The sequence below is a fragment of the Quercus robur genome, chromosome 3 (genome assembly GCF_932294415.1).
Source record: "Quercus robur chromosome 3, dhQueRobu3.1, whole genome shotgun sequence".
In the NCBI taxonomy this organism is placed as follows: Eukaryota; Viridiplantae; Streptophyta; class Magnoliopsida; order Fagales; family Fagaceae; genus Quercus; species Quercus robur.
This window is the reverse complement of record NC_065536.1, coordinates 15,855,008-15,922,617: the sequence shown is the minus strand read 5'-3', so window position 1 is coordinate 15,922,617 and position 67,610 is coordinate 15,855,008. Positions and strand designations below refer to the sequence as shown.

At 37.1% G+C, this 67,610-nt stretch overlaps 4 protein-coding genes and 1 pseudogene across 6 annotated transcripts; 3 read left to right on the top strand and 2 right to left on the bottom strand.

The window, feature by feature from the left end:
- Window positions 1–12,762: 12,762 nt before the first annotated feature.
- On the top strand, window positions 12,763–14,883 carry LOC126717270 (extensin-1-like). The gene is made up of 2 exons (XM_050418792.1): window positions 12,763–13,178; window positions 13,563–14,883. The coding sequence occupies exons 1-2, from the start codon at window positions 12,828–12,830 to the stop codon at window positions 14,568–14,570; spliced, it is 1,359 nt and encodes a 452-aa protein (XP_050274749.1). The 5' UTR covers window positions 12,763–12,827; the 3' UTR covers window positions 14,571–14,883.
- Window positions 14,884–17,267: 2,384 nt separating this feature from the next.
- LOC126717269 (putative laccase-19) lies at window positions 17,268–22,111 on the bottom strand. 3 transcript variants are annotated; one of them, XM_050418791.1, is made up of 6 exons: window positions 21,798–22,111; window positions 21,517–21,610; window positions 20,928–21,021; window positions 19,919–20,070; window positions 18,512–18,755; window positions 17,268–17,892 (listed from the first exon to the last, which is right to left on the bottom strand). In XM_050418791.1, exons 3-6 carry the CDS (start codon window positions 20,997–20,999, stop codon window positions 17,797–17,799), a joined length of 564 nt encoding a protein of 187 aa, XP_050274748.1. In that variant the 5' UTR covers window positions 21,000–21,021; window positions 21,517–21,610; window positions 21,798–22,111; the 3' UTR covers window positions 17,268–17,796. The 3 variants fall into 3 exon arrangements, with proteins under 3 accessions (XP_050274748.1, XP_050274746.1, XP_050274747.1); XM_050418789.1 differs by lacking the exon at window positions 20,928–21,021; XM_050418790.1 differs by lacking the exon at window positions 21,517–21,610.
- A 7,961-nt stretch (window positions 22,112–30,072) lies between these two features.
- On the top strand, window positions 30,073–32,399 carry LOC126719310 (pentatricopeptide repeat-containing protein At1g06140, mitochondrial-like; annotated as a pseudogene).
- Window positions 32,400–46,696: 14,297 nt separating this feature from the next.
- On the top strand, window positions 46,697–49,524 carry LOC126717268 (pentatricopeptide repeat-containing protein At3g12770-like). The gene has a single exon (XM_050418788.1). It carries the CDS (start codon window positions 46,933–46,935, stop codon window positions 49,390–49,392), a length of 2,460 nt encoding a protein of 819 aa, XP_050274745.1. The 5' UTR covers window positions 46,697–46,932; the 3' UTR covers window positions 49,393–49,524.
- A 2,397-nt stretch (window positions 49,525–51,921) lies between these two features.
- On the bottom strand, window positions 51,922–57,141 carry LOC126717267 (double-stranded RNA-binding protein 2-like). The gene is made up of 4 exons (XM_050418787.1): window positions 56,993–57,141; window positions 55,113–55,360; window positions 53,403–53,622; window positions 51,922–53,248 (listed from the first exon to the last, which is right to left on the bottom strand). The coding sequence occupies exons 2-4, from the start codon at window positions 55,356–55,358 to the stop codon at window positions 52,050–52,052; spliced, it is 1,665 nt and encodes a 554-aa protein (XP_050274744.1). The 5' UTR covers window positions 55,359–55,360; window positions 56,993–57,141; the 3' UTR covers window positions 51,922–52,049.
- Between the last annotated feature and the right edge of the window lie 10,469 nt (window positions 57,142–67,610).

Sequence of the window (67,610 nt, the reverse complement as noted above, 5' to 3'; positions counted from 1 at the left end):
ACATCAGAAACGGAAAATGATCCAAATTCTTCAAGTCAATCTTGAAAATCAAATGCCCAAAAAGGGGGCCAAAAAATAATCAATGCCCAGATGATAAAAACTCAAGAACAAAATAACCATGAATCAAAATTGACATTAGCTAGAGGAGTTGTGGCTAAGAAAAGAATGAGGGAGCTGCATTGAATAAGAGAGTTAAAGAAGAAGAAGGAGATGGGAGTGAGTTTGATCGTGGGTTTTGTTAGGGCTGAGTTTGCGTTTGAGAGATAGTGTTGAGAGAGTAGGAAGAAAAAATTTACTGGGTATGGGTAGGGTTTTATATATATATATATATATATATAGATAATAAAACGTTAAAAAGAATTTTTTTTTTTTTTTTAAAAAAAAAGTGACGTGAAGGCTAATGGGAGAGTTGTATTATTGTATATTGTTGGGAGAGTTAAATTGATAAATTCTAATATAACAAAACGTTAAAAAGAAAAAAAGAAAAAAAAGAAGGTGACATGGAAAATTGTGGAGCTAGCAAAGGCTTCGGTTTTATATATATATATAGATTATTAGAGAAAATGTTTCATAATTTAAAAAAAAAAATTATTTTTACACTATATTCTATTATTGGGATTTTTAAACAGTTTTTTATTTGTAAAAATGATAATCCAATGGGTCCTAATCTTCTCTCCCAACCACAACAAATATGGCCGTAATAGAATGGACAGGTTTTGGGGGAAATGGGCTTGTCTTTATTTTTTTTAAATATTTAGCAAATTATTTCTGTTTTAAAACTATTAGGCACTGTGTCCTTTTTTTTAACTTGATTTTTTAAAAATCGAGTTTCAATATAACTCGATTTTATGATTATCAATTTTTAGGTAAGTTTTTTTCCTAGAACTTGATTTCAGTAAAATCGAGTTCCACCTAGATTTTTAAAATTGGGAAGAACTACTGGTGCTCCTCCAATGTGATAAAAATCAATGTTATGAATTCCGTTTCGTTCCTGCCGAAATGGGCGGAATTTTTCGTACCGGTATGCAAACCGAAACAAGAATAACTATGTTCCACCTCGGATCAAATTTCGGCCAGTTTCGGGTATTCTGGTCAATTTCGGATAATTTCGACCGAAATGCCATTTTTGGCCAGAATGAATTTGGCTATTTTTTTTTCCTCTTCAATCTAACCATATTTTTCATCATTACATGCAATAGTGTTGAGTTTCACTGATTCTATTCTAACCCATAGCATCAAATATAACCAAAAAAATTCACAACAATGAACATATATATATATACATATAGAGAGAGAGAGAGAGAGAGAGAGAGAGAGAGAGAGAGAGAGAGAGAGAGAGGGGTAAAAAACTGAAGGTGACCTTTGATAATTCTTTGAGCTTGAGGTGGATTACTCATGAAACTTCGACTTTCACAATGTTCACATATTTGCAGCACAAAGAGAATAGGTGGTAGAGGGAGTGTGGTACCTTGTAAGATAAAAGTATAAAATACAGAGGTAGAGAATTTGAAAACTAGGGGCCTTCTTCAAGTAAAAAAGGTGGGTTTAGGTGGGGCTAAGTGAAATATTAAATGGGCACCCAAGCAAATAGTGACACGTTTTTTCTTTTCTGGCAAATAGTGTCCTTTAGGCAAAAATCTAACATGAGCTGATGGTTAAAAATAGGAGTACCACTTGTTAAAAAAAAAAACACACACACACACACACATTGTCAAAAAAAGGCACCGAATTAATAGTATATAAATAACATTTTTTTTAAAAGGAATAATCACCTTATTATTTGCTTATTTGTGGTTACTTTGGTAATTAATTACTTATTATTTTTTGGAAATTTTGTTGATATATATATATATATATATATATATTGCAACCCCGAAACAACTCAAAACGGTATGTCAAAATAGGCCGGTACTGAAATATTCCGTTCCAGTGGACAAACCGAAACAACTTCCAAAACGGTATTCATAACATTGGTAAAAACTTACCTATAACTCAATAATCATAAAATAGAATTCTACGAGAAATTCAATTTTTAGAAAATCAAGTTTTAAAACAAAGATACGATGTTTAATTGTTTCAAAATAGAGAAATTGTGCTAGATATTTTAAAAGGGTCATGTTAACGAGTGCCCTTAGGGCATTAGTTAAGAATTCATTTTAGGAAAGTTTTGACATCACTTTTATGGGAAATGAAAAAAGCTGTCAAAACATTAATTGTTTTTTTTTTCTTTTCCTATAAAAACTTTCTTTAACTAGATTCTTAACCAATGTCCTAAGGGCACTCGTTAGCATTTCCCATTTTAAAATATAAGAGCAAAAGCCATTTTCTCCCAGGTTTTGCGGCAAAAGGTTGGGCGGACCCTTAAAAATGTCCTAACATCAAGGCTCTAATTTTGACAAAATTAAACTTGAACTTGTTTATATGTTCGAAACTAAAGGAAAATGTGAGTATAGGTAGAGGAATTTCTTACCTTTGAAAAGAAGGGTTGACCCATTAGCCTGATGGGTTAAAGGAAAATTTTGCAATAAATTCACCAATAATCTCTCTCTCTCTCTCTCTCTCTCTCTCTCTCTCTCTCTCTCTCTCTCTCTTCTTGGTATGTGTGATTATTTAGGATTATCAACTCATTTCGGTTGTAATTGTTAAAGTGTTTGCTTGAATGAGAATAAGTTGGATTGATCTTGTGATAAACCACTTACTAATTGAGTTATTTATTTATTTATTTTATATATATATAATTTTTTTATGCATGATTGTCAACGTTGTACAATATATGTGATGCATACAATAACAATACAACTGAAACATAACTTTTTAGTATTGCCCATTTGATAACTAGCCACAGACCTACGCAATGTGTGGGAATATTATTAATGATCGATCATTTGTGGATAAACTTATTTGATTGTAAAAAATTTATAATGATAGTTCTTTAAGGATCATTTTGTCAATTGTCAAAAGAAAATTTTTACTGCTTAAATTAATAAATTACCGTTACTAAAAAAAAAAATCAAAGAAATATAACACAACTTATCAAATTATTCAAACAAAATTTTGTCAAGAAATCATTTGAATCAGCCATCAAAATATATAGCATATCCTAGAAAATTCATAATTAAATATAGTGTAGAGTAAACATGGATTTTACAAAAATTGAACAATGAATTCAAATTGACATAATAAAATTAATAATAATAAAAGTAGAAAAATGAAAAGAAGACAAATCATGGTGTAAATTTTTATGTTGTTGAATATTAATCTCATACTTGTGGACTATATATTTTCATATATAATAAGTGTGGGGTCCAATAAATTGACGGGCCAGGCCCACTTGCTGATGAAGGGTCCAGAGGCCTAAGCCGAAAAAGTTCATGGCCAGAGTTCAAGAATAGTATGGCCCAATTGGCCCGGAGAAGCAGCCGAGGACAGTGCAGTCCTCGGCTGACCCAAGAACAAGGGCAGAAAGGTAAAGGGACGTGCTTGAAGGGAAATCTAAAATATCTAAGAAGGGCTTCCTTTGCCATCTTCCCCATGCATATCTCTGCGCCTAACAGAGCCTTATCCATTAACTTTATCAACAACTCTCACGACTTAGGTCTGGGACTGATGGGACAAGCATCAGTCTTGAAAAGGTCGACCCTACACGTGGACAAAGGAAATTGAACGCATGCGAGTATAAAAGAAAAAATATGTAACCTAAAGGAGGGGCCTCCAGTCCCACTGAAAGAAGAAAAGGGCTTCAGAGGCGAATACACCTGAACCATGCATAAATATCTTAACAAAAACCACCGCCGGGTAAACACGACTTAGCCTTTCGATCCCACTCTCTACAAATGATATTGTATGGGCCCATTCACATCCTGACCCAACAACCGTTATGGTTCATTTTGGAACGTGTCCCTACAATTGGCGCCGTCTATGGGGAGGCTTACGCGTGAACGCGAACGGCGATGGAGTTGAGTTTATGTTGAACAGGGGTCTACGAGAACGCCTTTATGACCGGCGACACCTTGTCGTTGTTCCGACACAAGTTCCCACCAGGGGCTACGCCTCATAATGCCAGTGGCATGGCAAGTCTAGGGGCTCCAAACACCAAGATAGCTTCCTCCGCTTTATTCGAGGAGCTGACCTTTAAGAAGCGGATAAACGAAAAAGAGAACACAAGTTTTGGACAGAACCAAGGCCTTGCACGGTCCTCGGACCCAAGCCTCTGGGGAAACCAACTACTTAAAAAGAAGAATACAAGTTTTGGACAGAACCAAGGCCTTGTATGGTCCTCGGACCCAAGCCTCTGGGGAAACCAACTACTTAAGAAGAAGAATACAAGTTTTGGACAGAACCAAGGCCTTGTATGGTCCTCAGACCCAAGCCTCTGGGGAAACCAACTACTTAAAAAGATGATACAAGTTTTGGACAGAACCAAGGCCTTGTATGGTCCTCGGACCCAAGCCTCTGGGGAAACCAACTACTTAAAAAGATGATACAAGTTTTGGACAGAACCAAGGCCTTGTATGGTCCTCGGACCCAAGCCTCTGGGGAAACCAACTACTTAAGAAGAAGAATACAAGTTTTGGACAGAACCAAGGCCTTGTATGGTCCTCGGACCCAAGCCTCTGGGAACCAACTACTTAAAAAGATGATACAAGTTTTGGACAGAACCAAGGCCTTGTATGGTCCTCGGACCCAAGCCTCTGGGGAAACCAACTACTTAAAAAGATGATACAAGTTTTGGACAGAACCAAGGCCTTGTATGGTCCTCGGACCCAAGCCTCTGGGGAAACCAACTACTTAAAAAGAAGAATACAAGTTTTGGACAGAATCAAGGCCTTGTATGGTCCTCGGACCCAAGCCTCTGGGGAAACCAACTACTTAAGAAGAAGAATACAAGTTTTGGACAGAACCAAGGCCTTGTATGGTCCTCGAACCCAAGCCTCTGGGGAAACCAACTACTTAAAAAGATGATACAAGTTTTGGACAGAACCAAGGCCTTGTATGGTCCTCGGACCCAAGCCTCTGGGGAAACCAACTACTTAAAAAGAAGAATACAAGTTTTGGACAGAACCAAGGCCTTGTATGGTCCTCGGACCCAAGCCTCTGGGGAAACCAACTACTTAAGAAGAAGAATACAAGTTTTGGACAGAACCAAGGCCTTGTATGGTCCTCGGACCCAAGCCTATGGGGAAACCACCTACTTAAGAAGAAGAATACAAGTTTTGGACAGAACCAAGGCCTTGTATGGTCCTCGGACCCAAGCCTCTGGGGAAACCAACTACTTAAAAAGATGATACAAGTTTTGGACAGAACCAAGGCCTTGTATGGTCCTCGGACCCAAGCCTATGGGGAAACCAACTACTTAAAAAGATGATACAAGTTTTGGACAGAACCAAGGCCTTGTACGGTCCTCGGACCCAAGCCTCCGGGGAAACCAACTACTTAAAAGGGAAACTGTGTTACATGGATTCTTTAGTTTGCCCTCGGATCCTCAACACTAAAGAGACCAGTATGGAATGGAGTAACGTGTTTCCAAAAGCATAACCGAAGTCATGCAATGCTCAGTCACTCCCTCGGACGAATTATTTAGAATTTGTCGTCCTCATACAACATTCTCGTGCTTACTACGGAACATTCAACCGTTATCTCGGTTAGTTTCCTAAATTTAACTTACTATGAGTTATTATTATTCTGCCTGATAGTGTTGATAGATTAGAACTAGTTGGATTGTGTTTCAAGAGTTCTTGCTTTAAATACTGCCGAAGAGAAACACACACATGGAGCACCCCAACTCACCAAGTAGTTTTATCAAAAGAACAGCATTCAAAACAAGTAAAGAAATCGCCATTTTTTACTAAAGCAAAGAGATAGTACAGTGTGCAATGAAAAGCTAGAATCAGTTTGTGTCAAAGCTCACTACATAACCAAAAAGAAAGGAAGATACAAGAGAAAAAAGTAAAAGCCGAGGAAGTAGATCAGAGGAGAGGTTGGCTACAGCTCCAAGACCTTGTTCTTCCTCAATATACTTTCACTTGCCCACAACTCAAACAGCAAAAGAGACCCAACTTGAGCCTAACACCGCTGAAGGAAAGGTGCAGGGAGTTGGAAGTTGAGGGGCTTTCTCTAAATATTCGCCCGCCACAAGGCAGAGGCGCTGATGGCGGAGAATCTTTCTTCTGACACACCAAAGTTCTGGCATGAACAGAACCTGCTTCGGATTTTGACTAAAAGAGGGAGAGACGTCCTTTCCCCTCGATTGAAATGGAGCACTCTCTTGAACTTATGCTTCCTGTGCTCATACCTCACCATTTTTAGTCTCATAAGGGCACGGCGCTTCCGTGGCTGAGAAATTTCCTTCTTCCCTACCCTCGCCTCAGACATATTGTGCTAAGGGAGGACAGCACTGAGTATAGGAGCTGTGATTTGGTAGAAAACTAAAGAATAGGTGCGAAGATGAAGTAATTTACTCTCTCTCATTTATTTAAAGAGATAAAGGTGGTGGCATTTAATTCACGCAGCGTCCCAAGGGACGCTACAGACAAGATGGCTTAGGCTCAATCTCCTACGCCACCTGCAACCAGGAGATTAAAGGAGTCTCTGGAAGGTGCAACTCGAACATCGGGATGCCAAAAAGTACCACGTAACCAAAAACTACGTAAATACCCTTTAAGTTGAGGGCCAAGTAAATTCGCGGCCCAGGACTGTTCTGCATGGGGGCCCAAGGGCAATGGCCCACACCAAGGAATAACCGTTGCCGAGGACAACTTTCTGCTCGGCACCTCGTGAAATACCTGAGGAAAGGGAGAAATTGAACTCAAAAAGTCTTGGACAGAACCTAGGGCTTGCATGGTCCTCGGACTCAAGCCTATGGGGAAACCAAGTAATGAGAACAAATCTAAGTCTTAGACGGAACCCAAGCGTTACGAAGTCCTCGGACTCAAGCTTTTTGGGAAATCAACTACTCGAATGGGGAAGGTTCTCGGTCAAATACTGTAAAAGGTTAAAGCCAGTGTGTTAAAAAGGCGGCGAAACGACCCAGCTTTCACTAACCTAAGAAAATTGTTCATTTGGCGAGTGAAATGTCCTCGGATAGTTATTTCCTACAATATATCGAACACTTGGTCCTCATCCTGGCTAATTCCAAGGTGAGTTTTGTTCCTCACTGGTCGGCTTTGCTATGTTAAATAATTTTATTAAAGTTATGGTGACACCTTTTTCTATTAACAAACATTTTAGCCTTAGTGACTATTGATTCAAATGCTATATTACGATGCCGAGCAGCGTTGGTAAACTTGTAAAAGCATAAAAACATAACATACGAAATAAATGAATATCAACTTTTATTAATATGGAAAACTGTTACAACGTACAAAGAAGGGCTTGAACAAGCCTATACAAAAAATGAACTGTCAAAGTAACACTAGCATCCGCGATATAGATAAGTAAATAATCAGCTGCCTTTTTAAACTCGCCTTCAAAGCTTTTCCAATATCTGCCTCAATGCTACTCGTATCAGGAGACGAACCTTTTTAGAAAAAGATAAAGGAGAAGGAAGAAGAATTGGAACACATGGAAGCACTTCAGCAAGCTCTTGTCACCGAAGAATGCCGAGGAAGAAGAAGATGGAGGACATGAGCAGAAGATGGAGGAGATGAATGAGGAAGATGGAGGACATGAGTAAGAGAAGGAGGAGAAGAAGAGGGAAGCAATGAAAAGAAAGTAAAAGAAGCAAAAGAGGGAGAAGGAAAAGCACCAGGATGGATCTGGTGGGGGAAAGAAGAAGAAAGAAAAGTAAAAGGTGGCGCCAGTGAACGAAGAGAGGAAGAAACAGGGGCATTGAAACCCTGCCCCAGTCCTGACTCCTTGCACACCGGCACCACATTAGATATGCTCATGAGAGAGCGGGTGGTGATGATGCTGTGTGTCCTCGGCTCAGTCACGTCGAAGGTGCGACGTGACGAGTTCCTGCTTCGGATTTTGGCTAAAAGGTAGGCGGGAAAAATCTTGAGTCTCCGCCATCCTTGCCCCGACCGAGCCATCTCGAGCTTGGTCAGAACACGGTGTTTTTGGAAGGGAGAAAGTTTCTTCATTACCTATGACTGTGGCGGACGTATTACGAGTCAATGTATAAGCAGAGGGTAAATGTGAATGCTGGGAGGAATCTAAGGATTTCAGTTTTCTGGGGGATTAAATGATTCACATATGAAAGAAACAACTCATGTCCACCCTCTTTATATAAAGGACGAAGAGGATGGCATTAAACGTGTTCTGATCTTTAAGGAAATCTGCCAGCAAGAATGCGACTGTTCCGTTCCCCCACGTTATTAGTAGCCATTGAATTTGAGAGTTCTCGTGAAGGAAAAACATTAAAGACCTACTTCGGGTAGCCAAACGGACAGAACGGATAAAGGCTAAATCAAAAAGGATATCTCGTAGATAGGAGCGTTTCCTGGGCATTCGGATAACTGCCAACGCCAGGGAAGGGTCGAATTAAATGAGCCGTAATAAAGGCTCGGAATTACCAAAACCCCCCTCTCCAACCAAGAGGCCGGACAGCAGGGTTTTGAGGGGCTATTGTGGGGTCCAGTAATTGACGGGCCAGGCCCACTTGCTGATGAAGGGTCCAGAGGCCTAAGCCGAAAAAGGTCATGGCCAGAGTTCAAGAATAGTATGGCCCAATTGGCCCGGAGAAGCAGCCGAGGACAGTGCAGTCCTCGGCTGACCCAAGAACAAGGGCAGAAAGGTAAAGGGACGTGCTTGAAGGGAAATCTAAAATATCTAAGAAGGGCTTCCTTTGCCATCTTCCCCATGCATATCTCTGCGCCTAACAAAGCCTTATCCATTAACTTTATCAACAACTCTCACGACTTAGGTCTGGGACTGATGGGACAAGCATCAGTCTTGAAAAGGTCGACCCTACACGTGGACGAAGGAAATTGAACGCATGCGAGTATAAAAGAAAAAATATGTAACCTAAAGGAGGGGCCTCCAGTCCCACTGAAAGAAGAAAAGGGCTTCAGAGGCGAATACACCTGAACCATGCATAAATATCTTAACAAAAACCACCGCCGGGTAAACACGACTTAGCCTTTCAATCCCACTCTCTACAAATGATATTGTATGGGCCCATTCACATCCTGACCCAACAACCGTTATGGTTCATTTTGGAACGTGTCCCTACAATAAGAATGTAACTATTATTTGAATGATTATTGTGATTTATTGATAATAATTAATAATAAAAAATTAAAACCTTAAACGTTTGTTTTTTTTTTTTTTTCTGATATAATGGTGGAGGCAGTTGATTGTCATTTAATTTAATTAAACCAATAGATAATATTCTCATATAATCATACGTTTGAATTATTACCTATTACCTAGGCAAACAAAGAGTCATTCTTATAATATTTGATAACTTTTATATTTAATGAACCGTTTTAGAAAAGACTTTGATTATCATTATTATAATGCATTAGATTCACAAAATATTTAGATGGTTTATTCAAATATGATATGGATAATGAAAATAAAAATGCTGCTATAATTTCCCAAAAGAGTAGTAAGCCCGTGTGTTTACAAAAAGAACACACCTAAATTGTTGGAAATAATACACCAAGAATTTCTAAACCTAAGTTTCTATAACGCACTGGACATATAGATTGTTAATGTGTGAAAGCCTATAATAGTTCAGAGAGGAAGCCTATAACACATTAGGCTTAAGGCAAAACATTTCATATGCATTGGACTTTCATTCCAATCACATTACATACTCATGAATACAAAGAAACTTAGAGTGAGGAAGCAAAACATATTCTAATTTTACACACTATCTATAATGCATTGTTACTAAGTAATCTTTTTTTTTTTTTTTCTTTTTCAAAAGTAATCCAAGATTAACAACTAGCAAAAGCTGAATTTTTTTTTTTTTTTTTTTTGAATAACTAACGAAACTTGATTTGCATATAAACCTAGTTTAAGGAATTCAAAATTCAATTATTTGAACAAAATTGAGCAATATAAATCAATAACAAAGAACCCAATTGCAAGAAAGACCAAAACTTTAATGAATAATCTATGAAAATTAGAGGAAATTATGAACCTAAACCCCCAAAACCAAAGCAGTCCAACAAAACAAAATATAAAAAAAAATAGCTCTTGAAATTTTTGAAGGGCACCCATTTACAATACCTCATGTAGAGGTCAAAGTTCAAATACCCACAAAACAAAACCTTAAAATTTCAAATATTACATGGTGCAAAAAGAGAACACAACCACAAAATCACAACAAAGAGCACAACTTTGAAGGAAATGTGCATACACATACCATATAAATAAACCTAATTCAAAAAACTCATACGAAAAAACCTCACAAAACCACCAAAAAAGCACCGACTAAGAAAAAAGAGTTTACCTTTGTGGGCAAAAAACCTCAAAACCATAGATCACCATCAAATAAAAACTAAGCCTCAGCGAGAGATAGAGTGTGTCAAATTGAAATGAAAGTAGGATATTATTAGCTAGGTGGTGTAATGTGATTGGACATATAAAGTTGGGTTTTAGAGTGAGGAAGCAGAGAGCTAATAATCTTAAACATTGTTCTCGTACCACTGGTCTTGTGCTTTTTGCAAGAGTTAAATCCAAAACTATTCCTCTTCAAGTTAAGAGAGATAGAGAACATCTAACTATTTATACATGATCTCTTTGATTTTATAGGGATAGTGGCAACTTAACAGGTATGAAATGGTTGGATTCAATGAGGAGAGGAAGAGGTAAGAAATGGGGAGATGGAGAGTCTCAAACATTAAAGAAGTTATATGGGATTTTTAAAACAGTGGAGAAAGGGAGTCATGGGTGTTATGGAAGCTGAAGTAGAAATTTTTAAAACACTAATAGAAAAAGAATGAAAATAAAATAATTTTTTTATTAATAGAAATAATGGTGTGGTTACTGATGTGACTTAATAAGAGCGTAGCAACAATAAATACTAAATTTCAGCTTTCAGATTTTTTTTTTAGATATATATGGATTTTAAGTTGACATTTTAATTAGATTTGTTTTTTTTAGAGATAATTAAAGTATACGACTAATTCCGCAACTCGAATTTTTTCTCCTCTAAACCTCTAAGTACTTTGTACATGAGGAGACGCAACTGATAAAATTAATTATTAATTCAATATATCCTAAGTTTGTAACAACTTTACGCATTTATATATTTTTGCATAAAGTGTCCATTTATTATACCATACACAATATAATATATGATACACAAAAAGATAAAAATCCGTTCAGGATATGATTTGCATAAATGGTGCAAATGTAACTATCTATTTTATGTCACCCGTCCTCGTTTTAGAAGAAAACAAACAAAATGTGATACTCATTCAACAAATCTGTTTTAAAAAATTTCATCAAAAAAAAAAATCAGTTTAAAAATATATTTTTCTTATAATTATACTAATCTAGTTATGACAAAGATATAATAAACCAATATAATTTGTAAAAATCTTAACTTCATGTGAATACCATCCACTTCTAATATATATATATATATATATATATATATATAATATTATCTGGCCATGGCCAAAATAGTGAAAAATGACTCTTGAAACAATCTATATCATTCCATTTCTAAATGTGATAGTAATAGCACTCCTCATTATATAAAAATCATCTATTTCATGCTTAGATTAAATATTTCAAAATAAAAAATATAACCATTGCCTTTACATGAGGTGCACTTTGTACATTATTAGCTCTAAAACATAAAATCATAACCATAAATAGACTCTATTCATTTTAAGTAATAATGGAGCGGATTCTACCGTTCATCCATCCTAGTAGACGGTCGAATCAATGCTCTTTCCCAAAAATCTTAGCCTAGAAGAATGGCATAAAGAATTTTGGAATTTCTGAAATTTAATTATGCTGTTTAACTCTGATCCATGACTACTGGTAATAAACTTTAAAATAGAGAATAGTAAGCCAATTTCAGAATATTCTACAACCATTTGCTACATATGGTTGATATCTACATGACGAGGATGTAAACGATTTACATTGAAGGGAGGGAACTTTATAAAAATTCGATTCTTAAGAATACTTTTGTAGTGGCAGGATCCGGGTGTAGTACACAAAATGTAGAACTGATCCTTGATGTATCGCTTGGAGAAAAGAATTTGAAGCCAAGTTACTCAAAAAATGTAGTGACATGGCAGGAAAATAGGCAACACAGAGTTTCAAAACATGAGTTACATGTTCTTGGGTAATTTCGATACAAAGTACTTGTTGCAATTAAATCAGGCATTGTTGCTAAAGAGTAACATTCAGTCTAAGTAATTTAAGGTAAAACTGAATTTATATAAGTTCTCTATTATTTTTATTTTCAGGGTTATTGTATATATTAACTCCATGTCCCAACTCTTATCCTCATCTACAGTGGACTAATATGCTGGTTCCTGCCTTGTGCCCAAAACAGAAAGGAACAATCACGTCAGTTTTCATGGAGTTAAAAGTGATTCTCTGGTTGGACGCGATTTAATAATACATTCTACAGAGAGTGCAAAACTAGCAAGTGCATGTGGAAAAAAGGTTCTCATTCAAGGAGAGTTACGTAGAATATGATTCTTCATCTCATGTAAAGGGAATATGAAAGCGCATGGGAAAAAGTAATACACGCTTGCGCATGCAATATGGTTGAATATCGTACCATATCATGACAAGTGAGTGAAATGGAATATTATTTTCCTATTTTAAGGATGATTCATGACTCGTTTAGAAACTAAGAAAGAAGTCCCATTCTTTGAGTAATTGAAGTTTTCACACAAAGAAAAGTGATGGACAGGCATGGTTTTGCGTTTAATGGCTACTCCACCAACAATGGAGTTGCACCGCGTGCTGATGAATGGAGGAAACCAAGCTATGCCTCCGATGATGGTTACGGGCCTGATATCACTGATGTTATGGGAAGGAAGGCGCCAAGCATTCTGCGCACTCCCAGCCACGACGCACAGAGCTTTTACAGATACAGTTCTCCACCAAAGGCTGAGCCAGAGAAAGACTATGATTATGGGCTTAATTTCCCCCTAAAAGCCAAGCCAATGAAAGATGATAGATACAAAAATAGCTCCCCACCAAAGGTTCAGCTTGTGAAAGACTATGGATCAAGAAATAGTTCCCCACCAAAGGTTGAGCTAGGAAAAGATTATGGATCGAAATATAGCTCCCCACCTAAGGCCATGCCTGTGATAGATAGTGGATCTAGCCATAGCTTTCCTCTAAATGCCAAATTAGTGAAAGAATATGGATCTAGAAATAGCTCTCCACCAAAGTTTGGACCAGTGAATGACAACGGATCTAGACGTAGCTCCCCACCAAAGGTTGAGATTATGAAAGACAATGGATCCAGAAATAGCTTCCCACCAAAAGCCAAGCTAGGGAAAGACTATGGATCCAGAAATAGCTCCCCACCAAAGGTCGGGCTTATGAATGAGAATGGATTCAGACATAGCTCCCCAACAAGGGCTGATCCCGTGAATGACAATTGGTTCAAAAATAATTCCCCACCTAAGGCATGGCCTATTAATGGGTTCAGACATAGCTCTCCATCAACGGCATGGCCTATTAAAGACAATGGCCTAAGACGTAGCTCTCCACCAAAGCCCAAGTTAGTGAAAGACTATGGATTCAGAAATAACTCCCCACCAAAGGTCGAGCCTGTGTATCTCAATGGATCCAAACATAGCTCTCCACCAATGGGCTGGCCTATGAATGACAATCGATCCAAATTTAGTTCCCCACCAAAGGTCGGGCCTATAAATGACAACCAATCCAGATTTAGCTCCCTACCACAAGCTCCCCACTATGGATCCAGAAATAGTTTGTCCCTACCAAAGGTGGGACCTGTGCTTGACAATGGATCCAAATATTGCTCTCCACCAAAGGCCAAGTTAGGAAAAGACTATGGATCTAGAAGAAGCTCCCCACCGAAGGTTGGGCCTATGAATGACAATCGATATAGAAATAGCTCTCCACCAAAGTTCGAGCCAGTGAAAGACTATGGATTGCAAAATAGCTCCCTACCAAAGGCCAAGCTAGCGAAAGACCATGGATCCAGATATAGCTCCCCACCAATGGTTGGGCCAATGAAAAGCAATGAATCTAGATACAGCTCCCCACCAAAGGTTGTGTCTGTGAAAGATCATGGATATGAGCCAGTGAAAGAATATGCATATGCTGATGATAAATGGCAAATTCCTGGGAGTACTCCAGATCATCATCGCCCACAAAAGGCTGATGATTTCAACGACTGGGTCAAGGTGAATGGAAATATCGTTCAGAATGAGAATCATGATGACTACAGTGGCTATTATGGAGGCTGGGTTATGCCTAGTCGTTCAACATGGGTTGCACCACTAAGTAATGATGCCACTATTGCCCCTCCACTTTATTCCTCATACACAGCACCAGTCTCGAAAGGGCCAAAGAAAAGTGCCTATGCTGAAAGCATTGAGAGCATAGAAGCGGCAACGGGGTATGGATACTTGAACTCATCACCTTGGCCACTAAACAACTGGTGAGACTTACACAAGTGACAACCACGCATCAACATTAGAGAATTTGCTAGGAAGTTGGTAGTACAATGATTGCCTGAGCCTCGAAGTCAAATCTTCCTGGGATTCTTTATTAAGTCTATTTGGGATAATCTAAAGCTATTACTACTATCTATTTTTATGAACTTATAGTTTGTGTCTCAGGTCAATGGTTCCTGAGAGGTTATTTACGGGTCTGTTTTCTTTTTCTTTACTACCAAATTAGTATATACCTGTGCTTTTATGAGTAAATTGTCTTAATACCATGCCTATGATGGGTGAATCACCTAAAATTTTGGGTGTTTGTGTGTACATAGAGCTTTTAAGTTCACTATTTTCAGTTGTTAATATCTCATAGATCTTGGGTAATTAGGTTTCCAGCTGTTTCCCGTGAGTGTGCAAAGAAAGACGACTATCACAAAAATTCTGAGATGTTGAGGTTGAAACAATTTGGGTTTAATGCTCGTGAAGTATTGTCATTGACTGGTACCCTACTTGTGCTGATTAATTGCATATAGGTCTATATGAGGGATGTAATCATGTAATATTAATTCAGTATTTTAGGCAATATGACTTAAGACCTTATGGCCAGTTTGGATAGAGGGAGAGGAATAAATAAGTAGAGTTGGCTGGAAAGACCAAATGACCTTTAGTATGAAATTGCAAAGAGGTAAAGACCAAGTAACTTTTATTATGGACAAAAAGTAGAGATTACAGTTTGTGATCAATGACATTACACTTTCAAAAAAATAAGTAAATCATTGGAATGATTGTTACATTGCCTATTATAATCTACTAAACATATCCTAAGTAACAAAAAAGCTACCTTCATTACCAAGCAATGTTGAAGTAGCCGACGTATGAGGAATTTAATGTGTAGCTTAAAATTCATCAATTTAGGTATACATGAAAAATAGGTAAAAGTAGAATATATATAATACTGTCATAAATCCATTCGAAAAAATAAATACAACTAAGGAACTATTAGAAGAAGAAGAAGAAAAAAAACAACAACAAAAAAAAAAAAAAGGAAATTTACTTGATATCCTAGAAAGTTGGCTTCCATATCTCCACCATCGCCATATAATGGTCCTGTTGAGATTGGACCTGAAAAAACACTATATTTCAATTATGATCTCTAAAGCACAGATTTCAATTCCCGAAATTAATGACTCTAACGCTAGATATTGGCAAATGTTTTTGAAAAATTAACAATTTTATATCTAAAAAACCATTCCATTCAATTAAATATTAAATTAATCGGCATAGCATCCAATCCAAGAGAAAGAGAGCCTCAGAAATGTTGATCATTTGGAGAGCAGAATCTGGAAGTTCAAGCTATAAATTTAAAAGGCAAAAGTTAAGGGATGTAACTCACGAACCATATATATAATTAAGGAGATTGCTAGAATATTTGATGAGTTTTTCCTAATATGATGCCGGCCCATATTTTGTTTATGAGAAGTACTAATCTACTAGAAAAAAGTTGGTTAAATTACTAATTTCTTTTGTATTCAGCGTATTGGGTAAAGTTCAATTCGATCACTTCGTTTTCTTTCTCAAAAAAAAAAAAAAACTATTAATTGTTTAAAATATAATCCACTCCTCTTAAAATAAATCAATTTCAGCATTGAGTTCCTCTGCGTTTGAATTTTATTAAAATTGATATGATTTTGAAATTTCCACACTTCCGTAAGAAACTTTTAACTTGTGCTATATAGACCACATTTAAGTAATTTCAAAAAAAATTTAATCAAATGGAAAAGTCAAGAACGAAATTGACTTGAGTTTTAAAGTTGAGGAACTAAATTAGCGAATTGATAGTTGAATTGACATAACTAATATTTAAGGGACCATATTGAACATTATCCTTTAGTTGGAGGATAAAATTAGTAGTTTAACAAAAAAAAATTTTAGAGCCACTGAAATGACATAGGCAACTTTCTTAAAGATACAAGGAAAACTTATCCAATTGATATGACTAGCTGTTCTTAAAACAAGGGGAGTACAGAAGCACTCTTATTTAATTTATGATAGATTTGGTCTCCCCACGACAGAACCAAATAAAAATCTTCTACCCGATTTTTAATATTCTAAGTTAAATACTAGGAGATATCAACCAGTTGAGTTATAAAACTTTTAGTATGTATAATTTTTTTTCTAATAATAAAATTTTGTTATTTTATATGAAAAAAAAAAAAAAACTTTATGGTAAACCATGATTAGTGAAGAATTTTTATTCAAATATAAACATACACCCACTAACAAACCTCTAAATAAATTTCTTTATAAAGAAAACCTTATTGCAAAATTAATGCACCACCTAAATATGGTTTCAAGACTTTCACTTATATATAAGTATATAACCTATATCCTTGAAGGCTTGAACACAACCAAAGAGTGGGACAATGGTTGCTAAACCTATGTATCAATTGTACATTGGTCCTTATTGACCATGCTCATTCACATACTTGTCTTGGAGCTAATGACTTTAGCATGCTGACAATTATACTCAAAAGTCATTTATCAACATTTTAGCTTATACTTATCGTAGTAATTAAGTGATGATGGCTAAAGAATTAAAACCATCAAAGTGTAAATACTGAAAGAAATTAATAGAAAGATTATTTAGTTAAGTGATGATGACTAATGAATTAACACCACTTAAATGTAAGCACAGAAAAATTAGCAAAAAAGATTATTTAGTATTATTTAATAATAAGCAACATTTCACTGTTCAGAAGCTCAGCCCATCCCAATTACATAGAAGCTAAAACCATGTAGATCGATGCATAGGGTGATTATCTGCAACCCCAACTTTAGTTACTTGAAATACTATCTCAACTACATCGTTATAATTTACTGTCAAAGACTTCTGTAACACTGATAGTCAAGCTTCTTGAATCTTGATAACCTTTTTTGGCATATTGATACGATGTTCTTTGCTTGCTAAGCTCCTTAAACGTATTGTAAATTTGCTAGCAGCGTCTTTGTCATTGTAGCTAGGAAGTTTTAGGATGGGAATAGATGATGAGGTAGTATAATTGCCTTTATATTGGAGAATTGCTGTAGTGTTGGTGCAATGTAATATTGACTAGGAGATTGATTGGCTGTGACAAAAACCTCCATTGTTTGTCCTGGAGTTATCATGATATAATTAGTTTTTATTGGTTTGATGTATGCACCATCAATCCCAACAACTATGAAGTAGTGCTTAGCAATTCCAAAACATTGTTCTACATTCGTTATGGAATTGATTATGCGTAGAAGATAGGTCTGCCATAGTTAACTGGTAGACGATATGTAGTTCCTGCAAAATAAAGTAATGACAACCATCATTAGATAAATTGGTTTCATAAACCCGAGAAAAAAAAAAAAAAAAAAAAAAAAATTTTTAAAATATAAAAAATTATGTGTATTTTTATATTTTCAATTAAATTTAATTATGTGGTTTATTTGGCCAATGCAACAAAATTTCAAAATCTTGTGGTTTACTAGTTTATTGGCTAATGTATGGTTATATCTTCTAAAGTGTTATTATTGAATTTAGATTAAATTACTAATTTGGTCCTCCATATACCATATATTAGAACATTCATAGAGGTTTTCTGGTTGACCATTGATAGTGATAGCATCTGAGATTTTTGGATCACCACCAGTTGTGAGAGCTTCATCAATTATTGTCATCACATCTCCTTTATAACATTTTGCTGTGAGTAAATTAAACCCAAAGATGTTTAATTCATACTTTCACCAAAAATAACAGATAAATAAAGTTGTTTAATAGATAGCGTTGGTGTCAATGTGGAAGTTTCTTATTGTTACACTAAGAACCAACAGATAAATAATTAAATATGTGACAGAATATATTCGTATTTCACAAAAAAATATGACAACAAAAGGAGTATCTGAAATTTTAAATTGCATACCAGGAACAATAGCCTCTTCTGCATAAGGCTTAGGAAACAAATAGGTGGTTCCCAAAGTAGGTAAAATAATAATGGCGCCATGTTTTGTGGCACGAGACCAATCACTATGTGCATGCCACCATAGAGTTCCTTTTCTATGAAAAATATTATCTCTTGAGTGAAGCTTGTATTAAGTGGAATAGGACACTTCATAATGTTCTTTAGTCCATCTGACCATGGATTTCTTGGTTGTCGGATTCCATGCCTGTATAATTAGCAAAGTTCTCTTCACAATTAGAAGTCTATTTCATTTAATGCTCTCATCATGGTCACATAAAATGTGGTAAGACATAGTTTATAGGATCATTGTATTGTGATTTATCACTAAATTATTAAAAATGTTACACTTCATTTCATCTACTCCGGCTAACTTTTATCCCACAAATCTAACTAGGTGGCACTATTTTTAACATTAAGAATCTAATATCTTTGACATACAGCATTACATTAATAATAAAAAAAACACAAAAAACTAGACACGTATAAGGAGAACATGTATTATGAAACTATTGGTCAAAAGCATGATATAAAAGATCTAAAGTTAGGGAAAAAAAATTAATAATTTAGGGATAGGAAAAAATATCTTTTTTAAAATTTAGAGACAATAAGCGTAACATTTTTAATAATTTAAAGATAAAAACCATACTTTTGAAATTTAGGAATACTTTTTCGGATAATTTGATAGTTAAGAGAGAGAAATTGGTTCTAGAATGTCTCTGTTGAAAACATAGGTGTTAATTGGTTGAGTTTCAAGACTCTTAACAAAATTTAGTTGTTGAAAAATGTTTTTTTATGTAAATTTTAATTAAGGGCTTAACCTAAACAGAAATAATTAGTTAAAGCAACTAATGCCGTGGCCTTAACATGTGGAAAAATGATGTGCCCTTTGTCAAAGGAGACTATAATATTTAGAGAAATTGGTTGTCAATTAATAGTGTCATTTGTCGCTAACTGAGCCAAACAGGCAATTTGGTTTTATATACCAAATAGCATGTACCAAGGGGTTTTACAGGCTGTATGTTCCTCTTTTTTTTTTTCTTTTTTTTTAAGTTCTATAGTTATAAGGAGCGAGCAGTGAGATTCAAATCCTAGATGTTTTTATTGGAAACACTAGCAAATGTCCACTAGTTGATTTACAAGACTCTTGACAATATGCATTTTTTATGTTAAAGTAGAAAAATAAAAACTCTTTTAACCTGGGTCAATGGTGTTTAACCCTCCAACATATACCTTGCCTAACCATGCCTAACCTGGGTCAATGGTGTTAGGTATGGTTTTTCAATTCATTATCAGCTCTTTACTCAACACCACCTTTCTCTACCACCACAACCCTCCAACATATATGAGAGAAAGAAAGTTTGAAATTACCAATGGATTGTGATTCCATATTTTCCACGATCGTGTATATTAACAAAAACAGTATCCCATTTGTGATCTGGAATGGTTGGTCCAGGGAAATTATCATTTACAGATGACACAGTCTTTGTGCTGCAGAGTCTTCTGTAATTTGTGTCCTTCATCTGCCATCACAAATCCCAAGAAGGAAAACAAAATAGAAGTTTAGAGGAAGTGCAATTATTAGTGAATTTCAATCATAAAACTTTATTTTAAACTCCTTAATTTTCATATAGGTTTTGACTTTTGAGCATGAAAATCTCATGTGCGTTTGAAATTTAAATGAAAAGCATAAAAACATCAAACCATTTTTCAAGTTAATTGAATGAGTAGTATTACAGGTATTACAAATTTTATTATATTAAGCTTACAAACTAATGCGTTACTAATAATAAAAGGACAAATTTTGTTTAATCAATTTTTCTAACTCAACTCACTAGAGAACAATGAGAGAAATGTGCCTTTATTTTGTGATCTTCTTGAAGTGTTCATAGTGTAAGTAGCGTCCACAAGTGGATTTTTCAAGCAGCAACACCATTAACGTACAATTATATCAAAATTTCAAACACCTATGCCCCCTCTAAAAAAGTATAAATGTCAAGTCTACCTCTTTTTAAAAAAATTTAGAAAATTTCCTATTTATTAAGGAAGTGTCTAGACCTACGCATAATTGGAGTGTTCAAATATGTTATATGATTAAATTTATTATCTCCTAATCATATAAGATTTTGAGATTTCCAACTAGGACACATTTTTTAAATAAATATCTATAATTTATCAAGAAAGGAAAATGGCTTCTCTAGAAGAATGATCCCGCATTTTGGAAGAAGGATTCAAATGAATTTCAACCATGTGATGTGAACATCAAATATGTTGAGCAATAAAAACACGATAATTTAAAGAATAGGCTGAAGCAAAACTTATAGTATATTAGCATGTTTAATTTACCAATTAGATTGCAACAGTTAATAAAATTACTTACAATGAAGTTCATTAGCTCAACTGATAAAGTCTCTTGCCGAATAACTGATTTAGATTCAAATCTCACATTCATCAATATCAATTTGTATCTTGACCTGATTGAGAATATTGATTAAACTTACTATTTAAGTTTAGCTTAAGTTTGTTTCTCTAAAAAAAAAAAAAAAAAAAATTAGCAATTGAGCTAGAAATATTCTTAACTTTACAAGTCTACCTCTTTTTAAAAAAAAATTATAAAATTTCCTATTTATTAAGGGAGTGTCTAGACCTACACATAATTGGAGTGTTCAAATATGTTATATGATTAAATTTATTATTTCCTAATCATTTAAGATTTTGAGATTTCCAACTAGGACACATTTTTTAAATAAATATATGTAATTTATCAAGAAAGGAAAATGGTTTCTCTCGAAGAATGATCCTGCATTTTGAAAGAAGGATTCAAATGAATTTCAACCATGTGATGTGAACATCAAATATATTGAGCAATAAAAACACGATAATTTAAAGAATAGGCAGAAGCAAAACTTATAGTATATTAACATGTTTAATTTATTATTTAGATTGCAACAATTGATAAAATTACTTACAGTGAAGTTCATTAGCTCAACTGGTAAAGTCTCTTGTCGAATAACAGATTTAGATTCAAATCTCACATTCATCAATATCAATTTGTATCTTGACCTGATTGAAAAAAAAAAATAAAATAAAATAAAAAATAAAGGGAGGACACCTTTAACATCAAATTATGCAGGAATGGGGGAACAGAAAACAAGAAAACACCACTACTCTCCTTAGTGGAGTTGTTGCCTATAAATTTCAATTTCAAAATATAGTGTTAGAAAAGAGTAGTTGGAAGGTAAAATCTTACCAATAAAATGAACCTTGATACCATCTCAATTCAATTTCGCCTTTTGATCTATGTTGACCTAAGCTTCCCATTAGAAATATATAGTCCGTTTGGTTTGAGGGAAGGAAAGGTAGAGTAGAGTTGGCTAAAAATATACTCTTCGCTCAGGTCAATGGCTTTCTAGGAGAGTAAAATCTGTGAAAAAAAAAATAAGAAAAAGAAAAAAAGAGAAGCTTTCTGAATGATCTAGTGCAACACTATAAAGAGGATCTACAGAAACTATGGATGTATAGACAGTGGGACAACATTAAGAAAGAAGACTGATAAGTGATAACTGAAGTGAGAGCTTCAATGAGTTTCATTTATAGAGTTCCAATTTTTCTGCAGTACATAGATTGAAGTACAGACCTTGTACTACATTACTAAACCAAGTTTAAATAAATAAAAAATAAAAATGTTTTAAGGCCAATAATAGAAAAGTCTTCATCATTATCGGTACAACTCACCATATTCTCTGAAATATATAATTTTCTATTATTTTTGTCGTTAACTTCATATGGTAATTAATTCATGTTTGGTTAACTTCTTTTGGAGTAATTACACCGCTACAAATTATTTTATAATATTTTTATAAATTGTTGATATAGTCAATTAATACTAATTCTAACCACTTCATATCTTTGATGCGATGATTACTCTATAAGTATAAATACTTGTGAGGTGTGGGGGGTAAAGGCCGGAGTTTAAACCTTCAAGAAGAAACTTCACACATATATATACTTAGATTAGAATAAAGTATAATTTCTATCTTGTATAAAAATAAATAAATAAATCTCATTTAGGTCCACCACTAACATCATTTTTTCACTTACTAATAAAAACTCGTTAAATTAACATTTTGTTTATCTTATATACCGTTTTTTAAGAACATTATTTTTCTTAGATATAATCTTAATTTTATCCACTTTCAATAAATAGCGAATCTACAATTATGCCAACCCAAATGCACATTAATCTTCATCATGTGCAATTTGCAGGTCGGTTTTTTTTGTTTTTTTCCTCACTTCATAATATATCCACTCTTAACCTGTACATTATAAAGGAAAACGTGATTCAGTTATAAAAGGAATTTTCTTTGAGTGTAAGAGCACTAGCCTAATATGAAAAATGCCATTGACACAATAAAACATACAATTTTTACAACAATTTATTTATGTGGCGAGCGATAAGTAATGGAATTATGAACTGCTAATTTTTTTTTTTTAAGTACTCGCAACTCACGTGAAAAAAATTTTGCAAAATTTGGATATTTTGTGGTTATCTTGGCATTTTTCTCTAAACTAGCGGAGCTAATTGGCCAATACTAAACTAGCGGAGCTAATTGGCCAATACTTGATCGTAGTTGTACTACCACTACTATTACTTGAATAGTACATAGGTGAAAGGGATCCAAAGAATAGGTCCCACAATTATAAATTATTAACCACTTGGCCAATCCTTCGTCGAAAGATCCTTATTATTTTGCTCAAAAAAAAAAAGATCCTTATTATTATTTTTTTTTTTCTTTGAATATAATATCCTTAGTGTTATTGCAGATGTTTTGAAAAATTATTAAGTATTCTCATATTACAACAATATGGTATTTTTTTTAATCTTATATAACAATGAAATACTACTAATTATACAACAATGTAGTATTTTTAAAGTTCAACAATGATATCCACTAGGACCACTACTATATATATAAGAAGAAATCCTCTTGAAATACTAAATAATTATACAACAATGTGGTATTTTTAAAGTACAACAATAAGAACCACTCCCATATAAGAGGAAGTCCTCTTGAATCCGATGTGGGGCGTGTTAAAATTAAAGAAGAAGAACAGTGTTACAAAACAAAATTGTTTAGTAAGGCTGATGTTACATTTAGGGTCTATTTGGATTAAGGAGATAGGGAGAGAGAGTAAAGTAGAGTTGACTAAAAATAGGTTAATTTTACGGTCATTTCTATTCTACTATACTTTACTCATCCTTATTCCCCCTTATTCCAAATAGACCACTAAACAAGGACAAAGTTGCTCCTCAAAAAAAAAAAAAAAAAAAAAAAAAAAAAAAAAAAAAAAAAAAAAAAAAAAAAAAGACAAAGTTTAGCTACAAAATTAGTTATAACTTAAGGCTACAAGCTCACTTAATAAAATAAATATTACAACATATTTTAAAATTTTAACCGTTGAATTACATGTTCTTTACGCCCTTAATACACGTGTTAAATTTTGTGTCAATCGAATATCATTTACTATATGATTTATAAGTTTATATTTTGTGCATAATTTTAAATTACAAAAACTTGCAATTTAAAAATTTTATTAATGACATAGCTATTGATTTTTAATTTTCTTGAAATTTTGCAAATATTGAAGATATAAGAAGAAGATGTAATCCAATGGTGGATTTGTCAAAATTCATCTCTAATAAAAAAATATTAAGTAAGTTTGTAATCTAAGGCTACAACTAATTTTATAGCTAAACTCTGTCCACTAAACAAAATGTCTATGTTTTAGTTGGTTATTGTTTTTTTTTCTATTTCTTCCGCAGATTTCTTGTATATAAGAAATAGGGCCTTATGTCTTTGATTCATTTTGTACGTTTTTATGAAGCAATTAATTTTAGGGATTTATTTAGAGAGTGTGAAATTTAACAAGGGGAAAAATTTATGCCAAGGTATTACAGGTAATCGGTTCACCCTTATTCAAGAATGATGATAAAGTTACAGATAAATATGAGTATTTAATTCCATTTTTGTTTTCTTTTCCAGTGTGCATCCATAATAATGCATATAAATGTGGGGACCATACAAAAAAATAAAAAATTGTGGGAACCTTTAATTAGGTGACATCCAATATATAATATTCTGAAAAACATTGTGTTAGGTTCTTAGTTGTTGGCTAATTTCGTGTTAAATTTTCTTATAATTAATTCTACAATTTCATTGTAACTTGTATTTTGTGGGTGTTTAAGTTGTATTAAGTTACTGAGGTGGAGTGTGCAAGTGCTGAAATTGAAGTTGCTGACTGAAGAATTTCGCTCCTTTGAAATTGGGTCTATGAGGTAATTTGCGGTACGAAATCAAGAATTGAAAAATGGTTGGACAATTACTTCGCCCCGCTCTAGTTTTAAGAAACTGTTCTCATCTAACACAATTCAATTATTTTTCTCCCTGTTGTTTTGAAAGCTCAATTAGTGTGAAATTACTAATATTTGTTTAGAATCCCAATTTTAAATTACGGTTTAATTGCTTTTACTCTAACTTATCTAAATGCAGAACAAGAGTAAATCAAGGGTAATAAACCTGAACACTACTCTAAGCCAAGCAAGTACAATAAGCAATAAATGTAAAACTTAAAAAGTAGAGAAGAGAGATGCAAACACAAAGATAATACCGAAATGTATTATCGAAAAGGAAACAGAAGTACTCGGCAAAAAACCTCTCTGCGGCCCTCCACACCGAAATCGATCCACTAGTAAATAAGTTGAAGTACACGAATATCAAAAAGACCCTCCACACCTAATCTACCCAATGTACTTGAGCCCTCCAAGCTCCAGCTACTAACAGACTTTTCGAAATCTTGTCTTCACTAGTTATTCAGATACCACAATACCATTCGATTGCATCCGCCAAGCCTCATCGGCTTCTCTTGGCAAATCCCCAATACTTCCCAAGCTCCAAATCACTCTCTACCCTCTGAATAGATGTGGGTTGTGATTGGGTACAAATCTCTTCTCAAGATATAACAATGGGAGAGGGAGAGATAAGAGACTACAAGGTTTTCTCACTAAAGGATGAGTAACTCTCTCTATAAAAAGTGAGTGTGTTGTAGAAACCTCTCTAGGGTTTTCTTCTGAATAGCCTCCTTTTACTTTTGTGGACAATGAGAGTATACATAGTATGAATGAAGGGTATAAAAGTCACACATAAAATCCTCCATGCAGAGAGTTTCGTAAATCACTCGTGACTTAGCCTGAGTCATGAAATGACTCACAAAATATAGTTTGCCACTTGACTCTTTAACTTCCAATATGTGCTTCTCATGTGACTTTTGCAAGTTGCACCACTCGCAAGACAAGTCGCAAGATCAACTTCTTGATCAATCTTCACCAACTTAAAATTAAACCCAATACAATAAAATCTCACAAAGTACAAGGAAATAAATTAATGCAATTACAACACTTTTTGTCATGGAATAAGCCAACATAAATGTAATGTGAAAAACCATAACTTAACATGTTCTAACTTCTAACCCGTGCCTTCACTCTATATATATATATATATATATATATATTATATATATACTCTCATTTCCCATGAATTTGAGATACCCAATTTTCATATGAAGATTCGGAGAGAAAAGAACCCATAACCCTAGAGAAATGCCCAAACTTATCTCTCTATCCCTTTCACCATTGCCAAACTTATCTCTTGGGAAGTATTGACCACCACGGTACAATCAAGGAGACTTGGAGATTGCAATGGGAGCTCAATTGTGAATCTAAAGCTAGAAAGGAATCATAGAGTTAGTAACTAATAGAAGTTTAGAGGGTTCGAGTGCATTGTTTGCATCTTGGCTTGGAGGGCTATGTATGTAAAATGTATTGCAACTATCTATTCTTAATCTATTTGAAGTTTCCTCTCAATTTGAATTCACATTGTACTTATATAAGTGTTTTGCAATTGTCGATGGTTGGGGACAGCCAACATAACACTTGTGGGTGTTCTAACGATGACATTTTGGAGGGGGGCACTAAATTGGCGTTGAGTAGGGAATGTGTAAAGTGTGTGGAGTAAAGAATGGGCCTTTTGGGGGTGATTTGTTGAGCTTTAACACACGGGGTTGATATTTTTAGTAAAGAATGTGTCTTTCTTTGTCATTGGGACCTTAGACTCCGAGAATAGACTGAAACAAAATGGGATATCTAGAATTATATAATATATTACCCTTTCAATATTAAGGGTATATATTATACATGTGAAATTACCAATATATGCTAAGAGCTATATAACTCAATTAGTTGGCACCTCTTAGTATTTTCAATAAGATATCCAGGATTCAAATTTTCTTCTCCCAACAATTGAAATATAAATAAATACCAAATATTCCTTACCTCAACAAAAATTGCCCATACAATATGTTCAGCCTTTAAAACCTAATATATATATATATATATATATATAACTGTATTCAATATTAAGATATATATTCGCACCATTGATAGTGGAATGACCAAATTGACACAATAAATAGTTGAGTGACTACATTGAACACTACCCTTTAGTTGAAGGGCCAAGTTATTACTTTAACCAAAAATAGTTTTGAATCTACACAGTTAACATAGGTAACCTTCTTAAAAATAAAATACAAAATAGTTTGACTGATAAGCCTTGTGGTTCTTAACACAATTAGTAATTGAGGGACTAAATTTAACATTACCCTTTGAGATTGTGGACAAGGTGTTTTGAAGGGGAATGTTAGGAACCCCAATAGGTATATAGATAATAATTGTTGTAATGTTGCATTTAGTTAGTTAGGCATTTAGTTAATTAGTTACAATTAATTCCAAGTATGTAAATCACATTTACACATGTTGGAATTATTAATGCTCATGGGGGATAATAGATCCATTAATATAAGGTCATATGGGTCAATAAAATAGTTTTATGATTCTATAAATATCTACTTGTAATTACATTTCCATTCAATAAAGAATAAGTCAATTGATTGCTTAGTGCATTTTTTTACTTCCTTAATATTTCTCTATGAATAGTGACTACCTTGAATTAAATCAATTTTCCTTCAATTCCCATCCATCCCATAAGTTCCTAACAAAAAAATAATAAATAAAGGAATTAATGTGTAATGAAAAAAGTGGGGAAAGAGTCTTACTTATGGGGTTTTTTTTTTTTTTTTTTAGGTAATTATGAGGCCAAAATAAGAAGCTTGAAAATTTTTGTACATCGTTTTACTATATTTGCATTATTTTAAAGTAATGGAACCAAAAAAAAAAAAAAAGATTTTTGGGTTTCTTTACGTTAAATTAAATTATTAAAAAAATTGATTTAAATTTAAATATTAGTAGAAATTAATTGTGATACATTAATAATTGAATAATAGCTAGAATGAGAATGATTGGGGAAATTAATTAGCAAATAACAAAGTAAGAACTAATGGTCATAAATAAAAATTAAAACATGGACAGAAATACCATTGTAAAGAAATGCACTTAATTCAAAATTTTAAATTATATGCCACGTGTGGAAATAGATGTAGGAAGTTGTCACATGTCATCGTAGTATGTTTTAAGAAGGGAAAATGTATCACCTTACCTAAACCAAGTGACAATTGACTATGGATTTCAGTTAGCTCAACTGGTAAAATTTTTTATGGTTGAATAAGAGAAATATTTGGACATTATCAAATAGTCATTGAGATGCATAGTATGTGATTTATATGATTTAGTTACAAAAGATGTAAATCACAAGTTCTTTGTAAACTTAAAATCTTAGTTCGTAGTCAATAATGAAATTAGGCATTTCATCTGTGAAGACTATAACATGTCAACTAAAATGATTTGTCTTGATCATGGAAGTGGAAACTTCTAGTTGATATATTAATATGTTTTAAGTGTATAAAACATATTGAACTGGACTACTATAAGATTTATTATTCTATTAACGACTGTCAAATGAACAATAAATCTCACGACTTTTATTTACATAAATTCTGAATTCTAAGAAAATAGTAAACCCGATCATGAAAGGTATATTACTTTAATATATCAGGAATGAGATCTAATTTAACGGTCAAAATCTCAGTATGTTAGACAACCACACATAATGTTGAAGGAACACATATTCTCAAGATGGAATATAATCTCTTTATATAGATATAAAATATTCCCTTGAAATAAGTTTAATCGGTTTAATTATCCAGAATGTTAGGCCTAACCACTATAATAAACAGTTACTAAAGTTTATATTTTATGAAATTGAATTTCTTAAATATATATGAATAACTTAATAGATTTAAACTAGGTACTCAAGGATCAAGATATAATAATATTCAAAATGATAATTATATATTATGACTATGTATTACTACGAATATTTTTATAAAGGGGTTAAATGTTTAATAAAATCTTAGGATATAATTTATTAATAATGCCTAGAAGGCAATCATATTTATATAGTGATATTAAATATAATTAATGGTAACTTTGGGCTTGTTAAAAGTTGACAGATAAGCCTGAAGTCCATTGGAGTTAGAGTTTTATTTGTCTCTTTTGGTCCCACTCCAAGCCACACACTGAAGCCCAACTAGGCTAGCCCAAAAGGCTAACCCAATTAGATAATCAGTTATTTATTTATTAGGAGTTATTAAATAAAGTAACTGTTAAGGTAATTAAAGAAATATACATATGATTAAAAGAGAAACATATAGATTTCCTAAGTATCTCAATTATTCTCTTGAACAAATACGTATAGAACTGATTGAGAGACCACACATCTTGGGTATATGTGGAATTAGAGTGAAGATTGAAAGTCCATCCAAGTTCAATCTTCATTTGTTTTTTAATTTTACTGCATCAAGTTACGCCTTCCTATTCTTTGTTTCTAAAATATGTACGTTCCATGTTATCTCACATGAATGAAGTAGATCCGCTTATTTCGGCTATGTGTTTTTATATGAGATGCAAAACTGTGTTTTCCTACGATTATGAGTTATGACCAAGAATAGCAGGGCATGAACGTGGGGCAAAGGGTGTAGATTTCTTGCACTTTCTCGTGTAGTCAGCCATGTATACAAACAAAGGCTATTGCGGTGAGAACAGAAACTGGTCAGTTTAGTGTTTCATGTAGTTTTGTTTAGGAGCCGTTAGAGATTTTCCAAAGTCGGTTTTACTTACATTCTCCACCACCCCCACCCCCCACCCCCAACAACTCTTTCTTTGGATAATACTAATAGACACGTGCTTTTTTTTGTTGGTTATGCTGGTCTTTAGAGCTTTTTTTTAGTAATAATGTCCTTACTTTTTAAAACAAATCATATTATATTATCCATATTTACTGTATTTTACTAAAAAAAATTCTTTTAATTTTTTTTTCACAACAAGAACCACAATTCACCTTTTTTTTTTTTGAAAATTTTATAAAATAAAAATGAATAAAAAATTAAATTCAAAATGATAAATACTAGCTTAAAAGTTAAAGCTGTTATAGTATTTTATACACAATTTTAAATAACCTGTCATTGGGTTTGTTTCTCTTCATTTTCACACCAGAAATTTCAGCCCCAAAACACTCTTCAGACTCATTCACTCCTACACCTTACGTACTTTTACTACTTCCTTCATTGATGCCCAATCCTATCAATCATCTTCCGTTGTTTCCAGATTCTTGTGGCTTTTGCAGGAATATACCCAGATGGCCTATTCCACGTCAAATCCATCCATGCTCAGATTATCACCAATTCTGTATCCAAAAACCAATTTTTGGCTACAAAACTTGTTAAGGCGTATTGAGATTTAGGTCGTGTGGGCAATGCCCGTCACGTGTTTGATCAATTTTCCCAGCCAAAAACCATTCTATGTAATGCCATGGTTGGTGGGTATTTGAGAAATGAGTGGTACAGTGAGACCCATGAGTTGTTTAAAATAATGGGGTCATGCAATTTGGCAATTGATAGTTATACATGTAATTATGCGCTAAGGCATCCATGGGATTGTTAGATTATGAAATGGGTAGGGAAGTAATAAGGAACGCAGTTGACAAAGGGGTTGAAAGCGATCAGTACTTTTTGGGGAGTTCAATGAATAATTTCTTGGTGAAATTTAATAGTATTGATGAAGCGCGAAGAGTCTTTGATGCAATGGCTGAAAGGGAATTAATTTGTTGGAATTTGATGATAGGTGGATACGTGTAGGCACACCATTTTAATGAGGCTTTTGGTTTGGTTTTTTGATATGCATCGTTTGGGAATTAGACCAAGTCAGGTAACTATGGCAAGTATAATTCAAGCTTATATGGAAACAAGAAATTTGAAACTTGGAAAATTTGTTCACGGGTGTGCATTTGGATTAGGAATGGGTTATTATGTTTTGGTGCTTACCTCATTGGTTGATATGAATGGTAAGATGGGTGATGTTGAAAGTGCTCAATCAGTTTTTGTTAGCATGCCCATAAGAAATTTGATTTCATGGAAAGTGATGATCTCAGGATTTGTTCAAAATGGGTTGGTGTGAGAAGCTGTTGACCTCTTTCAAAGGTTGGTATTAAGTGGTGGTGGGTTTGATTCCGGAACTGGAGTTAGCCTTCTTCAAAGTTGTGCTCAAACAGCTGATTTGGGTAGTGGAAAAATCATTTATGGTTGTATATATAGAAAAGGTCTAAATCCAATTTGTCTACTGCAATTTTCAATTTGTATTCTAAATGTGGTGCCTCGAAGCAGGCATCAATTGTTTTTGACAAAATGAAAAATAGGAATGTGATTACTTGGACTGCCATGGTGGTAGGATTAGCACAAAATGAACATGCCGAAGATGCCCTGAAGTTATTTACTCAATGCAAGAAGAGGGAGTTTCAGCCAATTCTGTTACTCTTTATGTTTAATCCATTCTTATGCCCACATTTAATTCGCCATGGCTATGCATTTGATGCGGTTAACATGACAGCCCTAATTAATATGTATGCCAAGTGTAAAACGACAAATTCTGCAGAAATGGTCTTTGGCACTGGATCCACTCTAGTGATGTTATTTTGTGGAACTCAATGATAACAGGCTGTGGGATAATGCATGGTCATGGGCATCAAGCTGATGGTGTCTATAGAAAAATGATAAAGGAGGGACTCATCAAGCCAAATCAAACCACATTTGTTGCCGTTCTAACTGCTTGTAATCACTCAGGGCTTGTGGAAGAGGGCTTTACCTTGTTTCACAGAATGTAAAGAGACCATAACATTAGGCCTAGCAAGAAACACTATGCTTGTATTATGGATCTTCTTGGCTGGGCAGGCTGTCTAAAGGAAGCTGAGGCAATGGTCAAATAAATACCTTTTGAACCAGGCACTGTTGTGCTTGAAGCTTTTCTGAGTGGACGTCAAACTCATAAAAACATTGCTATGGGTATACAAACTGCAAATAAATTACTTCATCTAGATTCTGTAAATCCTGGAATTTTTATTTTGTATTATCAAATATTTATGCTGAAGCAAGGAGATGGGATTCTGTAAATTAATTAAATTCTGATGAGGACACGGGACCTAAGAAAACACCTGAATATAGTTTAATTGAATTCAGAAACCAGGTCTACACATTTTTTGCTGGAGATGATTCTTGTACAAATTAGGTTCATATTCATCGATTTTTGGAACTCTTAAGGCTGGAGGCTAAGGCTTCTGGTTATGTACCAAATACCAGTAGTGTTCTCCATGATGTAGTTGAGCCAATGAAGGTTAAGTTGCTTTTAAAAGGGGCTATCGGTGCTGATGTTAATGAGGCTTTTCGTCTGTTTTTTGAAATGTATCGTTTGGGTAGTAGGTTTGTCAATGCTGATGCTGATGTTGATGTTTAAGTATAATTCAAGCTTGCATAGAAACAAGAAATTTGAAATTTGGAAAATGTGTTCAAGGGGGTGTATTTGGATTAGGAATGGGTTATGATGTTTTGGTTCTTACCTCATTGATTGATATGTGTAGAAAAATGGTGATGTTGAAATTGCTCAATTGGTTTTTAATATGATTCAAGAACCATGGTTAGGCTCCTTCAGGTTTTTTGCTCAAACAACTTATTTGGATGGTGAGAAAATCATCCATGGTTGTATATATAGAAAAGCTCTAAACTCAAATCTCAATTTGTACATTGCAACTATTGATTTTTTTATGGGATGCAATTATTGATTTGAATACTAAATGTGGTGCCATGAACAAGGCATCCTTTATTTTTTACCAAATGAGTGTCTGTTTGGCTCCAGTTTAAAAAGTTAGTCTATTGTACTATTTAGCTTATTTTTGCTATTATTCATGGGTCTCACTGCACTTTTTGGTACTATTCATAGGTGCTATGTCATTCTAGTAGGGTTAGCACGAAACAGCGTAATGGACATTTCAAAAAAATAGTAAAATATTATTTTGGTTCCTAAATTTTACAAAATATTTATTTTTATTCCTTAAACTTTAAAAAATTCATTTTTCGACCCTACACTATTGAAAATGTTTTATTTCTATCCATAGATTTTACCAAAAATTTATTTTTGTTCCAAAACTATTATTAAAAAAATTCATTCCTATTTTTGTCTCTAATCTATTAAAAAAACAATTACAAAGTTTAAGGATTAAAAAAATTATTTAGAGTTTATATATCAAAATAGTATTTTATCCAAAAAAATATCGCCTAAATTTGCATAATAAAAAAAAATCTACCAAATTCACTAATATTAAAAATAGACTGAATTATTTAATTTCACAAATTTTTATTCTTATCTGTCCATACCACATTAAACAGCGCATGAATATCTATGCAATCAAGGGTTTCATTCAAAAACCTTTTTTTTTTCTTTTCTTTTGAGAATGAAACCTGGGAACTTTTATTCGAAAATTCATAAACGTGTAATCATGGTACATAAAGCTTTCTATATGATATATCCTAACCAAAAATTGATGTACAAATTAGTAGAAAAAAAAAAATTATAGCAACATGGACAAAAAAAAATCAAAAATCAAAAATTAAAATCACTCGAAAAACCAAGTCTTCTTCTGAACAATATGTTGGTATTTTGCCAAGAAAACCAAGAATGCAATGAACCCGGCAAGAGCCCAAGTCTTTAACCCTTTCTGGAACCAGCAGCAATGGTTTCTTGAATTGTTGTTGTCGACTTCCATTCCCATCATCTGAGTCTTGAGTTTGGAAATCTCCGAGGAGGCCGAAAAATGCAAGACGATCACCAACACGAGCGGGGTTGCTCGGACTACCCAACCAATCTGTGATCCTAAAGTAGATTTCTTGACGCAGTACATGCGGTTGAAACGCCAATTAGAAATACCAAGAAACATGGAGATTATGACCAAGAATAGCAGGGCATGAGCGTATGGCAAAGGGCGCAGAGTAAGCAACTCTGACATTGAAGGGGGTTTCTTGCACTTTCTCGTGTAGTCAGCCATGGACACAAACATAGGCTATTGTTGTGAGAACAGAAACTGGGGTCAGTTTGGTGTTTCATGCAGTTTTTTTAGGAGCCGTTAGAGCCTATATATAGAGAGATTTTCCCAAAGTCGGTTTAGAAGCAAAATTTCAAACTCCCATGGGTGGTTTATTTACTATTGTATCCCCAATCCACTCTTTCTTTGGAAAATACTTATAGACAACGTGCTTTCTTTCGTTGGTTTTGCTTGCTTTCCGAGCATAGTTGGGAATACCCTGCTTTTTCTATTTATATATTTACTTTTCAAAAACAAATAATAATTAGATTATATATTTTACACCATAATTTATTAAAATATTAATTTTTTTATACACAACAACCAGCATCAACTTTAAAAAAATTAAAAATAATATCTTTATAAATCTACACAATTATAATAACAATCATTTATTTTTACACAATTTTACATAACATGACTTAAGTGAATTTTAAGTTTGGTTGCAGTGATACTTCTTCTATTATATAAGCAACTGAAGCATTCATATTAATCTTTGTAAAATAGAAAAAGCTTCACATTTTGCCCAACTAACTTACCTCTTTTATACTTCTTAAAAAAAAAAAAACTTACCTTTCATATTAATTTATGTGTAATTGTATAAAATTCATCTATATTTACAGTTGTGGTTGCACGATTTTCCTGGCCCAACTAGTGTTGATTAGGCCCTGGCCCAAAGCGCAACCCACAATAATTATTTGTAGAGGATGGGTCAAAGAACTTGGCCTCAGTGAACTTGTTCGGTCTTATGCATGGGCAGTATGGTTTACAAAGGAAAATAGAAAAAAACCGGAATGGATCTTTCTCAAGTCTGATTTTATTTCTTTTTTTGTTCCAGATACAGATCTCCCATCCCCCTCTTTGAGGGACTCCACTACATTATATATTTTTCTTCTTTTCATCCCAGCCTTACACCTGTTAATCATCCAAGCATCCACTCGAGCACCTGTCCCATCAGACGCCCTCATCAGACCCTTTGTGAGTTGCAAAGGCCAAGGCGGTACTGTTCAGGAGTCTTTTCCTCATTAATGCGGCCAAGAGGGTGGTTGGGGCGCAATTAATGTGGTGGTAGCCTTCCGTGAGATATTTTGAATTTAATTCGTTTTATATGTTGGGAAGACGAGCTGAAATGGCTGGGGCAAGTTTCTCGTCTGGGCTTCGCAATGTCCGAGGAGGAGTTACTCCTCGGACAGGTTTCCTTGATGCTATTGGGGTTGAATAGCGCTTCACATGAGGCTTTTCGTTGGACAGGACGCTCCTCGGACGGGCCTGAGCTTGGAATAGCCCATCATTTTTGGGTCGGGCCCCACAATAGCCCCTCAAAACTCCGGTTTTTACCTCCCTCCGAGGGGAAAGGCGGGGTTTTGATGTTTGTGAGTGGAGGGAAATAAGGAGATCGTGGGGCGCGCGTGCGGACCGTTACTTTTGACGCGCTACAATTTACGAGACGTGGCCATTAACTTCTGGAGGCGTTATGTTCCCTTCATCCAACGGCTTGGCGTGGATCGAACGGCCATCGTTTCTTCCCGTATTTCTAGGCAGGGATGATCTTTTCTCTCTCTCCTCCCGGCTATATAAGACGTCAGAGGGGTTCGGTTCCTTCTTTCATCTGCATTTCACAAACCTCAAAAGACTCCAGAGAACTCCATCGAATCCCAGAGATACACGAACACTCGCGTCCGTTACGCCGCCGTAGCCGTTTTTGTGAAGCGTTTCGTCCAAGAGAGATTTCCAGGCGTCCCCTTGAGCGTTTTGTGAAAGTACCAGTACATTTCGCTTTTCTCTCCGTTTCAATTCCCTCCTCGGACTCTACTTTTCTTTTCAGTCTTTACTTTCATTTCCCCAGTTCAGTTCAGATGGGTAGATTCGAAAAATTAGTAAAAATTTCTGCCGCTATGGAAGCCTTTAGGGCGAAATACCACATTCCCCCGAGGGTTGGGCTGCGGCACTGTCCTCTTGAAGGAATATTGACAGATAGAGTTGAGGGAGAAGTCGTTATCCCCATGATTGCTTTCATAGAGGGAGGGATGACACTTCCCATGCGTAGGATCACAAGGGAATACCTGTTCAACCATAGGTTGACGCCGTATCAGTGTGCCCCGAATATGTTCAAGATACTAGGCTGTGTAGATGTCTTAAACAAGCGGATGAATCTAGGCCTCACTTGGCACGATGTGGCTTATCTGTACGAATGTCACCGCCTCGGGGATGATGGGTATTATCTTAAATCCCGGAACGAGGACGTTAGGTTGATCTCTTGTCTTCCAGTTTCCAATAAGACCGTGAAGAATGACTTCCTCATTGCTTCTGGGGAGTGGTTCGACGGTATTCACTGTCCAACTCGGGCAGGAAACCCAGGTGCGGCGCTTTTAGGATTGATCCTTTTTGGGGAAAGGATTTAGTGTTGAGGGGTTATTTTTTTTTTTTTTTCTTGCTTTCTTTGTAATTGGAAAATTTCATGATCTGACCTCACTTTTCTTGGTTTGTTTGCAGACAAAAATCACGTTGCTCCTCGGATAAGACTTGTGAACGTGCCAGCGCTGAACTATCTTCTCAGGTCGGAGATTTACGTTACCGGGGACGGACAGTTGCGTGCGGCCCATCTGGTTTTGGGCTATCAACCTCTGAGCAGCGCTTTCCAGGCAATCGGTCACGCTATAAGGGCTGGCAGCCCGAGGCTGGCCAGAATTGACGTGTCCCGGGACGGATTCCTAGTTGACCACGATTTGCCACCAGTTGTGTTGCCAGGTGTCAGAAATCCCCACTTAGCGGAGCAGTTACCTCCGGTACACGAGCCTGGTGCTGCTGTTTTGGTTGAAGAAGAGGCTGAATCATCTCGTCTTTCCCTTGAAGAGGAGATAGATAAGTTTTACTTCGAGGAGGAAATTCAGCAAAACCCCTTGGTGGAGTCTTCTAATCCCGAAGTAGAGCAGGACCAACATTCCGCAGTTGGTGTTCCCTCAATCGTTATCTGCTCGGACGATACTTCAGACGAAGAGGTAGAGCCCATGGCAGGAAAGGGAAAGTCTCTAAAGGAGCTGATGTCCTCTCGGGGGAAAGGTCAGTCATCAAAGGTTCAGCCATCGAAGGGACCAAGTCCATCAAAGGTCAAAACCCTTCCCCCTGTGGTCCCCCAGGGCGTCTCGGACCCTGGCCTTAAGGTTAACCCGGACCTGAAGAAGAAGAGACCGGTTGACACCCCTGAGGAGGGTGAGATGGCTGTCCAGCCGACCAAGCAGCAAAAGACTACGCGGGCGCCGAGGAGCAGAAGGGGTAACTCCTCGGAGAGCCGGGATGAGGAGAACCTTGCTGACGTTCGCGCCTCCCCCCGTGTATGGAACCCCAAGCTGGAGCTGGATGGGGTTGCCATCTCCTACAATGCTTCAGTTCGAGAGTACAACCGAGGCCGGGCAGGGTACGTGGCGGATGCCTTAGAGCAACCCTTACTCCTTCCTCGGGACATGGAGGCCTATAGGCGATGCACTCAGCCCGAGCTCTTCCTATCCCTAAAAAGGGATCTCGCGTTGGTAAGTAATCCTTTTACTGTTCTATTGATTTTCCTATCTTGTTAGGTTTTTGTAACACTGTTGTTTCGTTCGCAGATTACCCAGCAGGTGTTCGTGGCTGAGGAGTTTTGCCGCGATAGCCGAAGTAGGGTCGAGGCTGAGACCCAGGCTCGGGCAGAGATGGAGAAAGCCTTGGGGTCTCTCAAGCACGAGCACCTTAAACTCACGGACGACTTTAAGGTGTCGGAGAACCGGCGCAAAAGTGCAAAGGCTGGTTTAAAGAGTGCTGAGAACCAGGCGGAGGACCAGCGCAAAGAGCTGTACACGACGCAGCTTGACCTCACCACCGAGAGGCAGGTAGTGCGGGATCTCAGGACTGCCCTGCAAAAGGTAGAGGATGAGCTGAGGCTGGTAAAGGAGGAGGCCCAGCTGATCCGAGAGGCCACAGAGGCTGAGAAGAATGCTGCTCGCCAGCTCGGGGCCGAAGAGACGGAGGTCAGGCTGTCTGAGGAGATCCCTGAGGTGTGCAGAGAGTACTACGACATTTCATGGGCTCATGCTCTCGACGCTGCAGGAGTTCCTGCGGATTCGGCCCTAAGACTGCCCGAGAGCATCTTCTATCCTCCGGAGATCCGAGCTAACCCTGATGAAGCCCAAGTCGCTTCGGAGCAAGACCTGGCGGTGCCTGATCCCGTCCTTGTGTCTGATGTGGCTAAGGATCCTGCCACAGACTCCACCATTGAGGCTCCTCCTCCTCAGCCCGAGCAGAAAGAAGATTCTCCCGCTAAGGCTTAGCCCCTTTTTTTTTTTTTTTTTTTTTTTTTTTTTTTTTTTTTTAAATGAAAGTTGTCTTGTTTTTTCATTCTTTTGTAAGGACCTCTCTTTTTAATGTACTCGGAATATTAATATAAAATGTTCGTCTTGCTTACTATGAATGTATGTCAATAGCGCTCTTTTTTAAATATTTGCAACGAGGTAGATACAAGCAAACGGTCAAAATGAAAACGGGTTTTTGGGTTACGCGTTTGAGGGTCGCGATGGTGCTAGACTGTGCGCATGTATTAAAAGTGATTTCCTTTAAGTAATAATCTCCCAATCTATCACAAGTAATAATCTCCCCAAAAGTCTGTGGTCCGAGGAGCCAGGCAGGACTTAGGTTCTGCTTAAAACTATGAATTGTCATGAGTAATAATTTCCCCTAAAGTCTGTGGTCCGAGGAGCCATGCAGGACTTAGGTTCTATTTAAAACTATGAGCTGTCATGAGTAATAACTTCCCCAAAAGTCTGTGGTCCGAGGATCCATGCAGGACTTTGGTTTTGTTTAAAACTTATAAATAGTTGGCTTAAATAATAATTTCCCCCAAGTCTGTGGTCCGAGGAGCCATGCAGGACTTGGGTTCTGTTTAAAACTTATAAACAATCGGCTTAAGTAATAATTTCCCCCAAGTCTGTGGTCCGAGGAGCCATGCAGGACTTGGGTTCTGTTTAAAACTTCTAAATAATTGTAATGTAGACTGGCAAGCGGCAAATAGTCATAAAAGAAAACGTATGCTAAGCCATTCTTATTAATAATAATACCTCCTGAGGTTATTTACATTCCATGGTCGAGGTACAGCTTTTTCATCCAAATCTTCTAGGTAGTAGGCGCCTATTCCGGCCACGGATGTGACACGGTATGGTCCCTCCCAATTGGGCCCCAACTTGCCCCAAGAGGGGTTCTTTGCGCTGCCGAGAATCTTCCTCATCACAAGATCACCTGGACCCAGAGGCCGCAATTTGACGTTAGCATCATACCCTTGTCTTAACTTCTGGTGATAATAGGCCATGTGAATCGTGGCCTTTTCCCTTCTTTCCTCGGCTAGGTCCAGACTTCTTCCTAGCAACTCATCGTTATCACTTGGGGTAAACGAGCTAGACCTCAACGTGGGGAAATTGTTCTCGATCTGAAGCACAGCCTCGGCCCCATAAGTCATTGAGAAGGGGGTTTCACCGGTTGAACGCCGCGGCGTTGTCCGATAGGTCCATAAGACGTGCGGTAGCTCTTCTACCCATCTCCCCTTTGACTCATCCAGTCTTTTCTTCAATCCGTTCACTATGACCTTGTTTACGGCCTCGACTTGCCCATTTCCTTGGGGGTATGCGGGGGTGGAATATCGATTAATGATCCCAAACTCACGGCAATACTCCCTAAAATTCTTGCTGTCGAACTGAAGACCATTGTCGGAAACAAGTGTTCTCGGAGTTCCGAAGCGGGTGATAATGTTCTTCCAAATGAATTTCTGGGCGTCCACGTCCCTGATGTTGGCCAAAGGCTCAGCCTCCACCCATTTAGTGAAGTAATCGGTTCCGACTATTATGTATCGCTTGTTCCCCGCAGCCTTGGGGAAAGGTCCGACAATATCAAGACCCCATTGCGCGAACGGCCATGGACTGGAGAGTGGGTTGAGAACCCCTCCGGGTTGGTGGATATTTGGGGCGAATCTTTGGCACTGATCGCACTTCTTAGCGTATTCCTGGGCTTGTCTCTGCATGTTCGGCCACCAGTATCCTTGGGTGAGTGCCCTGTGCGCCAGCGATCTTCCTCCGGTGTGACTTCCACATACTCCTTCATGCAGCTCTTCAAGAAGAGACTCGGACTCTTCTGGATGTACGCAGAGCAGGTACGGTCCAGAGTAGGAGCGCCGATAGAGTTTGCGGTCCTCTGACAGCCAAAAACGAGGAGCATTTCTACGTATCTTCTCGGCTTCTAGTTTTTCTTCCGGTAGGATCTCATCTTGGAGGAAATTCCTTATGGGGTCCATCCAACTAGGGCTTTGTCTTATCTGGTGGACTTGGGTGAGGTCTCCACTGATGGGACTGGTCTTGACTAGATCTTCGACTAGGATTACTCGTGGCAAATTACGTGCCGAGGACGTGGCAAGAGTGGCCAGCGAGTCTGCATGAGTGTTTACGCTCCTGGAGATGTGCGTTAAACTGAATGATTCAAAGCTCTCCTGTAGCCGTTTGACCTGTCCCAGATACTCTTGCATCCTAGTATCTCGAGCTTCCAGCTCTCCCATCACTTGTCCGACCACTAATCTGGAGTCCGAGAAGGCTTCTATTATTCTTCCACCCAACCTTTGAACCATTGCCATTCCTTGAAGTAAGGCTTCATATTCGGCTTCATTGTTCGTAGCCGAGAATCCGAGTCTCAATGACTTTTCAATGACAGCGCCGTCTGGCGATATTAAAACTATCCCAACTCCTGATCCTCTCTGGTTGGCCGCGCCATCCACGTAGACCTTCCAATGCATGGTCTCCCCGGCCGAAATCGCGCCAACCAGTTTTCCGCCCAGGTCTTTCTTTTCAGTCATCGTTTCTATAGAGGGCTCAGCAAACTCTGATATCAAGTCCGCGAGGACCTGTCCTTTGACGGAGGGTCGGGGCATATATTTAATATCAAAAGCCCCCAGAAGAGCACTCCACATGGCGATCCTTCCTGTGTAGTCCGCACTTCGAAGCACGGCTCGAAGTGGAAGCTGAGTCAGGACGATGACCGTGTGCGCCTGAAAGTAATGAGGAAGCTTCCGGGTTGCATGCACTATCGCCAAAATTGCCTTCTCTAAGGGTAGGTATCACACCTCGGCTTCATGTAGTGACTTGCTCACATAGTACACCGGTCGCTGCACCCCATTATCATCCCGTATTAATACCAGGCTTACGGCGTGGGGAGCTACGGCGATGTAGGCAAACAGCACTTCGTCTGCCTCCGGACTGGACATGATGGGTGGTCGGGACAGGTAGTCCTTAAGCTGCTGGAAAGCCTGAACGCAATCTTCCGACCATTTAAACTCTTTCCACTTGTTTATCAGGAAGTAAAAAGGCCGACATCGATCCACCGATCGTGATATGAACCGGCTTAATGCCGCAATCATGCCAGTGAGCTTCTGCACTTCCTTCGGGTTCCGAGGAGTCTGTAGACTGTTAATGGCTTTGATTTGGTCAGGACTTACTTCTATTCCTCTATGGGTGACCATGTACCCTAGGAATTTCCCAGACCCGACCCCAAATGAACATTTGGAGGCATTCAGCCGCAACCGGTACTCCCTTAAGATAGCGAAGATTGTTCCAAGGTCTTGCACGTGCTCGGACACCCTTTTACTCTTCACAACCATATCGTCAATATACACCTCAATGATCTTGCCCAGTTGCGGCTCGAACATCCGAGTCATCATCCTTTGGTAGGTTGAGCCCGCGTTCTTTAGCCCAAATGGCATCACCTTATAATGATAATTTCCGATGGGCGTCATGAAAGCCGTTTTCTCTTGGTCCTCTAGCGTAAGGGGTATCTGATGATAGCCCTGGAAGGCGTCCAGGAAGCTCATTCGAGGGTGTCCCACGGTTGCATCCACCAATCGATCAATTTTGGGTAGGGGGAATGGGTCCTTGGGGCACGCCTTGTTCAAGTCCGTGAAGTCCACGCAGACCCTCCACTTCCCCGTCTTTTTCCTTACCACCACTGTGTTCGCCAACCATTCAGGATAAAAGACCTCTTTGATAGCCCCTGCTCTTTTCAACTTGGCCACTTCGTCTCTCACGGCACCAGCGTGTTCCTTTGAAGGGCGTCGGGGTGGATGCTTCCTCGGAGTGGAAGAGGGGTTGACGTTCAGGTGGTGGCAGATGAGGCTGGGATCAACTCCAGGGGCATCGTAGGCGTCCCAAGCGAATACGTCGACATTTTCTCTGAGAAATCTGACCAGTTCCTCATTTTCCTGAGAGGGCAATTCAGAGCCAACCTGAAAGAACTTCTCCGGGTCGTTGTTGACAGCAACCTTATCTAAACCTTCACACCTTATCTCCTCGGCCAGCCCCTCGTCTTGCTTTGCCGAGGAGGCTGGTTGCTATAAGCTCTTTGGGGCCGAGGACTCGACTAAGGGCCGATGTAAAATGGCGGCCACCACACACTTCCTGGCCACGGCCTGATCTCCTCGGATCTCTTCCACTCGTCCTCTGGATGGGTATTTCACTTTCTGGTGAAGTGTGGAGGTCACGGCCTCTAGGCTGTGGATCCATGGCCTTGCAACTATCGCGGTGTAGGGTGAATAAGCGTCGACCACGATGAAATTCACCTCCACCACTTCCGCCCCAGTCTGTACGGGCAGTCGGATTTGCCCCTTTGGTGTAACGAGCTTCCCCTCGAAGCTGAGGAGGGGGGAGTCATAAGCTGTCAAATCTTCCGGCTTCAAATTTAGCCCCTTATATAGGTCGGGGTACATTATCTCCACCGCACTTCCCGAGTCTGCTAATACCCTTTTCACATCGAAACCCCCAATCCGCAAGGTGACCACCAAGGCGTCATCGTGAGGTTAAATTGTTCCTCTCTTATCCTCATCCGAGAATCCCAGTATCAAAGAGCTTCCCTTTTTTATCCTTTTGGGCTCCCTTTGCCTGCCCTCGGAGGGAAGGCGGTCCACGGCTAATACCCTGGGGATGGGTGGCCCAGTTCTTCCTGGTGCAGCGAGGATGACATGTATCGTCCCGGTGGGGGGTCTTAAAGACACGTCCCTTCGAGGTTCTTGTGTCGCTTGGCCGGGATGGCCGCTCGATGGGTGCAGCAGGTGACGTAGCTTTCCTTCTCGGACCAATTGATCCAGGTGATTCCACAAATTCCTGCAGTCCTCAGTAGTATGCCCGTGGTCCTGATGATATTGGCAATACAAGTTCTGATTATGATTGGCAGGGTTTCCAGCCATCTTTCCCGGCCATCTGAAATAGGGTTCATCCCTTACTTTCTCCAGTACTTGTTGTACCGGCTCTCTGAATACGGCATTTACTGCTTGCGGGTTGCTCTGCCCAACCTGTCGCGGAAAATCTCTCCTCGGCTGACCAGGATTGTGACGTTCCGTCCTGAAATTATTTGCTTTAGGGGGGACAACCTTCTCCTTCCCCTTCCCTTGCAGCTGATCCTCCTCCACCCTTTTGTACTTGTCGATCCTATCCATTAGCTGTTGGACGTCAGTAACTGGCTTTCCGGTGAGGGATTTCCTCAAGCCATGCCAGGTAGGGAGGCCGCTTTTGAACGTGCTGATAGCAACGTTATCATGGTTGTCGTCTAAATCGTTATACACTTCCCAATACCTATCCGAGTATGCTTTCAGAGTTTCTCCTTCATGCATGGACAAGGACAGTAGCGAACTGAGCGGTCGAGGGACTCTGGTGTTTGTAATAAAACGGGAGCAAAAAGCTTGAGTGAGCTGCTTGTAAGAGCCTACGGAGTTTGTCCTCAGGCTGTTGAACCACCTCATTGCCATCGATCCCAAGCTGGACGGGAAGATCTTGCACATTAGGGCTTCGTTTTGCGAATAGATCGCCATTTTCTGGTTGAACTGACTCACGTGCTCTACCGGGTCTGTTCTGCCGGTATAGATGACGAACACCGGTTGGTTGAAGCGTCTTGGCAGCTTAGCCCCTTCGATTTTACTCGTGAAGGGTGACCTTGAGACCTGATCCAACGCCTTCTTCATGGCGTCGCTCCCCGAGCCTTTGCTGGATGGGCTCTCATACTTCCGTACTGGGCGTGGTTCCTTTACGTAAGAAAAGGTCTCGCTTGGGGGGGTCCTTGACCTTCGTCTGTAACTCATGTCCTCCGCATTAGAAGACTCGCCTGAGTCAGAGGGAGATCGTCTTCGCTGTACACGTCGTAGCTTCCTTTTTAGGTCATCTATCTCTCGCTGCATGGCCTGGTGACTATTTCTCCTCTGAGACACGTGACTTCCTATCTCTGTGTGACTCTGACTCGTCCGGGTGGTATGCACACTCCCCTCACGATTCCTCCCGCCGCCCGGGTTGGTTGGGTTATTTTGCCTCTGGGACTCGGCGGGTTGTGTTCGTTGGGAGTTAGCTTGGTGAGGATCCTCCTGGTGTGGATCTAGTTCTTCCATGCTCGACTGTTGCACTAGCTGATGCCCTAGCTCTCCCCACAGACGGCGCCAATTGTGGTTGCACGATTTTCCTGGCCCAACTAGTGTTGATTAGGCCCTGGCCCAAAGCGCAACCCACAATAATTATTTGTAGAGGATGGGTCAAAGAACTTGGCCTCAGTGAACTTGTTCGGTCTTATGCATGGGCAGTATGGTTTACAAAGGAAAATAGAAAAAAACCGGAATGGATCTTTCTCAAGTCTGATTTTATTTCTTTTTTTGTTCCAGATACAGATCTCCCGTCCCCCTCTTTGAGGGACTCCACTACATTATATATTTTTCTTCTTTTCATCCCAGCCTTACACCTGTTAATCATCCAAGCATCCACTCGAGCACCTGTCCCATCAGACGCCCTCATCAGACCCTTTGTGAGTTGCAGAGGCCAAGGCGGTACTGTTCAGGAGTCTTTTCCTCATTAATGCGGCCAAGAGGGTGGTTGGGGCGCAATTAATGTGGTGGTAGCCTTCCGTGAGATATTTTGAATTTAATTCGTTTTATATGTTGGGAAGACGAGCTGAAATGGCTGGGGCAAGTTTCTCGTCTGGGCTTCGCGATGTCCAAGGAGGAGTTACTCCTCGGACAGGTTTCCTTGACGCTATTGGGGTTGAATAGCGCTTCATATGAGGCTTTTCATTGGACAGGACGCTCCTCGGACGGGCCTGAGCTTGGAATAGCCCATCATTTTTGGGCCGGGCCCCACAACAGTAATCATGTAAATTTACAGTGACATTTTTCATTTTACATTTAATTTTTTATTCTATCTTTACATTTTACATTTCTTTTGTATTTTGAAAATAAAAAATTAATATTTTAGTGAAATAAATTTTAAAATAAGTAATATAATGTGGGTATTTTTAAAAAGTTGTTACATAATTTTTTTTTTTTTTTTTGAAAAACAAGTTGTTACATAAAATAGAAATAGTTTGTTCATATACTAAAATACTGAAATTACAAATGCTCTAATGCATAGCATTAGCATTGGAAAATGCTAATGCTACTCTATTTTACCATTCTAAAAATTCACTTTATCATTATACCATCCTATTTTACAATACCTCCACATCCCAAACTTCTATTTTCCTCTTTTACTCATTAAAATAATATATTTACAAAATAAAATAATATATATCAAAATTATATCTTTTCTCTCCCATCTCTCTCCTCTCTTTCATTTTCAGCTCTCTTCCAAATAAACCCCAGAAACCTCACAGCAACCCTAGAAACCTCAACCCCGAAACCCATGGCCACCACCATCACCACGACAACCCCCCACCTTCACCACCATGAACCCACATATGACCCATAATAAAAACCCCACCCCTTTCCACCACGCCACCACCCCACGGCAACCCCAGAAACCTCAGCCTCGAAACCCATGGCCACCACCATCACCACAACAACCCCCCACCTTCACCACCATGAACCCACATGACCCATAATAAAAACCCCACCCCCTTCCACCACCACCACCACCCCACGACAACCCCAGAAACCTCAGCCCCGAAACCCATGGCCACCACCATCACCACGGCAACCCCCCACCTTCACCACGGCAACCCCCCACCTTCACCACCATGAACCCACATATGACCCATAATAAAAACCCCACCCCCTTCCACCACCACCACCACCACGGCAACCCCCAACTCCACCACCATGAACCCACAAAAAAAATCCATCCCAAAATCAAATCAAACAAATAGCAAATTCCGAATCCAAAAGCTGACCCACAAAAAAAAATCAAGTCAAAATTTACACAAACCTAGCCACAAACCGATCTCACTGCTACAAACCACACCGGAAACCCATGAACACGCCGCCGCAAACTACCATACCACGCCGCCGCATACCCATGAACCCAGAAAATGTACCCAAAAATCGCCACCATACCACGCCGATCTGACTTCCCAGTCTCACCTCCACGCCGGACCCACGACCCACGCTAGAAAAGCCCACCGTGAGAGAGAGATGTGATGAGAGAGAGACGTGATGAGAGAGACACCGTTGTGGAGAGAGGAATGAGAAGAGAAACAAAGTGAGAGAGAGAGTCCGAAAAAAGAAAATAAACAAATAGTATAAGTTTTAGAATTGTGCTACAGTACTATTCTTCCTTTAGAATTGTAATGTAGTACAATTCTAAATATTTTTGCAATACTTCCTTTTGACATTTTCTATGCAGTGGTTATTTGGTGCATTTATGCTAAAATGCTCTTAGATATGGCACCAGGGTCTTCTGATGCTAATGCTCTGGGTTTTGAATACTCCTGCAAACACATTTTAGTTTAGATTTTAGAAAACAAAAAAATTGATCTGGACTTGATAATCGTCACTCTTCCAGAAGTTTCAAAATGCAAAGCATATTTTCGCGCTTTTTGCTCAGAAACACAGAGTAGTTGCTTTATGGCTTCAACACTTGAACCAAACTCCACTCTATACTCTTCTCCTTCATGCCTTCCCTTCATTTTCACACCAGAATTTTTAACCCCAAACCACCCTTCAGACTCATTCACTCCTACACCTTACGTACTTTTACTACTTCCTTCATTGATGCCCAATTTACTCAATCAACTTTCATTGTTTCCAGATTCTTGTGGCTTTTGCAGGAATACCCACATGGCCTTTTCCACGCCAAATCCATCCATGCTCAGATTATCACCAATTCTGTCTCCAAAGACCAATTTTTGGCTACAAAACTTGTTAAGGCGTATTGTGATTTGGGTCATGTGGTCGATGCCCGCCACGTGTTTGATCAATTTTCCCAGCCAAAAACCATTCTATGTAATGCCATGGTTGGTGGGTATTTGAGAAATGAGTGGTACAGTGAGACCCTTGAGTTGTTTAAAATGATGGGGTCTTGCAATTTGGCAATTGATAGTTATACCTGTAATTATGCGCTCAAGGCATGCGTGGGATTGTTAGATTATGAAATGGGTAGGGAAGTAATAAGGAAAGCAGTTGAGAAAGGGCTTGAAAGTGATCGGTTTTTGGGGAGTTCAATGATTAATTTCTTGGTGAAATTTAGTAGTATTGATGAAGCGCGAAGAGTCTTTGATGCAATGCCTGTAAGGGATGTAGTTTGTTGGAATTCGATGATAGGAGGATACGTGCAGGCACACCATTTTAACGAGGCTTTTGGTTTGTTTTTTGATATGTACCATTTGGGGACTAGGCCAAGTCAGGTAACTATGGCAAGCATAATTCAAGCTTGTATAGAAACAAGAAATTTGAAACTTGGAAAATGTGTTCACGGGTGTGTATTTGGATTAGGAATGGGTTATGATGTTTTGGTGCTTACCTCATTAGTTGATATGTATAGTAAGATGGGTGATGTTGAAAGTGCTCAATTGGTTTTTGTTAGCATGCCTAATAGAAATTTGGTTTCATGGAATGCGATGATCTCAGGATTTGTTCAAAATGGGTTGGTGCGAGAAGCTGTTGGCCTCTTTCAAAGGTTGGTAGTAAGTGGTGGTGGGTTCGATTCAGGAACTGTAGTTAGCCTCCTTCAGGGTTGTGCTCAAACAGCTGATTTAGATGGTGGAAAAATCATCCATGGTTGTATATATAGAAAAGGTCTGAATTCAAATCTCATTTTGTCTACAGCAATTCTTGATTTGTATTCTAAATGTGGTGCCTTGAAGCAAGCATCCTTTGTTTTTGACCGAATGAAGGTTAGGAATGTGATTACTTGGACTGCCATGCTAGTAGGGTTAGCACAGAATGGGCATGCAGAAAATGCTCTGAAGTTATTTAGTCAGATGCAAGAGGAGGGCGTTGTAGCCAATTCCGTCACTCTTGTTAGTTTAATCCATTCTTGTGCCCACATGGGCTCTTTGAAGAAAGGAAGAAGTGTCCATGCACATTTAATACGCCATGGCTATGCATTTGATGTGGTTAACATGACAGCCCTGATTGATATGTATGCCAAGTGTGGAAAGATAAATTCTGCAGAGAGGGTCTTTAGCACTGGGTCCATCTCTAGAGATGTTATTTTATGGAACTCAATGATAACAGGCTATGGGATGCATGGTCATGGGCATCAAGCTGTTGGTGTCTATAGAAAAATGATAAAGGAGGGACTCAAACCAAATCAAACCACCTTTGTTGCTGTTCTAACTGCTTGTAATCACTCAGGGCTTGTTGAAGAAGGCATTACTTTGTTTCATAGAATGGAAAGAGAACATAACATTAGACCTAGTGAGAAACACTATGCTTGTATTGTGGATCTTCTTGGCCGGGCAAACCGTCTAGAGGAAGCTGAGGGTATAGTCAAACAAATACCTTTTGAACCAGGCAGTGTTGTGCTTGAAGCTTTGCTGAGTGGATGTAGAACTCATAAAAACATTGATATGGGTGTACAAACTGCAGATAAATTACTTCATCTAGATTCCATGAATCCTGGAATTTATGTTGTGTTGTCAAATATTTATGCTGAAGCAAGTAGATGGGATGCTGTAAATTACATTCGAGGCCTGATGAGGACACGGGGTTTGAGAAAAACACCTGGCTATAGTTTAATTGAAGTAGGAAACCAAGTCTTCACATTTTTTGCTGGAGATGATTCTCATCCAAATTGGGCTCATATTCATCGGTTTTTAGAAAGCTTGAGGCTAGAGGTGGAAGCTTCTGGTTATGTGCCAGATACCAGTTGTGTTCTCCGTGATGTAGACGAGCCAATGAAGGTTAAGTTGCTTTGGGGCCACAGTGAGAGATTAGCTATCGCATTTGGTCTTTTAAACACGCCAGCTGGGAGCTTGATTAGGATCACCAAGAATCTGCGTGTTTGTAGTGATTGTCATGCTGTAACCAAATATATATCAAAGATTGTTAAGAGGGAAATTATTGTAAGAGATGCCAATCGTTTCCATCACTTTCTTGATGGTAAATGCTCTTGTAATGATTACTGGTGATTAGGACATGCTAACAAATGAGTTTGTCTCCTCAAGTTCTTAAATGTACCTTATACGTAACTACACGAGAAGATTCTTCAAACTGAGGGATAGTTTAACATTTGATGCATTAAAATTATTTCTAAAATCAAATGAAGAGTGTAACCTTTAAAATATATATATATATATATATATATATTTTTTTTTTTTTTTTTTTTTGTGCAAGCTTGATCATGTTGTGTGGACATCTTTGGCAACAAGCCATAGGAACATGTTTAATCACTCATAAAGCTTTTGGTTCTATATTTAAGATGCGTTTGGATACCGCTTACTTTGCTAAAAACTGAAAACTGAAAACAATAAAAAATTAATAATTTCTGGTTACTGTTCACACTAAAAAACATTGTTCATTTGCCTATTTGCACTGTTCATGTCCCATGAATAGTGCATCAGGCGCTAGTCAAAAAAAAAAAAAACTGAAACGCAAAACGTGTGGACGTGGACGTGATCCAAATAGTACCTTAACCTCAGACCTACTTTCCAACCTGACCTATATTGATGTTACAAACTGATTTAACAAAATAACTCCCCTTTGCTATTTGTAGTCCACATCAACTTTTTAGCTTTTCTTGTCAATGGTAAGGAGATTCTCATAATAGCTTGCATTGAATCTTCATCAAATAAGAGTCTCAAATTTACCTCATCCCAACTGTGGAGTCTCAATTTATTAAGTTTTTACTACCATTAGTTCCCTTGAAATTCAATAATCTTTTCTGTCAACCTGAGCCCGAAATTTTCCAATCAAGGGACTCAAAGATCTTTCCAAACACTTTTGCTCATGCCATCACCAATGATCAAACACGCCACTTTCCTTAAAATATCTGTACGTTTTCCTATGCCTCTCTAAATGTTGATTTTGTTGCCTCTCTCTCTCTCTCTTCTTTTTCTTTTTTCTTTTTTTCCGGAGAAGAAAGATAACTTTCATTAAAATAACTAAAGTCCAACATCCATCTTCCAAGCATCCCCAATTGAAAGAGGGAGGGAAGAATTATTACATACTAAAACAGAGTCAAGAGAAACTGCACACTTAGTCATAGAGTGGACTACTGTGTTCAGCCTCTTAACCCAACAAGAAAACAACTATCAGAAGAGTCTCTCTGAGGTCTAGCACATTATTAAGTACAGTAGGAATGGCCATCTTTCGAGCTACTACTGCAATGGATGAGTAGCCAGTAACCACATTCAGTTTTGCGGTTCCTGGTGGGGACCTTTGCCTTTTTCCTGCACTAGCCTCAGCAAATTCCTTCACCCTATTCTCCTAGTCACTTGTAACCTTAATATGGTTCACCATCTTCTGCCTATTATGGAGGACCTGGTTCCTAAGGTTCCAAATTGCTTCCAGAGTAAGGGCCATTTTTAAGGTGCCATTAAGGGAGAAACTTGATAAAGAAGGGTTGTCCCTGTGCAGCTGGTCAGGAGGGTCTAGCACCAATTTAATAATATCTGTACGGCTAAACATGTTTAGGGTGTCTGTTCTCAAGCTCCAGTTACACTTGCACCCATACCAGATGACCCTAGCTTTGTTGTAAGCTATCACCATCCTCAACCAATGCTCACTTTATATTTACTCCTTATCATGCTGGCTCAAAGACTAGAGTGGCCAGTTGCAACCATGTACCCCACTTTTGCAAATAGAGCCCTGTTAAAATCCTTTAAAAAAATTAGTCCAATCCACCATTTTTCTTTGGTTGACACAGTTTGCCCCAATCTTTCCAAGCAATAAAATTATTATCACTTCCAGCACCCTTCCACCAGAACTTCCTAGTAACTACATCAATTCTTGAGCAATTTTGGAATAAGATATCAGAAGTTTACATAGCACATATGGGGGTGGCCTGCACTACAAATTCGGTAAGAGTACTTCCTCCTGCTCAGGAAAGTAAATTGTTCTTCCAGCCGATAAACTTTGCTTCACCTTTTCATTTAAAAAATTGAAATCTTGTGCCTTTCTTCTAGATAAAAACATTGGAGATCCCAATTATTTGGAATCCAAAGGTACTTTTCTTACTATCTCATGCAACTCCAATACTTTTTATCTCTCAGGCCATGTATGACATGAGTGAATGTAGACTCAATCCCAATCTGATCAACTTTGATTCCTTTGTTTTGCAATAATTTTTCCATGAAAGACCATAACAATTACAAATTCAAGTTCTGCATTCGGAAGTGGTACACACTTCATGGCATTACAAGATCCTGAGATACTGTGGTGATGGCCGGTTGAGTTCAAATTAGACAAACAAAAACAAGAAAGGGCTTGCTCAGTATTTCTTTTGCAAAGATGATTGTTCCAAGATTTCATATACATTATTGACACTGAAAAACCAACCTTGTAGGTAGTACCAGAGAGAACAGCATCCTTTGGCAATGAAAATGCGGATCATTTTAAACAAATTCATCAATGCTATTTAGTATACGTATAGAAAAATGCGACTAAATGGGTCAATACTGATAAAGCTCAAGCAATATAAAAACTCACATTTACACAGATTATCAAAGAACTAGCCATTTATTCTGATTTACTATGAAGAAGCATCAATGGCCTCTCAAAACCACCATATTCTGCATAATGAAAATTCAGGACAAAAAAAAAGATTCTTGTAGTATCTATACTCCATTCATATCCTAAGCTTCCCAAACTTTGAACCTGCACTTGACATGCCTTCTGGTTCTGAATTTTTCTTTTCTCTGTTTGATGACACTACTTCGTTACTCGAATTTGGCATTTTTCTCACTGGTGGGGCTGAACAGACTGGTACCACTGATCTGATTCGAACAGCTGGTGCCATGAAGGCAGGGGGTACTCCAAGGTCAAATCTTTCAGGTGGCCTGGGTGAACATGAAGCAACCCCAGTTCTCATTCTTGGTGGAGCAGCCCAAGGTGAAGCCATATTTTGTGGTCTGAACCCCAGCGACGAAGTGGGGCTCACAGTTCTGGTCCTCACAGGAGCAGCTGCAGATAAAGGTGGTACAGAATATCTGTATTGGGGTCCGACATTGGACAGAGAAGAGTCAACACGTGGGTTTTGTAACTGAAACTCAATTGGCTTAGATCCAGAAACCATGCCTCTATGACAAGCCCATTCAGAGTTTCCTGTTTGGTTCCCTTCTAGCTGAAGATTAGAAATTTTTCTATCTAACCCACCAAGGTTTTGTTTTTCATCCTCCTGAACTGTTTCCAGGATTTGTGGTTCAGTACTAATGTTACCAACACAAGGGGGATCTGGAACTCCAGATGGAGAATAATTGGATGATTCTTCCGGTTTTTCCTCCTGTATCTCTTGAATAGTCACAGTGGACCTGCCCCTAATTGAACTAGGAACCAAATGGTTGGAAAAGCAAAGTGATGGGCCAGAGGTAGCAATTGTAATTTTGGGTCCCATGGGGACTGACTCCAGCTCTCTTCCTGGAAAATATAAACAGCAGTCTGGCTGGAGCATAGATTGCATAAATGGATAAAGCTGAGGAGCGGATGGAGTAGCTGCTGGAACTGCAAGTGCCAACAAGCGATGTTGCTGCTGTAGTAATTGTTCTTGATGCCAGATCTGATACATTGCCATCTCAGGGGAAAAAGTAGAGTATGCCCAGTTCTGGCATCGCATAGGGTATAAGGTTGGAGTTGGCGGGTTTGATTCCCACAGCATGGGAGTGGATCTTTGCCTACCATGTCGATGATAATTTTCTGTGGACTTATTTGCCTCTGATGGGCGCAGACTTGCAAGTACACGAGCAATGATGACTTGTTCCTGCTCTTCATTGCCTTTACACTCCAATGAAGGAGAGGAAGAAGTAGTGGAAGATGAGCGACTCTGTGACACTAAACATGGAATGTAAAGTGATTAGAAATGAAAGAATTCAATTTAGGAACCAGTAAGAAACTTTGAAAAGCATGGAAGCCCAACAGTTCTTGTATGATTATAACAAGTTGAGCACTATGAAGAAGATGAAATAAATGAAGAGTAGATGCTCACATTTTTTCAAGGCAGACCAAGCAGCCATTGCAGCATTTTTCTGAGCTTGTTTCTTGGTCCTAGCTGGTTCACCTGTAAAGTTCATTCCTGCAAGCTCAACCTTACATGAGAAAACAGGGACATGGCCTGGTCCAGATCGAACAGTGGTATAAACAGGAAGTTTTAACCCAGCTCTGTGAGCAGTCTCCTGCAGCAAATTCTTATAAACTCCTGTTTCATCCTGCAAAAGCAGCCCCCAAAACAAAATCATATGATCTTCAATTTTAAGGCAGCATACTATGTGCAAGTTAAAGAGACTGGCAGCAAATATATCTAGGGATACAGATCATGAAAGCGCACGTGACAAGCAGGCTATAGAATATACATACAGTTCACCGAGAGAAAGAATGATAAAAAATATTGTATAGCTTGAATTGGTTCCCTTGTACTTCTTTTCCTGCTACTATATTATTGTACCAATACAAGTTTGTGCAAACCTTCCATTTACCACTAATAGCAGTACTCTACAAGAAACAAACAGCTTCAAAAATCTAGAAAGCAAGAAAGAACATATGAAAAAGGGGTGCTCGGAATTTTAGGAAATTCCAAAGCAGTTATAATGAGACTTCTAGTTGCAGAGATAGAGTGGGAAGACGTGTGGGAATCAATTTAGCATTTGTTTTTGCAGGTAGGATTTGGTCTAGGAAAAAGAGAAGGGATGTTCAAGAGGTAACTACTAAATTGAACCCAAGAACAGTCTCGATTCAGGAGAGCACAGCATAACAAATAGGTGCCACGCACAGATTTAATGAGAAATAAAGTACTCTCCTGAGCCCAGACAGTTGGCTCTTACAAATAGGTGCCACGCACAGATTTAATGAGAAATAAAGTACTCTCCTGAGCCCAGACAGTTGGCTCTTACATTTCACATAAAGCATAATATGGACATTCAAAAGTGGTGAAATTTTTAGAAACCTGGTAAGGGATCTAAGGTGTACGATTGCACTACACTTCCCATTTTAAAGGGAAATAATAAGTATGAGAAGCAAAAAAATTATATATTTTCAGATGAAGGAATTCTTTCTTGTGCATGCTTCAAAAGTATGAAGTATTTCAAATAAATAACGCTTTCCTTTGCTAAATTTTTTCCCCTTGTATTCATGCCTTTCTTTGACAAATAAATGCATATGAAATCTATCTGACATTATCAAAATGACTTTTAGTGTCATATATTCCAAGGAACTTTTAAATAATTCAATATTACGCACGACTACCATGTGATCTAAAGGTAATTTACAGGTCCACAGCATTCCTCTCAATTTCTAGAATCCACACATAACTAAATAAAGCACTTGTCCAACTCAAATCAACTAAAAATCTTAATTCCAATTGAATTGGGGTTGGTTATGGATCCTCATCAACTCTACTTACTATGGTTCCTCTAACTCTCATCGTCCAATTCAAACACTTTAGGATACTATTTTTCTTAACCCTAAGGAATAGAGCAACCACGACTCATGAGGCCAAGGTCACTAGTTCGAATTTCTCATTCCCCCTCCCCATAGGGCGAAAATTTTGTGCAATTTTCTCACCTACAAGTTCAAATGTTTGATCCCTATCCTTCTAAAACTAATAATTTAAAAATCAATCAACCAATTGTGAATCCAAAGGAGAATGATATATTTGAAACACCAAGAATTGAGATGATACAGGTCTACTTAAGATGCTCACCAGAACTCTTGCAGCTAAGGCTCTAGAGGGGCCTCTTGTTGCAAGTGTATTCAGAGCTACCTCAGCTGCAGCATGTTCTGCCTGTCTTAGAGTAGAACAGAAGGTAGGGCTTTCAAAATTTTCTCCATTAAAGTTGACAGTAGCTTTGAATCGAGGGGCGTGATCCGGTCCTTCCCGGATGCATGAATATGAGGGAAGGTTAAAGCAGCTTCTCTGAGCCAACTCTTGCAATTGGTTCTTAAACATGTCTGCATGCATATGAAAAATGCATATATGGATTATTGGACGAAAAAACCTCAAGTAAATCATATGAGAAATGGTCCAACTAACATTGGCACACTTTTACAGAAGTTAAGATCTTTCTTTAAAATTATATCCCAGAGCATTAGTTTGCAAATACTTGAAGTTTGTAAAAGCTCTATAAAATAGGGTAACGGAAGGCGTCAATGCAACATATACTAATGATAACCCAATTTTTCTGTGCCATTCTATCATCTCCTGAACAACCAAACATCAAAGGAAAAGGAAAAATGAAAAGAAAGAGGTGACACCAAAAACATGTGCAGAGCTTATTGACAGATCCATCTTTTCAAATTCTCTTAAAAATTGCACACTACAAAAAGATTATCAAGCCATTCTTCATTTTCATTTTTCATCCAAGACTAAAAGAGAACAGCAGTTCTATTTTAAAATGCCTTCCCATTTCCACTCTCCACACACACACATTTCCATTATAAAAGCTCATATTTGAAATGTCTTGAGGATCCACAAATACAAACTTTTAAAATATGAGCTTTTAGAATGCAACATTAACCAGACAGGGCTTAGATTCTTGCGTTAAAATTTATCATCTCTTTCTCTTTCATACACTTTCTTAGTAAACAAGCTAAGCAACCATCACAAACTTACTAAATATCATCCTCTATACAGATATGATTTAGAACAACCATCAAGTCTCAAAATCAAGAGCCTTATAGCTCAATGGCATTACCTAGTTTTCTCATTGAGGAGAATTTAGGTTCAAAACTCTCCTCCCCATTGTCATTGGCCAAAAAAAAAACTACCAAGTATCAGCTTCATTTACTACCTCTTCTGTTAGACCTAATTTCAACAGCTATCAATTCCTTGAATCAACATCAATTATTAACCATAAATCTGGGATATGAAACCCTAATATCTTTCCTCCTCCACATTTCCTTTACCTTCTTTATTTAAAAAAGTAATTTCATTCTTTTCCCCCAAATTTCTCAGTATCCACATAGAAAAAATATTAAACTATCCACCTCAAGCAGAAACAACTGAAGATATTATATATATATATATATATATATATATGTATATGTATATATGACAAACAGAAACACCAGAAATGAATTATTCAAATTAGCTTATTCCAGAGTATCTTTTCACCAATCAAACAGAACTGTAACCACCAAACAATCCCATCTATCCCATACCCACAATGATCAGACCCAACAAACAAAAATACATATAAATACAACAAATAGCCCAAACCCATTGAAAAAAGCATTCAGACAAACGAGGAATAATCTGGGTAAGACCCAAAAAGGGAATGAATGCCCTTTTATGGTCTAATTCACCACACAAAAGTGAAATTTACTTTCTGTTTCCCACATTTTCTCAGCAACCAAACAGAGTTAAAACAGTTCATATCAACCCCAACCCATCAATATCATCCAAAACCCACTTCGATCAAACCCCAATACTAAACAAAAACACAATAAAAACAACCCAAAACAATTGGAGAGAAGAAGTACAAACTAGAAAGACAACAATCAAAGTAGCTCAGCAAGTATACAAAGCAACTCCATATACCCCAATAAACGATCTGGGTATGAGCTAAAAGGGAAATCACTGACCTGGGATGCGTAATTGAACCTGTCTAGATTCTCCGCTGAGGAAATAAAATAAAATTTTCCCGAGAAAGTGACGGAAAAAAGTATGCAGGAAAGTGAGAGAAAGAGTATATAATATTCACGCCATTCTAAAACAAGTATAACTTCTTCACACAGTAGTGCTGAGTGGTGACGAAAGCGAAATTTACGAGGACTGCAACTGTGGTATAATGTATATAGTGTATAGTGTACAATGTAAAGAGTGTACAGTGGGTTTCCTCAAAAAAAAAAAAAAAAAGAGTGTACAGTGGGAGCACAGTCATTTTCTGTGCGTTGTTATGGCTTTATGGGGAAAAACGACCATGTCGGCTGTAGAGTACGAGGTAAATGATCAAAAACTCATAAGACGTTGTCGTTTTTATTTTCCAAGTAATTTTGGCACAAAATACAAAGTGTTTTTTTTTTCTTTTTCTTTTTTGAGGGAAAAATACAAAAAAGTGTTTGTTGAGAAATTATGTATGTATATATTTAAATGTCACATTAATGATTAACCGGTACTTGGGACAATTATAAATAAGGCATATTAGAAAAGTTTTAAATACAATTTTCATGAAAAATATAAAGTGCTGTTAAAAAAATTAATTATTTTATTATTTTTTTATAAAATGTTTCAAAAAATATTTTTAAATTAATGTCCTTAGGGCATGGATTAATATTTCCCTATATTTAGGCTATGTTTGTTTGGAGTGATTTTAGAGAGGAGGGAAAATGAAGGAGAGAAAAGTGAAGAGAAAATGATGTTTTTGGTTGTTTGGTCGAGGATGGAAAAGATGAAAGATTTTGATGGGACCCACCAATTTTCTCTCCTCCCCTCCAAAACACAATCTCTCCAAATTGGAGAGAAAATGGGAGTGAAATTTGGACAAAATTGCCCACATTTTCTTTTTATTATTACTATTTTCTTTTTTTGGCAACCTCAACCTGGTGTAATAAATGTGGCTTGCCTACCATTTTTTTTGTCCTTTTTTTCTTTTGGGTTTCACAGTTTCACTGGATGCTGATTTTTTTATTATTATTATTTTTTTTTTTTTAATATGATGATGTGCATCAGTGCATGAATCCGTGATTCACCATAGTATCATACAGTGCTTTTTTTTTTAACGTTTTTTCTTTTTAATTTTTTAAATTTTTTTCTTATATTTTATTGGACATGAATTTTCATTTTTAATAAACTTTGGATGATTGCATTTTTTTTTGTTGGTTGTTTGCCTTATTTTTTCTTAATTGAACATTATTTTTAATAAGGGCATATGAGTAAATTTATACAAACTTCATTTTCTATCTTCCTATTTCTCTTTCCAACCAAACAAAAAAGTTTTTCATCTCTCCACTTTTCCACCCTTCCAACCAAACACAAATAAGGAAAACTAAAATCTTTTATATCCTCTCACTTTTCCATCCTTTCTCTATTTTCTATCCTCCCACTTTTCCATCTTCCGAACCAAACAGACCCTTAAAGTAAAACTTAAGAAAAAATCTAAATAGAATCCTTAATTAGTGTCCAATTTTATGTCATGTGTGTTTAATTTCTTCTTAATTTTGGTTCCAAATGAGTTATTCAACACTAAATACATGCTAATTTTTTTAATTTTAATGCATGAATTTGCACTACCTTGAGAACCAAGGGTCCAATACCTTAAAATTTAAAATATTATATATGTATATATATATATATATATATATTTATTTATAAGGAATTTGTGATTATATAGTGGAGTTTGTGGTCTAAATTATTTTATTCTTCATGAAGAAAGCTTACGTGAGCCAGTAGTATTTTTGAAATCAACTCTTCAACTTTGTTTATTTTATTTTATTTTTTTGGTATAATATAAATATTTCTCATGTTGTCCCTTTTATCCTATGAATTTGTTTCTTTAGGTGTACAAAAAATTTGAGAACACCATCAAGGCTAGTCCTCTCTCTTTTCTTTTTCGTTTTTTTTTTTTTTTTTTTTGGGTTTTGTAACTTTTTTTCTAAATGTTTATGTATAAATAATTCAAAAATGTTGTTCAAGTTAATCCAATCTCTCTCTTTTCTTTTCCATAATTTTTATTTTTACATTGTCATTCACCTTTTGCAATGTTGTTAAGGAATCTATTGCTTTTGTTCTTTCTTTGGGCTAAAAACTTCAACTGCAAGTCTTTTATTCAATTAACTTGATAAAACCTTCAACTCCTCATAAAGGTTTTAAGAATATTCATTAACTAGATTTTATAAAGGTCCATAGACTTCATAAATCGTATATTCAAGGTGTTAATTGTGGTAAATATTTATTCACTCCTACTTTTCCTCTTCTTTCGAGATTTTAGGTTTTATTTTATTGATAATTTTTAATTTTAACATATTATCATTTGGTAAGGTTTTTTAATTGGTGGTGTTGATGTGGTGCTTATAATGAGCAAGTGGTAAATACAAACAACAACAACAATTCAAGCCACAAATAAATATAATGGTTAAGTTTTGCAGCCACTGTTGCATTTGGCAGATAATAGTGCACTCTCTAATCTATAACTTATAGTAACATCTCAAATTACAAAAAGAAAAAAAGAAAAAAATTATTCTACAAAATAAGAAAAGTAGACCAAGGTTTCTTTGAATCTTAGTTTTTGTTAGGGTACTTTTTTTTTTTACACCTAATTTTATTTAAGTATCACCTATTTATTTTCAAACACCACTAAGAAGTTATTGGGCTTTCACAAAATATTTTTTGCCCTACTATTTTGTTAACCACAAATATTTCGTATCTTATTATCCAAATTGGGTCATGATGTAAACTATCACAAAAAGCCCAAAAAATTATATCTTATCCAATATTATTATTATTTAGTTAAGCACAAAAACGGCCATATGAGCCCAATACACACATCCCATTTTATTTAAAGCCCAATAATACTTATGCTTCGACGCTTCGCAATATTTGAAAAGCCCATGATTCAAGTTTATGGCAAAACAATTTTATTAATAGAATTCAAATTCATAATCAAAACCCATGGTTTAAACCCATGGTAATTTTGTTAATGGAATTCAAATCTTATAAGCAAAACCCATGGGTTAAACCCATGGCAATTTATTTATCTAAAGCCCAATTCCCATTGGCAACATTATCAAAAGCCAAATTCTCATTGGCAACATCAAAACCCAATTCTCATTAGCAATATCAAAAACTCAATTTACGTTGACACTATTAAAAGTCTAACCTAACTACTTGGCACTATTTTATCAAAAGCCCAAGGTTATTAATACTTGGTAAAATACTTTATCATAATTATTTCACTTAAAAGTCCAATAATGAACAATACTTTAAGTTTTTAAACCTATTACTATAATGTTACAAGCTCATGGAATTTATGGTAATTATCTATTCTCAACTCAAGGCAATCATCTTATAAAAGTCCATGGAAAGTTATGATTATTATAAACGCACGACATTTGTTTATTTATACCATATTATAAACCCATGGAATTTATATAAAACCCCATGGTCACTATTTATCTTATACATTCTTAATAAATATTTCCAAAACTCATGATAATTATTCACCTTGTTATGATTATCTATAGAAAAACCCATGAGAATATCACATTATTCCACTATAGTGGTTGTTACCATATTTTATTTGAAACTCATGGATATTGCCTCTATTTAAAACCCGTGGTAAATATTATATTGAAGATCATTATTTAAAAGCCCTAAAGAAAATATTATTTACAAAAATAATTCATAGCAAAAATTATGAGAAACTATACAAGTCGTTATTTAAAGCCCATGGAAATTAATACCCAAAACCTATCATAAATATTCATTAAATTTCATGGATTCATTTTGTTTCTAAAGCCCATGTGGAATAAAAATTCATGGCAATATATGGTAACTTTGTCAATTTTGTAGGACTCACAATGAGAAAGCAAAATGATAGGACCAAGTGGAGAGAACCACTAAGTCAGAGGCCCACCAAAATACTTAGCCCTTATGGCCAAGCCCAATATGAAATCTCAGCCAAAACAGCTCATGTGTGCAAATTGACCCCATTAGAGAACTCCATTCAGTTCTGTCTTCCGTTGGAGGTCAACTCAAGAAGCAACCAAGATCCCAAACCAAATTAGGAGCTGGCCACCTGTCCCACTGCCAACTCTGACGTGAATAGTACCAGAGGCTGACATGTAAAGGCTAATGGGCAATAAATACCCTTCTTCCCCAAGTTTTGGTCACAACTCAAGGAAGTCATAACCAAGACCTCCAAGCTCATGAAATTCTCAACCAAATAGTTTATTTTATTACTAAAAATGTATGTAATTAGTTCATGAACCAAGCCCATAAATCCTAAAGGAAAAAATTTGGGAACATGTGGTTTGGAGGGCATAAAGGGATTTCAAGCAAAACCCTCTAAAGTGGACTTAAACTTTGACACCTGGTTTAGGGTGTTGAATCCTACTTCCTAGGATCCGAATCCTACTTCCTAAGGTCCAAATCTTAGTTGCAATACTAGGATTCCTCCATAATACTTGCCTTAATCCCATTGGCTAAACACAATCTCAAAATTCTTAATGTTTAATACAAGATTATGCTGATTTTTACCCATGTGTGACATTGCCCAAAAAACCAAAACAGCCCTAAAAGCAAATCTCCCATTTTAGGCCAAATCATAGGATAATTATATCAGCTATTCTACCCCTAAATCAGTCCTACGTTTTGAACTTTTGCTAATTAATGCTCCCTTAAACTCCCCTATAAAAGCCTAAGCATACCAACCCACAAGAGACACTAACCCCCTTTAAAATTTCTGATTTTCTTGCCACTTTGCTTGTGGTTTAGCTCTCCCCAAACTCATAAATCATTCCCCTTAGCCCACACTTACTTGGCTTCAAACATTCCCTTTCTTTTTCTGCATATTCACAACCCATAAATACTTCATAATTAGTCATAAACAACTCTTTACCCATTAAAGCCTTAGCCTCAGCATTAACTTAATCACACCACAACAAGCCTAAATGCCCACTCACTCAAAATAGCCTACACTACCCCATTCATGCCCTATACATATATATATTCCCCAAGAATCTTAGTTCAACATTTGCTGCACTAAGCTGGAATCTCTCTCTCCCTTCATTCCATCCTGTTTTTTCCTCTTTTATTTGTAATTATGAAGTTTTTAATCATTTTTTATTATTATTATGATGAAAGCCATAATGTTTTAGATACTATGGAAGTTTTCCCTTATGTTGACTTAATAATAATAATGAAAACATATGATTTTTACCATATAAACACACTTATTAACCTGTCAGACATTTATCGCTAGAGGTCTGTCATATTCACTGCTAGACCATTTTTTCTCTTATGTACTTGTTATAACGGGCCCACTTTTATATTAACCAACTATAGAAGAAATGCATAATTTTTACTATGTAAATACATTTATTGATTTTCCAAACATCTACCGCTAAACGTTTTTCTTATTTATCGTTAGACTATTATTTAAGCACTCATTGTGGTGGGCCATCATTTGTGCTAACTTATCTTTGTAGGAGGAATTTTGGGGTCTTATTATAATATTTGTTGGATGCGACCTAGACTTTGAGCAAAATGCCAAATGGGCCTTTCACATTTCACCGGTAACCTTTGGGCCATGTTCCAAGCCTATAGTTGAGTCTTAGTCTTGGCTCCCCTAACATCATATAGGCAACGAATGAAAAATGCCCCTAATAATTTTCAATGGTTTTCAGTGTGTTTTTGGATTAAGATTTTGTTACTTTGTTAAAAATGGGGAAAAAAAATCAAATTAAGTTGAAGTACAAATTTAGAATTCAAATCAAATCAAAATTAATTCCTAATTGTAGTATAATTTTGTGCTATATGTCCAATTTAATTTTTAAAATTTTGGTTCCAAGTGACCTCCATTCATAATGTTCAATGTGAAAAGCGAGATGAATATCTCATCATCACAATTGTTGGATGTTTCCGTGCGTAAGCATGAGTTAGAGCATCTGTAACAGGTGTGTTAAATGCTATAATATGACAAATTTGGCACACCAAACACCAAAAAACCATTCTCATGAGGTGTGCCAAATCTTATAAATTTTGACACATGTGAACGATATCGTTCCATCTTTGGAACAATACGAACAGATGTGTTAAAAAAAATTATTTTATTCATTCCTCTCTCTTCTTTATTACTTTTCTTTCTTCTCTCTCTTACTTTTTTTCTTCTTTCTTCCTCCGCCTGCTCCTTGCTCCTGTCACTCCCTCTTCCCTTTTTCTTCTTTTTTCTTCTCCAACATCTTCATGGTGGCTTCGGGTTTTTTTTTTTTTTTTTCTTTGCGCCTCTCTCTCTCTCTTTCTTTCTTTTCCTGTCATGAAGAAGAAGGCAATTCTGATCTGAAGCAGAGCTCGTCGATTGAAGCTTGCCAATCTGAACCTTTGCTTGCCCAGGGGTAGTCGCCAATATTTGCTCATTGTCCTCCACAGTCACCGATCTTTGCCCGTCGTCCTCCACAACTCTTGCTGCCAATCTCGCCGTCGATGGTTGGTTGAGTTTGGTCATTGATTGATTTGTTGGGTTGGGGTTTTGTTGAAGATTTTGAGTTTTATTTTATTTTTATTTTTTTATATTTTGTTGAGGTTTTTGGATTTGGAATTTGTTGGCGGATCCGGTAATTGTGGTTGTAGTTTGTGGCGGGGGTTGTAGCGATGGTTGTTGTTGTGGCGGTGGTTGTAGCAGTGGCTGTTGGTTCTTGGGTGGTGGGGACTGCCACTGGCTATGCATTTGTATATTTACTGGGTTTTTGGTAAATATATTATTTAATGTGTTGTATATATTATTTTAATATTTAGAATCAAATAATAGAACATCTGATAAATAGAATGTTGTAAAATGATGTGCTAAAATAATAAAGTAGACTTTTGGTGTGTCAAAATTGCATTTTTTATGAAACACCTGATGGTGATGCTCTTACATGCTAGTTAAAAAAAAGATAGAATACTAAAGTGTCATAATTTTTTTTAATTATTTGAAGGGTTTATTAACAGTTACCCTAAAGCATTTGTTAATGGATTATTTTAAAAAAGTTTTAATATCACTTTTATGAGAAAATATATAAAGTTGTGAAAAAATAAGTTATTTTTTCTTTTTCCTATAAAAAAGTTCTAAAAATATTTTATAAATCAATACCCTTAGAGACATCCATTAAATTTTCCAATCTTTAAAAACCACCTTATCTTCCTTTATAAACAAAAGAGAAATGATATGTCTACAACATTTCTACAACATTTTGGTAGTGGGTTCAACTAGGTTTATTGAAAAATTCTTCTAAAAAAAAAAAGGGTTTATTGAAAAAGTTTGTGGTTTAAAAGTTAGTTAGTAGGGGTTTCGATGTTAGAGAGAGAGAGAGGTTTAGAAGTAAAAATAGAAAAGCAGATATTTTGAATCAACTGAAAAGAGCCTGTGTTCTTTTCAAATGTGTCTCATTCAAATTTATTTGAGAAATCTTTAAAAATTTTAGGGATTTTTGTTGATGTTTCACGTCAAATAAGAAAAAAATTCAGGGTCATAAAAAAATTCAAATAGCAAATAAGTAAGAATCGTACCTTAATAAAGAGAGTGTGTGGAAACCAAAACCAACAATAGACAGATAACGGTCTCGACAATTTGCTTTTTTAAAGAGTGATAGCGTGAGACCAAATGAAGCAAGTCCCCTTAATCTCCCAAGACAACGTGTCCATGCCAAGCATAGTGACACAGAGAGAGATTAAGCAAGTTCCCTTAATCTCCCAAGACATAGTGATGATTTTGTGATAGTGACCATAGTTAGTGATGGCAATAATAAGGGGGGCGATTGTGTTTGTCTAGCTTTCTTGAGGGATGTCTCTTAGAGTTTTTTTTTTTTTTTTTTTAAGTCTCTAACTTTGATATTATGTTGTTCCTACTATTTTGTTCCTTTAATATCTTTAGTTCCCACCAAAAAAAAAAAAAAAAAAAAAACCCAACTCTAATTTCACTCTTAGAAATGAGGGAACTTAGATTATATATAATATATTTTCATAAATACATACCTCGAGTTTTATTCTAATTTTACAGTAAAAAAATTAATTAATCAATTATAAATATTTTTTTTTCAATAATAAAAATTATCATTATTTTTTATTGTAATATTTATTTAGTGTATTAAACTTGCCTTTTAGAGTCAGAGATATGTCAAAGCTTAAGTTGGACTTAGATTGCAAATATCAATACAAATAGAATTATGAGTTTAGTGTGCATATAGTATAATTTATCTTGGTTAATTTTGCTTGGATAAAAGCACAACTCTACCTTTAAGCTAACCAAAAAACTATATCAAACCAACACTATCTTTGTCCGATATCAAAATATATTTATTTTTAGGACGTACATCTGACCAACGTAGACTTTTGCCCCTACAGATATAGGCTAGCTATGATATGAATTTCATACCATTTAGTACTTGGTAGACTTGTTACCAATTTTAAATTCATACTTTATCGTTTCTCAAAAAAAAAAAAAAAAAAAAATCATACTTTGTCAATAATTTGTTTAACTGATTTAAAATTATGATGTATGAGAATGTTTGGCATGATTTTATATATATATATATATATATATATATAGTACATTACACCAATCAAGGCATGGAGGAATGTTGACTTGGTTGGATCCATACTCTACACGTGGAATGACTATGAACAAGAGAAAATGAATGTTGATTGGGAGAAAAGATCTTTGGTCTATGCCAATGGCGTGACCATCTTAGGGAAGAGTAAGATTTGCTTTTGACATGAACACAAATCACTCACAAAAGGGAGCTAATGACCCTCTTTGGTCAGAGGTTATGAAATCCTTTTTTTTCATTGGCTGTGCATGTGTTGGACCATTGTTAGGGACACATGCATCACTCTCAATGCTCCTAAGAGCATTCACAGCAGTGGAGCTAAATTTTTAGCAATTTAGCTCCACCAAAAGTTATTTTATCTATTTTACCTATACACATCCTACAGCAGTGGATCTATTTTAGTTTTCAACACAATAAAATAATATATCCATCACAATAAAATAATATTTCTACTACAATAAAATAATAATATTTTTACTACAATAAAATAATATATCACCACCACCACCACACAGCACAAACATCATCATCATCCTCCACCACCACCACCACCATCAGTACACAACAGAGAAGGAAAAAAAAAAAAAAAAAAAAACCCAACCACACAGCACAAACATCCTCCACCACCAGCACAAACATCCTCCACCACCACCACCAGCACAAACATCCTCCACCACCACCACCACCAGCAGTACACAACAGAGAAGAAAAAAAAAAAAAAAAACCCAAATCCCCAATCCACCAGCAGTACACTCCTCGCGACATCGTCCTCTCAATCCAGCGCCCAGATCCATCATCATCCTCATCAAGGCCGGCTCCCCAGTCGATCAAACCATCGCCGCCCTCTCCTCTTTCATGGAGCCAGGCGACTCCATCATCGACGGCGGCAACGGATGGTACCTAAACACCGAGCGTCGTATCAAACAGGCCTCGTCGCGGATATTTTTAGGGTTAAGGATGAGTTTGGCGACGGCGTTGGACGGCGACGGCGTGGGCTGGAACGGTTGGGACGGGACGGCGACGACGTGGGCTGGGAGATGAGAGAGATGAGAACTTGACAGAAGGCATGGACGGCGACGACGTGGGCTGGGCTGGGACGGCGATGGCGTGGAGAGGCGCTTGATGAGTGAGAGAGATGAGAGCTTGAGAGAACTGAGAATGAGTGAGAGAGATGAGAGCTCTGAGAGAACTGAGACGAGAGCTCTGAGAGAAATGGCACGGAGATTGAATAAAAGAATGAAGAAAAATAGAATTAGTTTTATTATTTTAATAGGAGTTGGATTAAAAAATTATAGCTTTTTTATTGGTGGAGCTATAATTTTTTGGTATATTGGTGGAGCTAAAATAGCATTATAGCTTTTTAGCTCCACTGCTGCAAATGCTCTTAATGTCCCTTTCCTTTCCAAGGATCACTTTCCACGTAGTGGCAGGGTCACTTTTCACACCGCTATACTGACCTCAGCATGCTTAATCTCTCTCCTTCAACCACTACATAGTACAACAACTATATTAGGATTCAAATGGGGGAATCACTGTTTGATATCTGTCTCTTGTACCTAGCAACATTCCTTGGACTATAAGAGGAACATTTTATTGGACTATTAGGGCAAGAATCAGGATAGAACATTAGAAAAAAGAGTAGAAAGTTTGTAAGAAAGTGAGATAGAGAAAAGACATTTCCTTTAGTAAGAACATCATCATTGTACAAGGGAAACCTCAATTTTCATATAATAGAAAGCTTGACAGAGTAAGGGACGAACTCTTACTCGCCCGTAGTTTTTTATCCCTCTGTAAAGGGTTTTCGGCGTACATCCCATTGTTATATTTACTTTCCTTGCACTACTTTCTTTTTCTCTCGACATTATGATGTTAAAGTTTTCATTTTTATTATTCTAGAATTTTTTCATCAAAATTTACTATTAGATATCTTATATGCTTTTTTATACGAGTTTACGAA

Coding starts and splice junctions, on each gene's coding strand:
- LOC126717270 (XM_050418792.1), top strand. CDS start 12,828: ATGGACAGGCATGGTTTTGCGTTTAATGGCTACTCCACCAACAATGGA. Junction 13,179..13,562: donor GAAATAGTTCCCCACCAAAG/GTTGAGCTAGGA, acceptor TCCCCACCTAAG/GCATGGCCTATTAATGGGTT.
- LOC126717269 (XM_050418789.1), bottom strand. CDS start 21,868: ATGGGAAGCTTAGGTCAACATAGATCAAAAGGCGAAATTGAATTGAGA. Junction 18,756..19,918: donor TATGGAATCACAATCCATTG/GTAATTTCAAAC, acceptor CTAATTATACAG/GCATGGAATCCGACAACCAA. Junction 17,893..18,511: donor AGAAGAGGCTATTGTTCCTG/GTATGCAATTTA, acceptor TTTATTTTGCAG/GAACTACATATCGTCTACCA.
- LOC126717268 (XM_050418788.1), top strand. CDS start 46,933: ATGCCTTCCCTTCATTTTCACACCAGAATTTTTAACCCCAAACCACCC.
- LOC126717267 (XM_050418787.1), bottom strand. CDS start 55,358: ATGTTTAAGAACCAATTGCAAGAGTTGGCTCAGAGAAGCTGCTTTAAC. Junction 53,623..55,112: donor CCTTAGCTGCAAGAGTTCTG/GTGAGCATCTTA, acceptor CTGCTTTTGCAG/GATGAAACAGGAGTTTATAA. Junction 53,249..53,402: donor TTGGTCTGCCTTGAAAAAAT/GTGAGCATCTAC, acceptor TTCCATGTTTAG/TGTCACAGAGTCGCTCATCT.